Raw genomic sequence first — 72,089 nt, forward strand, 5'->3', positions numbered from 1 at the left:
CCGATTCTTAGTCATGTCGACATGGCGTTTGAACGTTACGTCAGTGATAGAATTCTATCCCATTTCAGGCACCTAGAACGCTTCTAGACGTCCCGAGCAGGGCTATATAAACAGCCTTGCTCTCAGAAACTAAGTAGAATAAGAAATAGTCAAGCAACACTTGTAGACGCTTTCATTTCTGTTTAACTTCATCTTTTCTGTGCTTTCATTACTGTAAAGAGATTTCTCCGCTAGAAGGAGAAATTAGTGCGACTTCACTGCCTTGGATTAATAACCTCCCTAGTTGTAACCAAGTAAACTCGTGTGCCTCTGTCTTTTAGTCCTTTTTGTATTTCTTATATGCAAGTATTATTTTAATCAAGTTTTTTGTTCGAGAAAGGTTTTCGTTTGTTTAATTTGTGCAGGGGCTATTCACCCCCCTCTAGCCGGCCGCCAAGGGTCCTAACAAGTGGTATCAGAGTCAAGATGCTTCGGAGGACTAACCGTCGAACGAAGCACACTAGATAGTTGGACCGAGCATTTACCCACCAAAATTCGAGGGGGAGTTCGTAAGCTGAAAAAAGAGAATGGAGGTATTTTTCAAAGCAGACTTCAATTTATTGTTAGTAATGGAATTTGGTTTTGAACCACCCGAGGGGAAAGAAAAGTATCAATGGACGAAGAAGGAACAAGTCGACTTCGTGGCAAACGACAAAGCAGAGTTTCATCTGCTGAGTGTCCTACCGCCATAAGAAGTTAACCGGATCGGAGCTTACGAGTTCGCCAAGGAGCTCTGGGAAAAATTCCTGGAACTTCACGAAGGAACCTTAGAGGCGAAACTTATGAGACGGAACTTACTTCGCAATCAGATCAGCAACCTCCGATTAGAAGAAGGTGAAACTATAGCACATCTTCACTCAATGATCAAGGAGCTCATCACCGGACTTTCTAATCTCGGAGAAAAGGTAAGCAACCGAGATTCACTAAGGTACACTCTTAATACATTCCCTAGAAATACAAAATGGGCATCATTAGTAGATGCCTACTATATCTCTAAGGATTTAGAATCTGTTACCTTAGAAGAGTTATTTTCAACTTTCAAAATCCATGAAACAAGATGTGGAGATTCGAAGAAGGAGCTGAAGCACAACGTTGCCTTTAAGGTAAAGATGGACAAACAAGATTTAGAATCCTCTCTCAATGACGACAAAACGACAATGATGGTAAGGCGATTTAAAAAATTACTTAAATTTAAAAAATCTAATAATTTGCAGGGTAAAAAAATGAAGAAGAATCAGATGCTATCATGGTGATGAAGAAAGGCACGTAAAAGACAACTGCCCTAAATTGAAGAATAAAGACAAAGGCAAGAACAAGAAGCTTGTCTAATCTAACAAGTACAAGACGCTAAAGGGTACGTGGGACGAAACGTCATCCGAATCAGAGATTGAGGCTTTCTCCAGAATTGCGTTAAGGGCAAGCCATCAAGAAAATGAGCACGAAGCAAGCTCGTCTGAAATGAACATCGAGAGTATTGATAAGGGGGAGTTACATCGAATGAAATCAACAGTTCAAGGGAAGCTACGGATGATGGGATCGACAAGGTAAGTCAGGTATGATCTATGCCTTCCGATAAATTATTCAAGTTTGTTAAATTATTGTCAAAGGATTATTGTAAGTTAGAAAAAGAAAACCAAGAGTTAAAATTAATTATAGCCAAATCTTGTCCATTAGAAGAATTTGACAAAATAAAATTGGAAAATGATAATTTGTAAATAGAAATAGCATACTTGAAAAACCGTACATGTTCGTTTAATCAAAACAATAAAAGATATAATAATTTAAACTGGTATGTTAAATACCACAAGGGACAAATTAAGAAAATTTCAAAGAAATACATACTCGAAAGATTTTTAATTAATCCAGTAGGTTGGAGCCTATATTGGATTCCAAAATCTTGTCTAAATTAAAATGTAATTGGATTTATGGCTTTCAGAGAGTAGATTAAATATTTAATTTCCTTAAGAGGCTTTGTCTAGAAAGTGGTTGTTGCTCCAATAACCAAGAAGGCCTAGTGCCTCGGCACAGTCTGTAAGTCAATTAATGAAATAAAATATTTAATTGATTAATTGATAAAACATTTAATTGTAATTAATGCTTTAAATAGTTACTCAAATATTTTTTTTACTTAGATTTTTTTTTTTACAAAACTTAAAGTTTCTAAAATTACTGTAAATTTTTTTTAAGTGAAATCAAAGTTATTTTCAAAGTTTTCAAAAACTTGATAAGTTTTTCAAAATATTGGAAAATCAGAGTTTTTTTTATTAAAAACAAGAAAAGTTACCCTTAGATTTTTATGGTTCTCCTTTTTTTATGTGATCAAAGGGAGAGAAGGGAAGGTTAAGTCTAGGAGGAGGTAGCTTAACTTTTTTCAATTTTTGTACTTTATTGCAAAATTTATTTCTTTTACTGTATGTTGGTTTACCCTAACTTAACTTGGGTTGCTCACATCGAAAAGGAGAGATTGTTGGTACCCTAAGATAATTTTGATGTGATCAAACAAGTTAAGTTAGGTTCTATTGTATTTAACCCTGTGTCTAAGTGTGTAGGAACTTAAGAGCACAGAAAGTCGAGCGAAAGACGCAACTAGTGAGAAGGACGATACGGGAGAGAGCCGACGAGCTCGGTGCGTCTGAGAGACGAGGTGATGCAGAAGAGTACACTGGCGGACAAGAAGGGAGCATGCGGTGTTTCTGAGGGACGAGAAGTTGGAGTGGAAAATTGCTCGAGGAGCAAAAGATGAAGCTGTTTGAGGGACAAAAAGCTGTGGAAGAGTACGCTGGCGGACGAGAAGGAAGCAAGCAATGATTCCGATAGACGAGAAGCCAAAGCGGAAGTTTACTCAAGAAGGTCGAAAGTTGGGTTCGACTGAGCCTTATTCCGGATGATCGAAAATCACCCAAGCGAGCGGAGCCGGAACGGAAGACCCGGGCCAAAGCAAGCCCAACCGAAGCTGGAGGCCTGGAGAGAAAGTCAACAAAATGTTGACTTTTAACCTTCGGGGTGCTCGGATTAGGTCGGGGCGCCCGGACTAGGTCAGGGCGCTTGGACCAGTCTGGGGTGCCCGGAACCTTCCGGGCGCTTGGAACCCGATTCTTAGCCATTTCGACGTGACATTTGAACGTTGCATCAAAGATAGAATTCTATCTCATTCTAGGCACCCCGAGCAGGGCTATATAAATTGTCCGGCTCTCAGAAGCTAAGTAGAACAACAAATATTCAAGCAACACTTGTAGACACTTTCATTTCTATTTGGCTTCATCTTTTCTGTGCTTTTATTGCCGTAAAGAAGCTTCTCCGTCTGAAGGAGAAATTAGTGCAACTTCACTGCCTTGGATTAACAATCTTTTTTGTTGTAACCAAGTAAATCCGTGTACCTATGTCTTTTAGTTCTTTTTGTATTTCTTATATGCAAGTGTTATTTTAATCAAATTATTTGTTCTAGAAAGGTTTTCGTTTGTTTAATTTGTGCGAAGGCTATTCACCCCCTCCCCCCTCCTCTAACCGACCTCCAAGAGTCCTAATAGGGATATCACCGGGATGACCCTCGACAAACCCTCTAAGGCATGTTATTTACACTGGTTTAACTATGGGGAAAGGCTCGAGTTAATCATGAGACTTTCACATGCATGCTAATCTTATTTCGAGAGAAATTTCAAAAAAAAAATGCATGATAAAAAATACTGACTAAGTAAAATAAAAACAAGTTTAAAAAAATATTAGGAGAAAAACTAAAAATAAATTATATCCATGAAAAATCTTTTTGATTAATTAGATTAAGTCATCTCGCCCAACCTCTTGGCGAGAACAAGTCTCTCTTGGTAGAAATTGAGTTCGCTCTCTCTCTCTCTCATGGACGAGATTGAGTTATCTCTCCTAGCCTCTCTATAAGGATTGAGTTCTCTCTCCTTATCTACTGATCAAGATCAAATTATCTCTCCTGATCTATCAGTAAGAATCGAGTTCTCTCTCCTAACCTCTCGTCATGATTGAATTATATCTCTCGACCTATTGATCAAGATCGACTTCTCTCTCCTTACATCTCGACCGAGATTGAGTTCTCTCTCTTGATCTTCTGGTCGAGATTGAATTATCTCTCTTGGAATTTTGAGTAGGATTGAATTATCTCTCCTAGTCTATCAGTTCAAATCGAGTTCTCTCTCCTAGCCTGTTTGTTATAATTGAGCTTTCTCTCCTGGCCTATTGGCTAGGTTCGAGTTATCTTTCCTAGGATTGAGGTCTCTTTCCCGACTGAGATTGAGTTCTCTCTCCTTGTCGGGATTGAATTTCCTCTCCTAACCGGGATTTAGTTTTCTCTCCCAACCTGTTGGTCGAGATTGAGTTAGCTCTCATGGCCTCTCGGTTGAAATTGAGACATCTCTCTTGGCCTCTCAACCGATATTGAGTTTTCTCTCTCGCCCTCTCGACCTCTAGACCCCTCAATCGGATCAAGTATTCTCTCTCATCTAGGATCAAGCTATGACTCCCATCCCCTTGGCCATTATTGAGTTATCTCTTGTGAGTCTCTCATCCACTCAATGATGATTTATAGGATCTTGTCTAATCAAGAGGGGGATGGGGTGAATAGCATATATAAATAATGGAGTTGATAGTTTATGAATCTAAACATTTAAAAAATTCAAAGCATGCAGTGGAAATAAAGATAACAAATATTCTAACTTAACCAAACAAAACAAGCATGTAAAACAAGATTAAAAAAGGTAAGACTTAGATCTAATATGGCAAGACTAGATTAAATAAATGAAACACTAAGATTTAATATACAATGCTTGGCCTAATAACAAGACTTAGGTTAAATAAAAATAGATCAAACAAAAGAAGCATCCAAGACAATATTAAAATAATGTAACACTTAGATCTAATATGGTAAGACTAGATTAAATAAATGTAACACTTAGATTTAATATGCAATGCTTAGCCTAATAACAAGACTTAGGTTAAATAAAAATATATTCTTATTAAATATCTCATTTCCAGAAAGCTTTTGGAGGCAAAGAAATCTTTTAACAAGAATTGTATGTTTAAACACAATAATAATAAAAGTGTACGACAACTTAAAGAGAATAAGAAGTTACAAGCTTGCCAATGATCTTTGCAGAGCACGCGTGCAGCGAGCATCAACACAACGAGAATAGGAGCACTGAAAAAGAATATTTGAAGAATGAGTTGATTGAAAACCAATGCCTCATGCCTCCTTGTATAGAGCTTAGTTGAACGCTGACCTAACACTCTTTTAGTTGACTGGAAGCCCTTCCAATCATCTGGAGAATGTTGACCTGACTGTAAATTTTATCTGTGTTGATAATGATTCAGTGGACTTCGATCGCCTATATTCCCTCCAAGCATCTAGAGAATGATCAAACACCTACCTTGACCGTCTCCTCCGAATCGCTGGATCCCACCTATGTTGTTCGCTTGAAAGTTGCTCCGATCGCCTAGATACCGAGGTTGTCCGCACTTCATTCTGGTCACCTAGAAGTTATTGACTCTGTTAGTCAGAACTTATCTCTAAGCAGTCATTCAGATCTCATCCGGTCACCTAGAAAGTTTCTTCCTACGATATAGAGTTAGTACAAAAGAGTGGTAATACAAATAGTAAATTCCGAACAACACTCAAGACTTAGCTTACCTTTGCTTAGTACATTTAGTAATTTACAATTGTCAAATGTTCAACTCCTATCTAACCCATTTTGATTTTCACTACCAAGACCTCAGTTCCTAGCTAACCTTATTGGACTTCCATTGTTTGATTCGTAATTAGATCATCCATTGCCAAGACTTTAGCTCCAACTGATCCTCTTGATCTTCCATCGCCTAGTTCCCAACTAGGTATTTTGTTACCTGGTGTTGGTGCAGGAAACACCCGACGATCGAACATAAGTTTTGATTATGGCAAAGGATTCACCAATATAATTTTTGATGAAGAAAATAACTTACCCAATACAATAAGTGAAAATATTAATACAGAAAATATTAACTCAAGAAACATAGAAGATGATGAAGAAATTCAACTTAAACCTAGTGAATTACAAGAATCAATTACTGACCCAAATATAAGACCAACAAGAGCAAGTACCTATCACTCATCCGACCAAATTTTGGGTGACCCAACTCTAGGAGTCAGAACTAGGTCATCTTATAGAAACCTAAGTCAAATAGCCCTTATTTCCAAAATTAAACCCAAAACTATAGACGAAATCCTACCAGACCCAGACTGGACATTAGCAATGCAAGAGAAGTTAGCCCAATTTGAAAGAAACAAGGTCTGGGAACTAGTACATAAACTCATTAACAAAACTATAATTGACACTAAGTGAGTTTTTAGGAACAAATTAGATGATCAGGGCAAAATAATTAGAAACAAAGTAAAATTAGTAGCTAAAGGGTTCAGCCAAGCAGAAGGGTTAGATTATGATGAGACTTATGCTCTTGTAGCCAGACTTAAATCTATTAGGATGCTATTGGCCTATGCAGCACATAAAAGATTCAAACTCTATCAAATTGATATAAAATCTACCTTCCTAAATGGATTTATCAAAGAAGAGGTATATGTAAGTCAACGTCCAGGATTTGAGGACTTAGAATATCCAAACCATGTCTTTAGGTTAAAAAATGCCCTATATAGACTAAAACAATCACATAGGGTTTGGTATGAATGCCTATCAAATTATCTTATATCTAAAGGGTTTAATCAAGGTCAAATAGATCCAACCCTATTTGTAAAAACCTTAGAAAAAGATATTTTTATAGCCCAAATTTATGTAGACGATATAATTTTTGGTTCAACCAACATAAAATTTTTAAAAGAATTTACCAAATTAATGGAAAATGAATTTGAAATGAGTCTAGTAGGAGAACTTAACTTTTTCCTAGGTTTACAAATTAAACAAACCAAAGATGGAATTTATATTTTCCAAACAAAATATGCTAAGGAATTAATTAGGAAATTTGGAATGAAAAATTTTAAAAATATTAATACACCAATGGCTACTAACATTAAAATTGACTCAGACTTAGAAGGAAAACCATTAGACTTGAAATATTATCGAAGTGCGATAGGGAGTCTACTGTACCTAACTGCAAGTCGACCAGATATTCCTTTTGCAGTAGGTATGTGTGCAAGATATCAATCTTGTGCAAAAGAGTCACACCTAACATACGTCAAAAGAATACTTAGGTATATTAAGGGAACCCTAAAGTAGGACTCTGGTACCCTAGGTTTGCACCTTTGACCTGATTGGCTATTCTGACTCAGACTATGTCGGGTGAAAATTAGATAGAAAGAGTACAAGTGACAGCTGTCAATTTCTAGGTCAGTGCCTAGTAAGTTGGTCAAGCAGAAAATAACATTGTGTTGATTTATCCACTACTGAAGTTGAGTACATAGCCCTAGGTGAATGTTCATCTCAATTATTATGGATGATGCATACCCTAAAAGATTATCAACTAAAATATCAAAATACAAAAATTTCAATTGATAACATAAGTTCAATTAATCTAACCAAGAACTCAATCCACCACTCAAGGACTAAACATATAGAAGTAAAACACTACTTTGTAAGGGATCACGTAGCTAAGGGTGATGTTGTGCTTAACTATGTTGAGTCCAAATCAAACCTGGCTCATATATTTACAAAATCCTTACCTGAACTTGAGTTCAGTGCACTTAGAAGACAAATAGGAATGTACTTGGTAGAGTAGAACTTACTTTTTATTTCTGCTTACTATTTTTTTAAAACACTATGTTTTTAAACAGTTTATTTTTTAAAAAAAAATTCTAGGAAAAATAATTTTCAAAATTCTAATTTTTATTAGTTTTGAAAAATTCTGGACTTAGCCTAGGAATTTACCCCCTAGAAATCATGTACCCTTAGTTTCAACCAGAGCATCTCACAAACACACTAGGTTTAACTTGCTTGTGTATGAAAACACTTAGAATGGTGTGAGATGCATAGGGTACTGTCTGGACTTAAGAATGCTTATATTTATGCATCGACATAAGTCTGGGCAATAAATACCAATTTACATTAATCAAGTTAATTTATCCTATCTTAGTCAAATCTAATTGGATCATTGGCTTAACTTGACTAACCAAGTGAGAGCTATTACCTTTTTAGGTAAACAACTAGTAGCTAATGGTTAAACATTAGGCCAAGGAAACTAAGTATTTATTTCCTCATGCTTGGACTTTAGGACTTTTTGGAAAAGAGACCTGAATTTTTAAATTTGACTTACTCTTTTTCTAAGTGAAAGTGGCCTTAGCTAAAGTTTTACAAGGTGATACTATTTTACAAATTTAACTAAGTAAAATTACTTTTTGAATCTCTAATTTTTTAAAAAAAGTTTTATCAAATATTTTTTCGCTCTTTTTAAACTAAAGTTTTTTTGCTAAGTTACTTTTCAAAGTCAACAAACTATTCCTTAGCTAAAAACTTCTTTCCAAACTTAGTTTTTGAAACTTTTTAAGGAAAAGGTTTTAAATCTAAATATTTTCTCAAAAATCAAATTATTTTTAAGACCTAAGCTCCCTACTTAACCTTTGATAAAGTTTTTTTTACTTAGCTAAAAAGTCTACAAGAAAACTTAATCTAAAAGCTAAGTGTATATCAATTTTTTTTTTAAGACTAAATTTTTAAAGCTAAGTTTAAATATATTTTTTTAAAAGTTAAGTTTTATCAAAACCTTCTGAAAAGCTAAGTTTTAAAACAATTATTAGTTATATACTTTTTAAGCTATATTCTTAAACTAAGGCCTATGATCAACTTCTCAACTTGTCTATTTTTTTATACCCTATTTTTACTAATTTTTTGATATATGGCAAAGAGGGAGAGTATATGAAAATTCAAATATGAAAATTCTAAAAAGAAGAGCTTTAATTAAGGGAGAGTTTTTCACTTAAAGCTTTTAGCTTTTATTAAGGGGGAGTTTTGCATTTAAATTCATTTATGCTTGCATTTATGCCTGTACTGTTATTTTCAGTTGTCATAATCAAAAAGGGGGAGATTGTTGGTGCGGAATGTAACGACCCAGCCCCTCGGCCCCTTGGGCGGCCCAACTAGCGGCCCAACCTTGGTCCCTTGGGCGGCCACAATGGCGGCCCAACTGGTGACCCCTTATGTCGTCAATCGACGATCCTTCGGCCATGCTGTTACTCACAAGGACTTCCCACCCCTGGCCAGTGGATTTTTGCCTTCCGAGGATTCGAACTCTAGATCTCCAGGTTAAATACTAGAGTTTATGAATCCTAGTAGCCAAGTGAGCGACACTCACTTTGCTACCAGGATTCATAAACTCTAGTATTTAACCTGAAGATCTAGAGTTCGAATCCTAGGGAAGGCAAAAATCCACTGGCCAGGGGTGGGAAGTCCTTGTGAGTAACAGCACGATCGAAGGGTCATCGATTGACGACATAAGGGGTCGCCAGTTGGGCAGCCATTGTGGCCGCCCAAGGGACCAAGGTTGGGCCGCCAGTTGGGTCGCTCAAAGGGTTGAGGGGCTGGGTCGTTATAATAAAAGGCGTCTTTTTATTGTAACGACACGGCTCCTTGGCCCCTTGGGCGGCCACACTAGCGGCCCAACCGGCGACCCCTTATGTCGTCGACCGACGACCCTCGATCGTGTCATTACTCATTAGGTCTTCCCACCCCTGGCCAGTGGATTTTTGCCTACCAGGATTCATAAACTCTAGGACGCTCACTTGGCTACCAGGATTCATAAACTCTAGTACTTATCCTGGAGGTCTAGAGTTCGAATCCTGGGGAAGGCAAAAATCCACTGGCCAGGGGTGGGAAGTCCTAGTGAGTAACGGCACGACCGAGGATCGTCGGTTGACAACATAAGGGGTCGCCGGTTGGGCCGCCCATGGGACCGCCAAGGGGTCGCCAAATGGGCCGCCCAAGGGGACGAGGGTCCAGGTCATTACAATAAAAAGGTGCCTTTTTATTGTAACGACCCGACCCCTTGGGCGACCCAACTGGTGACCCATTTGGAGGCCCCTTGACGGTCCCTTGGGCGGCCCAACTGGCGACCCCTTATGTCGTCAACTGACGACCCTCGGGCGTGTGTCGTTACTCACAAGGACTTCCCACCCCAGGCCAGTGGATTTTTGCCTTCCCCAGGATTCGAACTCTAGACCTCCAAGCTAAGTACTAGAGTTTATGAATCCTGGTAGCAAAGTGAGTGTCTCACTTGGCTACCAGGATTCATAAACTCTAGTACTTAGCCTGGAGGTCTAGAGTTCGAATCCTGGGGAAGGCAAAAATCCACTGGCCAGGGGTGGGAAGACCTAGTGAGTAACGGCACACGCCCGAGGGTCGTCGGTCGACGACATAAGGGGTTGCCAGTTTGGGCCGCCAGTTTGGGCCGCCCAAGGGACCGCCAAATGGGTCGCTAGTTAGGCCGCCCAAGGGGTCGGGTCGTTACACGGAAAGCATCCGACGATCGAACCTGAGTTTTGATAATGACAAAGGATTCAAAGTTAAGGCTACTTGTGATCTAATGTGTTGAATAAATTTACAGGAAAAGTCCTAAGGTATCTTAGGCGAAAGTCCTAGCTGAGGTTAGGCAGGCAGGAAAATCCTAGGGGGTGGTAACCCTAGGTCCTAGGGGTGGTAGCCCTAGGCAGAAAGACTTGACAAGTCGAGGTCTTCGGGCAAAAGTCCTAGAGTTGGGGACTCTAGGTGAAAAGTCCTGGTGTCGCGAACCAGGTGAAAGTTTGGGCGGGTCATGGAGCGAACGTCCAGTGGAAAGACCTGAAAACTCGAGCGCTGAGCAAAAGTCCAGTCGGTCTGGAGGACCGGACTGACAACAAGTATACTCTCCTGAGTGGAGTAGGTGAGGACGCGTTCTCCACTGAGGGAACAGAAGGCGTCGGTTCGACCTAAGGTTTTCGGTCAGAAATTCAAAGTCAGAACTGGACAGTCCGGTGACTGTCAAACATCTTTTTATATTCATTATTATGTGCTAACTTTGTGTTGTAGGGTCTTTTTGGGACTAACATATCTTGCAGGGACAAAGGAGCAAACTTTGCCTCTGATGAACAGTACCTGAGGCACCCTCTATGGAGCTTGGAGGCGCCTCGGGTGCAAGGCAAAAGGAGTGCGCGCAGTAGAGATGGAGGCGCCCTCCAAAGGAGCTGGAGGTGACTCGGACAGCCTTGAAGGCGCCCTCCAAGAGGTTGGAGGCGCCTTCAGGTGGATAGGCGTAGACCACTTCGACTCTCATCCACGCAGCGGCTGGCCCGGTGATTGGAGGCGCCCTCAAGGGGCTTGAAGGCGCCCTCAACAACCTTTATAAGGCAGTCTCGACCAGCAACTTGGATCAATCACTTCTAAGCCATCCTTCTTCAGCGCACTGCTAACGAGACGTTTCGGGAAAGCTGTAACGACATTCCGATGACCTAAAACTTCAGTTTTATGATTTCTTATTGTCGATATAAATTTCTAGTGCATTTAATTGTAATATTTAATTATACTTTTTCTGAACTTATAATGATTGTCCAAAGTAAACGCTTAACGAGTGTGAGCCTTGGAGTAGGAGTCGCCCAGGTTTCGAACCAAGTAAAAATACTTGGATCCTTCTGTGTTGTGTTATTTATTATTCTGTTGCTTTTACTTGTAAGTTTTCCGAATATGAAAAGTGAAAGCCACGAGCGCTATTCATCCCCCCCCCCCCACCTTCTAGCGCATCTCGATTCAACAATGTACACTGAACGCTTATTTTAGAAGTATAATATATAACTTTAAACCATTTACCAAATATTAAAATATTATAGGATTGAAAAGCGTGCTAGAGGGGGGGGTGACTAGTGCGTGTGACTTTTTCACTTTTTCAAAAACTTGTTTCTCTAGTTTTAGAGTTAGCAGCGGAAATTGAAATAAAAAATAGCACTATTACACACTTGGTGTTTACTTGGTTCACGACATGTGCTTCTAGTCTATGGCTCACGTTCATTGACTGCTTTCGATAGACAATCCATTGAAAAATCTCCTTCTCTGAATAATGACTCAGAGATGAAGATTTATCTTTTTACAAAGATAGGAACACAAACAGGTTTACCACACCTTAAGAAATACATACGAAAAGATGAATACAACAAAATAAAATTATACTAATAACGAAATGAGATTCGAAGTAGAGTGTCAATGTCGGAGCAGTATTTCAGCATCGTAACGAAGTTTTTGGAGTGAGGAGCACTTGAAAGAATAGTAGAAGTGATTTTCTAATGATGTTGTGCGATGCTTCTTTTATTGACCATCCCGGGAGCTTGGATCATCCTCAAGTGCCCCAGTCGGGTCTCATCTAATCTAACTATGATGTAAATTATACTCCTTTGGTTGCCTGGATCCCTTTCGAGTACTTGGACTACTGTCGCGGCACGATTTAGATGGAGTTCTATCTAACTCCTTCGACCGCACTTTTATCCTTGTCTGAGTGCCTGGATCAAGTGTCTGGTTGTTTACATGCATCGCCCAATCAGAGCGTTCCACCTCATCTAGACACGAGGCTAAGTTTCGAGCCATCTGGGCGCCTAGACCCTATTTGGGCTCTTGGATCTTTAGTTGCCTAAAACCATATGGCGTTTGGAGTTCACTATTTCCGGCCAACCTTCGAAATTAATTCCTTGCATCATAATATTAACACAATAGCAATAGTATGAGCAAATGGATAGTTACACCTGTCTCGATCTTGACTTAAGATTTCCAATGAAACCCTTCGATCAGATCAATGCTTACTATTCCCTTAGCGGGAACACCTTCTCACTATTCTTCCTTTTGAAAGAATCTCTCTAATCAAGAGAGTTTACCTGATTTGATAAACATTTGGTTCCCCAAACCTATTTAGACTTCCTCTTTACCATCTGATCCTCAGAACCCAGGGCTTCTTTCAATGTTCGATCGTCGTTAACCCATTGACCTACTAGATGTCTGATCCACTGACCTGTCTAGATTTCCCGCTTAGTGTCCCCCGATCTATCAAGTCTTTTACCTAGTATCCAGTCTAAGTGGCCTGCTAGGGTTTCCACTTGTCTAGTATCTAATCAGCTTGACTTGCTAGGTCTTTCTTGATTGAGTTACATGCACACTTAGTCAACCTTGTTAGATAACAACAAACCTTAATTTTAAATTTTTATTGATATCAAAATCAGGTTCAATTATTTGGTGCTCCCTACACCAATAATTTTTTCCTTTTTGATTATGACAATCTAATTCAAAGTTAAGTAAATATAAGACATAACAAATATATTGAAAAGCATTTTAATGAGTTTTCAAAATGCTCCACCTTAATGTAATATGTCATTATGGGGATAGCCTTAGGTGACGGTTCGACTTACAGGTTCACTTGAATTTTGAAGTCAAGATCAGAAAGTTAGGTAATTGTCAAACTTAATTGTACTTAATTATCATGATATTGTACTAACTCTATTTTAAAAGGATCGGAAGATTGATCATCAGCCCAATTGGTAGACTAAAAGGATGGTTCGATTGACCCGATTGTTGAGCTGTCAGTCGAGTTGTCCTGTGTGCTGATGTGGTATCATATGTGGACGAGATAAGTTTCGAATTACTGATGTGACATAGGATAAGGACAATCTTGTTGATGCGGTACGAGGATAAGTTTTGACCACTAACGTGGCAAAGGACACAATCAACGATAAGGACCGCGGTGCTGACATGACAAAACATAATAATCAAGGAGCTAATGTGGCAAAAGGAGTTTGGACGAAAGCTGATCGATAGACCAATCTTGAAGATCGATATACCGATTAACTAGATCTGGATTCAATTTTTGAGGCTAATCGATATATCGATCTGGCTGACTGGTAGATCGATCCTGGTTTATAAAAGATAACCTCGAGTTGAGGCTTCTTCATCCATTTCTCGAGTGCTCTTAATCTCACGTCACTCTGAAATATTGGCGTCGATGTATCACTACTCCAATAGTCACGTTCAACTCTGAATTCTTATTTGTCAATATACATGGTTATTTTATCAATTTTTGTGCTTTAACTTATAAAGGAATGGTAAACATGTTATCCTCTTCGTCACCATGACATTAGGAAATTCTAAAATTTTCATATTCCCTTCATATAACTTTATTTGGTGCTTCATCTAATCTCCTCTTTAAATTTTATCTCCCTCTTCATCTTTGGGTCATGTATGCCCACAAGCATGGTAGAATGTCTTCCATAGTTGATGGAAATTCAATGCTCCACCAAATCCTTCAAAAACTTGAAGTTCTCATGACATGGTGGTATATTATAGTCTTCATCAAACAAAGACACTTTGTACATTATTGTACCACTATCTTTCTCCTTCTCTATCCACTACTAGAGGTGGAGAGATCTCTTATAAGCTCAAGAGAATGCAAAGGAGTTACAAAATAATGTCATGGGAAAATACAAGACTTTTAATAGAATTTAACCAACACTATTTTTCCAACCTTCTTTTTATAGTTTTAAAACTTTTACTATAAATTTGTCGACCACCCAATAGTTGACTAATCAATGTAATCAATTGACTACTCCATCATAATCTAGCTAGTCTCACACAAATGGTTCCTTTTTTGCTTTCCATATTAACAACGACTCAAGTATTCATTTATCATCATTCAACTATTATCATTAGTCAAGTACATAGACAACTCAACCATTAACAAAATGATTTTGATTACTGGTTCATTAGTCAACTACTTGAAAACATAAACCATAGCTTATCATTATATTGGGTTTTAGTGTACTAATCAACTATCTATTTTATTAGTCGACTCAACTTCCAATCAATTAGATGTCATACTAGTCAACTAGTCAAACTGTAAATCTTGAATCACTTTAGAATATTGGATTTCCCAATCACGAGTTGATCAATTGTTGTCAATCACTAGTTGACTAGTGCCCTTGACTGTGACTATTTTTAAGGTTGAGTTTGCCTATATTAAGTTTTACTCTAGTCCCCATTAATATAGTTCACTCAACACTCGACTCACCAAAGTCTCACCTTTTGTAACTTGACTTTACCTAAATGCACCTGATCCCTCATCCACGTGCCATCCATTACGCCTTTTACCTAAGTAGTCTACCTCCATTGATTATCATCCTTGATGCCTTGATGCTCCTCATTCTCTATCTCTCGGTCCGCTCCATGAAACCTTCTTTGGTCTCTAAGGACCTTGAGTTGTCCAGTGCCCAACATGACTTTGTTAGGTTATCACTATAGAGTTTCTCCAACATCATCTTGGGGTTCCTCAACTTGCAGTCCCTCAAATGTTTGATATTATCCTTCTCTAATCTCAATGCTCTCCTAAGATACTAAGCATGCCACCTTGGCCATGCCACACCATGAATCATATATTCAACCTTGTATAATCTCATTTCCTATTGTACTGTCTTTTACAAAGTCATCTCCAAAATATTGGCCAGCCGGTTAGCAGAGGTAGTAGAGAACCTCATTCATACAACATAGGTAGCGTTTGTTAAAGGAAGAAGCATCACATGCAACATACATCTAGTTTAAGAATTGATGAGAAATTATGCAAAGAAGAGGATATCTTCCAGATGTACAATGAAGGTTAATTTATAAAAGGTTTTTGATACTGTTAATTGAGAGTTTCTGCATGAGGTGCTCATTGGCCTACACTTCATTGTGAGATTTATAGTCTGAGTTTGAGAATGCATCACCACAATCTTCTTCTCACTCACAATCAATGGAGGATGTATGACACATTCAAAGGAGGGTGAGAGCTTAGGCAAGATGACCCCCTATCATCCGATTTGTTTGGCATCTTCATGGAATATATGTCCCAACTAATATGTTTGCACATTATCAAGTTAGATTTTAAACTCCATCCAAAGTTGTAGATTTGAGGATTACATACTTAGCCTATATAGATGATTTGTTGCTATTCTCAAAAGGGGATAAACCATCAATGGATACACTTAAAACATGTTTAACACAGTTTGGTCAAACTACATGATTGCAAGCAAACCTAACAAAATCCAATTTGTATATGGCCGATATAGATCCTCCCACTAAAGGAAAGCTACTTGCACTTATAGGATTCCAAGAGGGATCACTATCGTTCACATATCTTGGAATCCCACTTTCATTGGAGAGGCTTAAAATTGCAGATTACTCCCCACTCATGGATGCACTAATTTGAAAGGTACAAGCATGGCCCAAAAATACACTCTCCAATGCTAGAACAATACAATTGACCACCTTATTGCTCCAAGGCGTGTAATGCTACTGGATGTCTATACTTCCCATTCTTGGTAGCGTTGTAGAGCACATCTACAACATTTGCCAAGGGTTTATGTGGGCGATCAAATGCCCCCTAGCTTGGTCTGAAATGTGCAAACCCAAGGTAGAAGGTGGTTTATGGAGACGATACCTCCGACTTGGAACTCCACACTGCTTGCTAGAGTCCTATGGCACATTCAGGATAAGTAGGACACACTCTAGATCCGTTGGATTTACCATGTTTTCTTATGGCAGACTGATGGTTTGGGCTTGACAGACAAAACATTAGGATTTCCCCTCCTCAAACAGATACTATCCATAGAGATATGCTCTTATCTTCAAAGAGTTCTACTAAGCTAGCACGATGATGGTTAGTATCATGGTTTAGTTAGTCAAGTAGGGGAAATAGACAAGCATATGACTATTTTAGAGGAGTAAGTGCTAGAAAGCCATGGGTAGTGATAGTGTGAAAGAGATATCTTTAGCGTAGTCACTCATTCACCCTTTGTTTATTGACACACAGGAGGTTACCTATCAGAGTTCAGCTGGACTATATGGAGGGCAGATTCTCTGGTAGATCAGGGGATGAACCATTTATAATTGCGGCCAGATAGTGGTTGTGATCCAGTCGCAATTGGTTGTGATCCCTTTTTGGATTCACCATCTCCTTGGTTATAGTTTGGGTCGGGACAGATGACCAAAGGCTACCCGAACGCCGCCGACGGTGGACAAGTGGCCAGGCAACCTGACGTCGATAGGGGGAGGGGGGGGGGGGAGGGGCGACCTCCGACCAACTGCCCCGATCCCAACTATAACCTGAGGAGACGATAAACCCATAGAGAGATCGCAACCAATTACGATCGGATAACGGTCACAATCCGACCACAATTATAAGTGGTTCATCCCCTAGTTCATTTTTTTTTTGAACCAAGGGATCTAACCTCGACTATATGGAGGACTGGAGCTACACCTTCTTTGGAGTGGCAGAGGAGACCCAAGAGCATCTATTCTTTAAGTGCTTGCAAATAAATGATCTTCGAAGCAGGATCAGATGGTGGTTATAGATGCCTTAGGAGATGACCAAATGCTTTGTGTCTTTGAGAGGCACTTCAGAGGTACTAGCAGGTTGATGTAGGCTTGACACCTCGACATATCCTCCATGATATATCATCTACAATAGGTAAGGAATTGAGGAATGTTTGATGGTGTATCTTTTGATGTACAGTTGGTATTTAGGAAAAATATAGACACATATATCATAACTTGGATATCTCCTTTTATTTATTTATATATATATATATATATATATATATATAACCTTTTTAGTCATGAATTCTCCAAGCTTCATGTGTGATCCTACAAGTCCTCACACACTAAAACACACATATCAAATACACTAGCCAATATTTAACTTAAATCCTTTATTCAAATATTAAACCCAAGGTTGTAAAGAACCACATTACATCTTGGTGTTGTTAGTTTGTGTATTGTTCTTTTTTTTTTCATTACCACTGTGTTTTAGTTGTGTTAACTTTATTAAGTAATTAACAAGAATTCTTAAGGTGTAAATTAAAGACATTCCATATTCATCCCCTCAAGCTTGATCGCATAGGTCCTAATAATTACTACATTGAATTTCATTAACGTTAACATATCATTTGTACTTGTACAGACTTATTGTCGCCCCCGAGGTAAAGTTGAGTTGGCTAGTACGGAGCAGGGTTGTTATTATAGGATAAGAGTTCGAATCTCGATAAAATTGAGGAAAAAACGCCCTCCTTCGCACTGACCAACTACAGCTTCCCGATTTACCTTTTTACAGATAATCGTGAAGTCGACCGTGTGAGACCGCTGGGTGGCAGATTCCACCTTTTGCTACCATTATAGAGACTTATTATCTTATTTATAGGGGTGGTTTATGATTAATCGAGAAATTCAAACTTGGATAAAATTACATTGTAAGGAAAACAAATTTTACATCATTACGAAAACCTCTTTTAATGATAAGGGTAGAAACTAGAAGTTTTTTTTTATTAATCGTCAAGACAAAGAGTATATGATTGTTTATCTCTCAGTCACAACAATGATAAGACTATGTATACCTCAATCTACGCTAGCATTATTTTCAATGTCAACAGATGTGCCAAAACAATCTCTATCATATGGTAAAAGGTGATTTGTTCGTCCTCAATACCCTGCCAATCTATTTCTAAGTCAATACGGAGGAGGTAAATCACGGATGACTACTAGTCATTAGTGTAAATGATCAAAACATGAGGGAGGTTATGTTCAGTCATGTTGAGTTTCAATCCCAAGACCTCATGCGACAATACTTCATGTCTTAATCATCATACCGCCCCGAGGAGACGCCAAAACAATCTCTATCGTAATGGCATCTCGGTGTCATCTTAGGTCTCTTTCTTCATTATTTGTGTAATGGCATCCTGGTGCCTAATGTCCAGTGTGCCGGTAATGAATCGGAATCGACATGCCCAGTGTCCGGCTGGGACTGCTGCTGGTCTGGTCTATTTTACTGATATTATCACTCGAGCATTGGTTTTGTTGGGTTCGGGTGTTGGGGGACGATCGTATCTGAATCGGGATTTGACTCCGATCTCGTTGAGCCTAAAGCCTCCTAAAGCCTCCTAAAGCCTAAAGACATGGCCGTCGTTTGAATCTTCCAAAATGCTGGAAAGCTTCTTCGCAGCGAGGTCAAGTCAGTGCAGCGTTACTGAAGCCGTTCCTCCCATCACCCTTCTTTCCGGCCCTCGCTCCTGGTTTCCCTCTTCCTCCTTATTTTATCCTTCTTTCGCTGATTCCGTTCTTTGATTCTTTCACTGAAAATGAATCAGTGGGAAGACTTCTATTTTGTTTCAATTCGCAATCAACCGTGCCCGGGAGAGTCGTGGTAATGTGGTTTTCATCTGCAACAAGAGGAGGCTGGAGTACAAGCCACCCTTTTTGTCTCAGGCATTCAATTTGGATTGTGAAGCCTATTTCGTTTTGAGTTTGGATGTTTTTTTTTCCTTTTATCTTCTTTATATCCTTTTTCCCCCTGTGCTGATCCTTTTATTTTTCCTGAAATCTTTATTTCTCCTTTTCCAGGACGGTGATCCATCTGCTGATGTCCTTGAAAGAATAGAAATGAAGTAAGATATGCTTACCTCACTTGCTTCCTCTTTGCATTGCATGTCTACCTGTTTAGTATAATGGAACCGGTATCTAGAGTTATTGAGTTTGATCTTATGCCTTGTTTTTCTAGAATCCTCAAATTTTGCTACCCGCAATTAGCCTCAGTTTCTTCCTCTTTTCATTTAAATAAATTGCAGATTGTTATTAATTTTTTCTGCTGTTTCGAGGAAACTGATTGAACTCCTCAAATGTATTCAAGAGGTGTGAGTACACCAGAGATCTTTAAGGAGCTTACTCGAAGCTTTGAATTTTATTCTGTGGGGAGCAGTATAATAACCCAAAGTGTGGATGTCTTGAATGATCATATTCAAGCAGGGGTGTGATGAATGACTATCACAATTTATAGGAAGGTTTATTGAAGCTTCAAAACATAGATAATTTATGTCCAACCGCTTGATGATACCTTTAAGATGTCATTTAAGCCACCAAAATTTTTCATATTAATAATATAAAAATCATCCAAAAAACTTTAGTATGACAATAAATATACTACTGTAAATGATGAGATGCAAAGATATCAAACTGAAGTCGGGAAGGATTGACGAGTGCAAGCGCATTTGACCATATTATTATGTAAAATGCCAAGGGACTTTGGAAGGTGGCCAAAGTGATGAGAATCGGAAACCAAGGTGACCAAGAGAATTTGATCGAGTGTCCCGCATTACGGTGTGTTCACATAAATTAAAGATCAAAATTTAGTGCTTGAACCTCAACAAGTTTTATTTGTAATGCACAAGATGGAGAAGACAAAGGATTGCAAATACCATCAGGAATATGGACATAAAATTGATGATGCTTCACTTTAAGTGTTAGATTGATTGTCTGATCAGAATAGGCTACTTGAGAAAGTTTGTGGGCAGAAAAGGGAGCAAACATAGTAAGAGCAGGGAAGACCCACAATCCAGCTCAAAAACAAATAGACTTGATTAGATGGCCAACTACTGATGCGGAGAGTAACAAGAAGTCCAAGTCATATATTAGGAACAAGCTTTGTGTTTTATTCTACATATAGAGTTTGCGTATAGTTGGGATTTAGCCTTTTACAATGGAATAGACATGAGGAATAAACTTGGATCATCAAAATACTCTTGTTGTTTGACCCTAGATTGCTGACTGTTTAGTAATGAGGGCTGTGGTAGACAGTGGCAGCTAAAAAGAGATATTCTGTATTAAAAAGAGATATTCTTGAGGTGATCTGGATGATAGAGTACTACTAGGTTCATAAGGAATATACATATAACATTAGGGACTGTTGATCTATTTATGATCTCAGGATGGAGCTCTGTGTTTGAGCTGTGGAAGTGAGATTTTAGTATTAGACTTGCCTTTAGCTTATATAATGTAATTATAGGATGGTTCACTCTCAACATGCTGAGTGCTATTTTGTAAACTTCACTTGGTAATGAAGTCCTCAACTTAAAAGGAGGTGGGGGTCATGAGGAATTATCCAGAATCATGAAGCTATTTAAGAATGGACTAAAAATTAGCAGAGAGGAGTCATCTCATAAACTATAGAGTTAAAAGAAGAATATGAAGAAGGAAAGTTGGAAACCCTATAAGAAGGTTTGTGAATGAAGTTTAAGTGTTTTGAGTTTAGTTTGAGAGTAGAGGTTTATTATATTGGAAAATTGAATTCATGATCTAGCTAGCCAATATGGTGATTGTCAAGAAACCTAATGGTAGATGGAAGATGTGTGAATTTTACTAATTTACACAAAGCCCATATGAAGGATTGTTTTTCATTGCTATGGATAAACTAGATGGTAGTCAACAATGTGATGTATGAGATGCTAAGCATTTTCCTTCTGAAATTATAATCATTGTTTTTTTGAATTAAAAGAAGAGTATGAAGAAGGAAAGTTGGAAACCCTATAAGAAGGTTTGCAAATGAATTTAAGTGTTTTGAGTTTAGTTTGAGGGTAGAGGTTTATTATATTGGAAAATTGAATTCATGATCTAGTTAGCCAATATGGTGATTGTCAAGAAACCTAATGGTAATTTTACTAATTTACACAAAGCCCATATGAAGGATTGTTTTTCATTGCTATGGATAAACTAGATGGTAGTCAACAATGTGATGTATGAGATGCTAAGCATTTTCCTTCTGAAATTATAATCATTGTTTTTTTGTTGTAAAAATATGCCTCTTGCAATAAAAATTTCACTCTTATACTTTGTAGCATGACCAGGAGCATTCTTTCATGTATAAGAAGATACTCTTCCTAGTGATAATTTGCCAAAAAGTAATATCCTTAACGAACATGAAATAGACATATGTCATATGGCTATATAGTAAATATGCATTTTATTCTTTTCTAAAGATAACTAAATTAGATTTTAAAGTGTAAGCAAGTACATCTTGAATAAGGAAAATGCTATAAGTATTATTTTGAAAAAGAAAGTACAAGAAACTGTGTGTAAGGGAAATGCTGAAAGGAATGTAGATGTTGAAAATCATTATTTAATGAAAATTTCCAACATGTTTAGGTATTCATGACTAACTCTTAACTTGGCTTAAACCAGGCTTAAACCAAAAAAGACTTCAATTACCTAGCGTTTTTTGCAAAATTGAAGGCCAAAGATACACAAATTAAGCACAAAATTTCCAAGTGATTAAGATGCATGAACAAGATACATTTGTTGTAAGTATATAGTTAGCTTTCAATCTTTATATCACTAGTGTTGGTGCTGGGAGCTGAACATTGAATCTAAAGTTTTGATGTATGACTAAGGTTAAAGTTAGGTTTGTTGAGATCTAACAAGTTGGTGTCCAGTGTGCATGAGTATGCTACTTGAGAAATGATGAAGTCCTGGATGGAATCCAGGCAGTGACTAAGTCTTAGTAGATCTAGGCTGAAACGACCCTAACTTTCACTTTACTTAAATTATTTTAAGAAAAAAAATATGGGTGAGAAATACTATATATATATATATATATATATATAAATATATAAAAGCTAATTTACTATCATTTTTAAAATAAATCTCAACTGCAATAAAAATCTGAATTTACCATCCATTTAACATTAGTCTAACCCATATTATCCAAAATTATTTAAAACCAACTAGTAAATAAAAATCCAACATTTAACTTAAAAATTATTTAATTCTCTCATGAAACCTCTCATAAAATCATAAATCATAGTTTTATGCGGAAATGCTAGGTCTTCGGGAGTGTCCTTCCCTGTCTTATCCAATCAAGAGTCAGAGCCTCTTGCCTCAATCTCATCCTCACCTGCAACCATTCAAACATAGTGAGTCTAATGACTCAGCACGTTCAAACCATAATAACTAATACATAAACATACATTCATATGCATTTAAAGATACTTCTAAGAAAAAATGCATTTAACTTTAAAATTATTTGCATTTACATTCACATAGATCTTTAAAATACTTTAAGCATCATATAACTTTTTCCTCATTATAAATCATAAACATTTTAGGTGTGGTTTGTCAATTGAAAGTGACTCCCTTATCCTCTGTTCAATTGATCAATCTATAATAATAAAAAAGCACCATGGTACCAGGCGGCGGAGTTCAGCGAACCCTTATTCATTGCATCCCTTTGGCCCAAATATGGAAATCCAATACTGTGCTCCCTTTGGGGCCTTTTCCTTGTAAACGGACTCCCTTTGCATTTTTTCTTGTGGTATTCCCATCAATCATTTATAAGTTCACCGTCCGCGTTTTTGATGGACTCCTCACACATCCTCTTTGTCACAGTCAAATCACATTCCTCAAAAATATTTTTTCCTTCCTTTTCCTTTTCTTTTAAAAATAAATGACCTTTTTCTCATTTTCATGAAATAAGCATGCATCCGAAAATTTCATGCATTTAACAGAAACCTTGAGACTTATAAAACTTTTCATATAATTGTTCAAGCATTTATTATTGTTACTCGGGACAATGCCAGACCTTTTATTTTTCCCTTAAACATAACTTTCCCATTTTACCTTTTATCATACCCATAAAATCCTAAACTTTATCCTTTTGACTTTTTACCATAAACTTCGACTCGAGCCCTTCCTAAACCATTCCATATACAATTTTTTTACTTCTAAAAATTTCTCAAACATGTTGTTGAGCCTCTCGACTCGTTCAACATGACTTAACTTCCCATGCAAACACTAGGCCCATTTTTGACCCTAATCGACTCAAACCTTAAAAACTTCCTTCCCAACTCGAACCACGACTCGACTAGACCCTTACAAGCATCCTAGGGCCCTCTTGGACCACAACAAACTAGCAACTAGCCTGCACACAGTCTATGCACAGTCCTAGCCCTTTTTTCCCCTCATATCGTGCACCCTAAGTGGAGAACAAGCCCATAGCCGAGTCCTCCATGGTTCCCTCGACTCCAGACCAGTTAGCACTTCTCCTAGGATTCCTCTTGACCTTGACATGGCCCACAACCACTACTGCACGCCATGTACGACCCCTCCCCTTGCTTCCCTTAACCTCTGACCTCATGGCTCAAAAACCCTATCCATGGGTTCGGCCACTTTCCTCTCTGTCCAGACCCATCTAGCATACATGAAACATTTCTAGGACCACTAGACATCATCCCCTTACTCCTTAATGGCAGCCCTTGTCCCTAGCAATCCACAACAAATCTCAAACTTTGATAAAAACATCAAAACTTTGTAAAAATACATCAAATGCTTATAAAACTTTAACATAATCATTTTGCATGCATAATCACATAAAACATACATAATATGGATTGAATGGTGCAAAAGAAAGGTTTAAACAACATGCATTTGCGTTTAAAACGCTCGAATTTCGAATACCAGTGAGAGGAGTCGAAGTGCACGACCGGGGGATGACTTAGCTTCACTTTTCCTACTATGAAAATCACGTTTTTCTCACTATTATTTGCTGCTATATTCCACGGCTGCAACCCCTCTAGGAACCCTGGTTTGATGGTGAGATTTTTGAAAATAATACCTAAAGAGACTAGGGGTATTTAAACTTAGGGTTAATTAAGCTCACTAACCTTAGTTAATTAGGCCTAATTAAAGTCAAATACAACTGGTAAAATGTTAATAATATTAAAGTTTTCAAAATTATTTGACTAGTCTACCAAAAGTCGCTTAATTTGTTGAAAATTAGTTCTTAAAATAAAATAAGCATCGACTTGTAATTAAATAGAAAACCTATAATTTTTTTAGAAAATTTCATACTTAAATAAACATATTTTCGAGCCATTAAAATAAATATTTATTTAAATCATTTTAGCACATTTAAATTCTTCATCCATGTGGTTTACGTGGTCTTTGGGGGTGTTACAATTCTACCCCCCTTAAAATGAATTTCGTCCTCAAAATTCACTTAGTCTTGATACTTGAAAAGCTTAGACTCACATATTCACTTCATACTTAATCTAATTGACTAAAATTTTACACTCTATCACGCTTTCGTTAGGTACATATCTCCTAGTTTCTTAAGCAAATTTCATCATATTTAAAATTCCCATCAGGATTCTATGTCAGAAGATATCTTCCATCCGTCTACTAGTGTTGATTGTCGATTTGTGGAGATTATCACTTTCCCCATTATGGGTTCATCTAAGGTAATTCTTCATGATGGTATTCTCAATAGCAAGCTCTTCACTTCTAGGTTTTTAGGTATCAATTGCAGTGCATCAACATTTTCTCAGATGGCAAGTCTCTCAAAATATATTCAATCTGTGTCATTGTTTCATATAGGTAATTCTACTGCTTGCACAAAGCGATTACTAGATGAACACAGATTCTAAATTTCAGAGACTCTAAGCTGTCTGGTATTCTCTATATGCAAACCAACATCTCATCCTATTCATGTCACTCTAGCAGAAAGACCACTTTCATGAGTAAGGTTGTTAGTCGGAAAACTCCTACATCTTTATCGCCTTTTTTTTCTCTATAGCCTATAGACAATTTTTTCAATTTACTATCTGTGATTACCATTTGTAATTATTTAAACACCAACCTCAGCAACATTAAGGACCTTAGTCTTATGTCTAGGGATGAACTTGTTACTGCTAGTCCTAGGAACTGCTACTTTCCTGGCAACATCACTAGTTCTGAATCTAACTTCTTTTGATTTTGACCGCAACATTACTTTTTCAAGGTACTCCACAAGTGCACTACTTCACATCCTTTTAATAGATATATCTCATATCCTTATCCCTCACTTGTCTATTTTTTCTTCATTTCTTCTTTAGCTTCATATTCTATCCCTAAGATAGTTTTTAGGCACTCTATTTAATCCAAGATAACAATAGGCTATGACTGATAAGATGACATCTTTTCAATCTAATGGTACTTGAGCACCAGTTCCTCTTTGACAAATACATGGCTGTGAGTGGGTATTCAATTTCAAGCCTCCCAATACATTGTCTATGATGACTAAGATTACTTTGGTTTACGCTTTTCTTATATTGTCAACTATATCCTAGTGGTTATTACGTTAACTAGACATTAAAAATATTTTCCCTCTCATACTGATCTATACGAGGATTATATATCCAACAAATATCTCAGTTTGTTACTTAGGAAAGATAGCTTTCATGTGTAATCTAAAGAAATGGCTCCTTAGGGCACAATAAACTCAGCTTTGTTCTTTAGTTTCGGATGCTTAAAAGTATATAAAAAAAAATCTCAATATTTTATTATACTTGTAACGTTGGGGCACATGTCCTTTTTATTGCCGATTTGGATGATATCATCATTTCTAGTGATGATTCTCCAAGAATCATAGCACCAAAAGTATACCTTCACCATCAACTTCAAAGATCTTGGCAACCTGCCACACTTTCATAACAAAATGATTGTTCAATTAGGGGGAAAGATCTATGTTTCTCAATGTCTTAATGGAAGTATATACTTGACTTGCTCAAGCAGGATGGTATGTGAAGAGCAAAGCTAGTTGATATTCCCATAGATTCAAATGTTATATACTGATATCAGGATAAAAAGAGTTATTATCAAATTTAAAGAAATATAAGAGAACAGTTATATGCTAAACAACCTCACCTTCACTAGGCTTAACATTTTATTTATTGTATCTCTGATTGGTGAATTTTTGAAGCTTCGTATCATGATCATATAGAAGCATCCTCAAGAATTCTATGCCATTTCAAAAATGCTCTAAGAAGGATTTTTTAGACCATGATGATAGCCATTTACAAACTATAGGTATATCAATGTAGATTGGGCAAACTCTTCATAGTTTACATCAATATTGTGCTCTTCTTGGGGATAACTTAATATTTGAAGAGCAAGAATAAAATTGTTTTGGCTAGGTTAAGTATAAAAGCATAGTACAAAGCTATTACTCTTGTTACATCTAAGCTTATCTTGTTCAATAATAAATTCAATATGTAAAGCTCTTACTATTTCTTTGCTTTTGCAAATTGTCGGCTAACCTTTGGAATTTCATTTTCGTTTATCCCCTATACCTAATTCCATTAAAACAACTAAGGATCAATGACATGTAGCCCTATTGTAGCAACCACATTAATGGAATGATAAACTCTAGGCTTGAGGGAATCGGTCAAAACATTGCACCCGACTAATGTAATATAACTAGTTACTTCCTCTCTCTCTCTCTCTCCTACTTATTGATCCAAGAAAACCGACCCTTAATGGTTTAAAATAAACATTTAAGAACTATTATACATTGAATGATATAATAACTAACATTGTACTTTAAGTAAAATTTTAATGAACTTAGTGACTATTTATAAAAAAAAACTATTTTAAAGTTATGACATGCTATAACTAAAATTATAATTTAAGGGAATTTTTGTCTCTCTTAATTTTAGTAGCTCTAATGATTTTATTATTCAGTAATAATCAAATATTTTTTTATATTTTCTTATATAATATGGCTATTTTAAGAAAAAATCACTTTGGTAAAAAAAAAAGAATAAATCATAGCCAACATTAATGAAAGTTTAAATAATTCAATATAACATAACTTAACTTTCAAAAAAACTCAAAAATAACAACAAAATATTTAACCTTTTAACTTAATGTTCATAAAAGTAAACTTACAGACTTGTGGTTTCACTCCTTGAACTTCTCGAAACCGGCAATAAGCATAATCCTTACAAGATCCTTGCTCTGATACCAACTGAAACGACCTTAACTTCTACTCTACTTAAATTATTTTAAGAAAAAAAAATATGACTGAGAAATACTCTCTCTCCCTATATATATAATATAATATTTAAAAGCTAATTTACTATTATTTTTAAAATAAATCTCAATGGCAATAAAATTATGAATTTACCAACCATCTAACATCAGTCTAACCCATATTAAAAGGGCAGCCCGACGCACGAAGCTCCTGCCATGCGGGGTCCCAGGGAAGGATCCATTGTACGTAGCCTTACTCTGCTTTTTGCAAGAGGCTGTTTCCAGGATTCGAACCCGTGACCTTTTGGTCACATGACAACAACTTTACCGTTACTCCAAGGCTCTCCTTCCAGTCTAACCCATATTATCCAAAATTATTTAAAACCAACCAACAAATAAAAAATCTAACATTTTAACTTAAAAAGTATTTAATTCTCTCATGAAACCTCTCTTAAAATCATAAATCATAGTTTTATGTGGAAATGCCAGGTCTTCGGGAGTGTACTGCCTAGCCTGGTCCAATCAAGAGTCAAAGCCTCCTACCTCAATCTCATCCTGACCTGGAACCATTCAAACCTAGTGAGCCTTGGATTGGGGTTGCTTCTCCGTTCCTAGGAAGGGTTCTCCCCCTTGGGGGAACCCTACGACTTCCATCTTCTCCGATCCGAACGATCTGTCCACCTCTAGAGCAAGGATTACATGCAAGAAGACCAGCAACGCATTGATAAGCTTTCTCCTCTCTTTATCTCATTTATTGAGTTGTAGATTGTTTAATTTATTGTCTCTTGTTTGAGTCCTTTGCAATGGAGTAGATCTCCAGATCTAGGATGCAGGAAGTAGTTGTGATGTGATGCGATGTATGAACTATGTATTTGGACATTTTCTTATTCAATGAAGTATTTATGCCATGTTCTATATGGGTTGTACCTTGTATGTTTTTGACAAAATGTGTGTGAGGTCACTTTATATAGATGTAGAGTTTTGTTCACCATGAGAGGAGATACTCTAGTTTGTTTAACTGGGGACCTTGTGACAGAGGGTATCCCTTACTTTCTAGGGTATTGTCCTTGAAACGGAGGGTAATTCCCTACAAGGGAAGCTAATTGGAGTTTAGAGGGCTTCTCCCAAATTAATGTTAAGGAAGTGATTTGGGTAATCTAGCGATTGTATAATCGGGGAACCTTTGACAGAGGGTATCCTTTTAGCCGGACTTTCTAGGTTACCTCTTCTAGTTAATTGCATTAATCTACCGTAGGAAGTAAATTGGTTAACTCTAGTGATTGTATAATCGGAGGGCCCTCAAGTAACCCTTTAGCCAGACTTTCTAGAGTTACTTCTTTACTTAATGGTGTTAGAACTTGGGTAAACTCTGCGATGCGACCTGCGCAGGGTTGTGCCGGACTTTAGTTAGAATTCCTACAGGAGTGTAAATATGAAGTTAGGTAGATGAACAATGCACATTCATGAGCCAACCTTCTATTGTCTAGATAACTCAATGTGAAAAATTAATTAGTGTCCCTACGATTGATATTTTATTACTTGATGACAACCGTGCACTTGTGGATTGTACACATCAACGCACTTATGGCAGTGGCCTCAATCTACCACTAGAAGTTTAAATTTTTCTGTTGGTGAAGTTTATGATAATCAACAAGCTTCTTAGAAGTGCTATGTTGAGATTGTCTAGACCGACCTAAAGAGGGCCTATATAGTTGGTAAGTCTGAAATGACGAGGTAAAATATGGCCACATGGTTTGTCATACCTAAGTTGTCGGCTCTCAAAATCAAACATTCAACCTGTCTATTCTAGTGTTTTCCTGGTTAAAGAGTATTGCCTCCCGTTTGTTAGATAGTCATAAATTACATAAAAGAGAATTGAAATTCTGAAGCATTTTCAAAAACAAATTTCTAGTCATTGTTTGCACTTTTGAACTTCAGGAAGGGATGCGGACCTTGCATGACATGGATTTGGAGTTGCTATTTCTGATTATCATGAGTGAACTCATTGCCTGATCAGATGACCTGAGTAGAAGATACTGATTTCTTTGGACCACAAACCACTGAGGACCATATACCTTCAACGTTATTGCATCTCCAATCTCTTTTAGAAGGGCTTTGTTTTAATGAATGTATATGAATTGAATTGTCAAAATAATTTTGGAGTTTAATTACCGCCTATTTGCAGGTTTTAGCATTGGGCATTGCAGTGGCTTATCCAAACAAAACAATCAGATGCATCTAACTTTTAAATGAGTTGGGGCCTCAACATTATTCTGTTTGCAGGTACATTGAAGACTATAATGGAATGATGAAGTATTTTGCAGCTTTTCACCTGCACAAGACCTTTCCTGCTGCAATTGTCATTGATGATTTTGAAGATCATTTTATTGATAGGTATTTCTTTCACTTATTTGTTGATTTATAGTCAAATATGAAACAAATCAAAGTCATGGTGTAGCTACCTATAAATTTCTGGTTACCCTCTTTTATGAACATTGATTACCCCATGCAATGCGCCAATTAGAAAGAAGCTTCCGTCCAGCAATGACTTCTTGATCCATAACTGTAGTACACAATTAACTAGTTGTCTAAATAGAATATTTGCAATTTCACAGCAACAACTTGTGATTACATTAAGTTCCTAAAATGTGTATTAATATATCTATCTCTATGCCATTTCTTTCCTTGCATATGAGTATAATTTTGGGAATAATAATATATACACATATGAATGTTACATCTTGTTTCTGGTAGTAATGGACCAAACTTCCAACCACCCCTATTTATTACCTGTTTGTGCATTGTAACCTACTATGTCTAATTCATTTCTAGGACCTGTAAACAGAGATATGGCAATGCAAGGGGTCGGGATCTAGCCATGGCCCGATGTCTTGCTTTATGCCGAGATGCAATACTACATGCAAAGTAAGAAACCCTTTGAGCTCAATATTTGTATTTTATTTAATTTCCAATTGATTACTAGTACTGTGAAACTCAATTTTTTTCAAACATTTTATATGCATCTTTAGCCAAAAACTGGAAGACCAAGCTTCGTGTAAACTTCTATTGGCTGATACGCACCAAGGAGACAACCCAAGGCTGCTATTTATCTATAAGAGATGGGTGCATTGCATCTTGACAATTCATGGTGAGTTTTTATAAATTTGTTAATTTAAATAATTAATTCAATCACTTTCTTATCATGCTATATGTTTTGTTATTGTTCTCCGATTTTACTTGCACATTCTCAAAAAGACACCGATTTTGTGCTCCCTAATTTATGGTACACATCATTAAAAAAAAAGTCATATCCAATTTAGTCATAAAAAAATCTTCATTCATTATTTTTTTTACTTGCACTTAATTTGCTTATCATCCATCATGTTTACTTGCATTATCAATATTTCAAAAATGTGAGGCATCAACCAAATCATACTCATGTGAATCACGAACATAATGGCTATTATTGTTCAGATAGTATTCCATTTAGGAATGACATATATACAAGATCACAATCACATCATCCCATATCTAAAGAAAAATCTAATTATTTCAACGAACCATGTGTTAGGCTAACACATGCCCCTATATTTGATGGGACTAGGAACCTTAATGTATTTCTTGATTGGTTACACTATATTGAAATTATTTTGACCAATATAATTTTTCCTCTATTGAACAAGTATGATTTGCCAAATTCACCCTCATGGGACTTGCTAAAACTTATTGGCGATGTGTCCAAAGTGGACAAGACGCTATTATACACTAGCATGAAATGAAAAAACAACTAATGGAAAGATATCTCCCACCAAACTTTAAGAGACAATCTTCCTAAAGTCAATTTTCAAAATCATCATATGAAGAGTTGTGGTCAAATAAATCTTCTAATAGCTCAATCTCAATAAAATATATTTCTAATGACCATCTAGAAGAACCCTCTCTTGACACTTTAAGCAAGTCTCTTAATAATGTAACTTTAGAAAAATCTCTTGTTGACTTGACCTCTGTAGAGACTAATTGACTTGATAATAATCATGACTTAGATTCTCAAATTATGACTCATTAATGTCATCAAAATAAATTAAATGAGAAAACTAAAGAGAACAACCATCATGATATAGTAATGTAAGATAACAATTTAAAAATTTACAAATCACTTGACATAAATTCGTTCATATTTACTTCATTTGGTGATATTGTGAGAAAGATTATTATAATGCTTGTTTATTTAACTTTCCAACTTAGTTAAACACAAGTTCAATTTTTAAATTGGAGGATAAGCTAATTTACTAGGAGAAGTTTGAACATTAGTCTCCGTATGTTGATTTTGTTATAGGCTTTGCGGAATCGTCCTCATCTTTTATCACCTTCACATTACATAATTTCAACAAAGACATGAACATCATTCTTGTCATACAATAAACTTAGATGTTTCCTACTCGTTGGAAAGGACGACCAAAAGGAGATATCTCTAAGTTAAAATGTAAAAATAAAAACAAAGTGCATTTATTTTTTTTTCATTGGAAGGGACATCCAAAGAATTACTAGAAGTTCAAGCATTTGTCTCTATATGTTGACTTTTTTACAAATTCATGGAAGTATCCTCATCGTTATCACCTTCACATTATATAATTTCAACAAAGACATGGATATTATTCTTTTCGTACAACAAACTCAGATGTTTTCTTACTCATTGGAAAGGACGACCAAAAGAAGATATCTCAAAGTTAAAATATAGGGTTACCAAAGCAATTATTCCCTATGCTCGAAAAAGACGATCCAAGAAGAAAAAGTCAACAACTTGTAGGAGTGAGTTTTTCTCAGCGAAGGAGAATAATGCAAACAAGGAACTATATTGGCATAAAAAATGTAATAATTGAAGAGATAAACCAACAATTATTCAGTTCGACAAAAGAGGCGCCTCTGCTTCATTACTATTACACCTTTCTATTTGACCAAGTAAGGAAACACATTGACATAAAAAAGGAAATGACCAAAGAAATAAATTAACATTGTTTGACTGAGCTAAAAAGCTGTCTTGGTTTCAAACTACACCTTCCTATTGGACGGAGTCAAGTTCTCTTCAATTGAGGAGAATAATGCAGTCAAATTTTTTTTTTAAAGTTTAAGTTGTTAATTTTAAAGTTAGCTTGAACTTTTAAAAAGTTGTTTAGTTTTTTTAGAAAAGTCTATTAGGGTTTTATTAGAAAAATTAGGGTTTTATGCTATTTTATAAAAAATAGGCCGTGCCCTCAAACTATAAAAAGGGGTTAGGATCCTATGCATTCATCATGTTAAGAGTCAATACAATTTGCAATTTCCTTTTCTTTAGGTGAGAATTGACAACTCTCCTCTGGGAGAGGATTGTATCCTTGTTCACTTCGTTGTGCTACATCAAAAGGTATTAGAGCTTTCCTTTGGGTGAGAATTGTATCTTTGTCCTTTTATTGTGCTGGATCAATTGGTATCAGAGCTTTCCTTTGCATGAGGATCGTATCTCTATCCTTCCATTGTGCTACATCAAGACACTTCCAAATAAAGAATCTTGGTGGTGGAATAAGGTAAGAAAAGGCCAAGAAAACAATGAGTGGAGCTAGAATGAAGTTTTCAAATGCTTGTATTGACAATATAATACAAAAATGGAAAGGAACATTTTATAAAATAGTTAAAATGAGAGAAAGAAAAACAAGAGATCTTACCAAAATAAGTTGCATTAAAGATGAATCCAATAAGGTAGCAGCGATAGATGATGAAATAATGGAGCTACGAAAGTGGTATTTTTATTAACTTTTTAATGAACGTTTAGGTGACCAATTTAACTTAGGAAATTTAAGTAGATTAGGGAAAATTTTTATTGAAGAATTTACATTAAATGGCATGCAAAATGCAAAATCAGTTGAATTAGATGATGTTCCAATAGAGGTATGAAAATGCCTATGGAAGTAGGGTATTGAATAACTTACGAAGTTCATGAGCTAATGAATTATACCATGAAATTTAGAAAAAAATTAAGGGAAGACCAAGGTGATCAAGAATTAGTTTAAATTAATATATGAAAGGTCAACAATATAAATTATACATTTTCTTAGAAAATTGATTGAAAATATCATGAAAAGAAAGACTTACACATGATTCATCGACCTAGAAATAGCTTAGATTAAGTTTTGAGAAAAATTATGTGGATAACTTTAGAAAAGAAAGGTGTTAGCGTAAAGTATATTTAAACAATTAAGAATATGTATGAGAATCTAATGACAACAGGAAAGACTATAAAAAGATTAACAACAGTGTTTTTTTATAAAGCCAAGGTTATGTGAAGGATCATTTTTTATAATAATCATAAATGAACTCATTGGACACATCCAAGACACGTTATAATGGTGCATGCTGTTTGCAAATGACATTGTTTTGATGATGAGACACATGAGAGTAGATGTTGAGGTTGAATTTTAGCTGAAAATACTTTTTAGGCTTACGAGATAGAATTTAGAATATATAAAATTTAATTTTATTAATGGTAGACGTAACAAGACAATTGTTAAGATAAGAGATAATAAATTACCTATAATTGTGTAACTCAGAGTTTTAAGTATATAAGAATTTAGGATCAATGGAGGAGTTGATAGAGATGTTTTATATAGGATTCAAGCAAGATGGTTAAAATGGAGACAAGTCTTCTTGAGGTGTTCTTTGTGATTGTAAAGTACATATAAAGTTTAAAGGGAAGTTTTACAAAACGATGGTTAGATCTAATATGTTAGTTGGAGCTAAATGTCGAGCTATGAATTGAACACACGAGTAGAAGATGAGAGTTGCAAATATGAGAATGTTAAGGTGCATGTACCGATTGAGGATGGAAAGAGAGAAAGTCAACATTGGTTAAGATAGTATGGATATGTATTTAAGCGACAAATAAATGCCCTAGTTGGGCGATGTTGAATCACAAATATGCATATCAATCGAGGAAGAAAGAGGCCAAAAAGACTTGGTTAGGAAGTATAAAATTCATTTAAATATAAACAAGGATATACTAGAGGATTAAATCTAATGGCGTAAGAGGATCCATATAGCCGACTTTAGTTGGTGGGATAAAATTTGGTTGCTGTTTTCAATATTTTAGAATGAGTTATATTCTGTGGCATTTACTCATTTAGAGTTGAGGATTAAGAAAAACTTATAAACATTCAGAATGACTAGAGTATTACACTCAATATATTGGAAAATTTTTGTTTCACCACTCAAGTTTATCTGTACTTTCAAAATGTCTCTCGCTCGATTATTTTACACCTTCAACTACACACTTTGTTGAGAAATTTTATAGAATATGCAAATTTTTAGCTACAATAAAATGAGGTCACATGTTTGTCATATTATTATTCCATTAAGATACTTAATGGGGTTAGTGGATGGAGGTAAAACGACGAGTTTTAAAACATTTGGGGAGGGTATATTGATGATTTCAAAACACTGGAGGGCTTTTGAAAAAGTAGGAAAATTGTAAAGGTAAATGAAGTTTCCTACAATATAGATTTTATGTTAGTTATATGTACTATATTATTTGATGATCAAAATTTAGATATTTTGCATTAGGTCAATGGTAAAAAACATTGATGGTGCAGCATCTCTATTTTAGTACAGTTGTGGATCAAAGTTTTTTTTTCTCCTTTAGATTGGTTACTGAAATTGCATAAAAAATGTGCACAAGTTGATCTACTACCGTGGATGGGGCTAAGTTCTTTAGAAGTGAAAGTTCAATTGCTTTTAACAAAAATTTAGATCAAATCATGGCACACATGACAAGACACTTACCAAATTAATTGGCATACTTATGCATAATTAATAAAGTACAGCTCCAGCGATTTGGTCTGCATTTCAATTGAGTACATTCATGCCCCAGGAGCTATGTTGCCAACTATTATCTGTGAAAACACTGCATTTTTTGTATCACAAAACATATAACAAGCAAGTAGGGAAGCATTCTCTCATGCCTTAGCCAATGTTAATCCATGGAATAACAATCTTTGCTTGGTGTCTCTGAGTTATAGTAATGTCAAAGAAAAACATGCCTCAATTGACAAAAATCATCCGTGAGTTTCTAGTGCAACCAACTTGATAGACATTCTGAATCAAGGAAGGTGGGTAAACATACAAAATAAACTTAAAAGTGGCAGCATGATGTATAAAAATAAGGTTAAAAGCATTCAATCATGAATAATGATTATAAATATTAAATGATGGATAGAAATTATCAATAATGCAACATAAAAATGACTTAGAAACTTTGTAAAATTGCAAAAAACATTCAATCATGTCTATGCCCCTGTTAACAGCAACAAAATCCACCACTAGTCACTAAAACTATGCAGCAACTAACTCAAAATTCCACAACTAAAGATGACTGCATTTTTATTAGTATAATATCAACTATTGTTGCAAAATGTGATTACGCTCACCCAGGTGCCCCTCATAGTCCGCCTCTAGGTTATATGAAGGGAGGTAAATCATGGAGTTAGCTTATAACCGACCGCCAAGTTGGCTAGGGGGTGAGAGGGTTTTTTTTTCCCTAGGACATGCATCCGTTGGGAATTGATCTCTTGCCCTATTGTAACAAGTCTGTAATATAATATCAACTAACTGCTTAGTGAGCGTCCTTGAACCCATCTTCAAATGGTATTATACCCTTGCACTCTTGGGTTAGAGTGTGGTGTACATATACACTCCAACTTAAAGGGCGCCCAAAGTTAGGTTGATTGTATTGCATTTAACACTCAATGTGTCAACGTGGCCACCTGCAGATAAGGCAGAATAAAATCGATATAACTACTAAAAGTGCAGAGACAATCCTATAAGCAAAATGCTTGATTTGTAATAAAGTTGTCGTTCACTAGTAATCATCCAGTGGTATGTTGTCATTCAACATATTCTAACCTAAGACAATGTGTCTAATTATTTCCCATTGTGAATGTGAACAGTAACAACAATACTGAAATGTAGGTTATTCATCAAAAGCAACTTAATAATACTGCATACAGAACCATATGAAATACCACCTACATATAAATATATATATACTGTATAAATTATGAACATGAATAATCACATATAACAGACTGCCACAATGTGAAAACAAAAGGACATGATAATATAGATCGTACTATGTAAAACATATGCAAATCATCAATATCAGTATAAGTACAAATAAGGAAGCTATATAAATATAAAGGGAGTGAAACAAACTATGCAAGACAAAATAAGGTAAATTGAGTTATTGTAAGACTTGATTTCATGAAGACCAGCCTTAAGAAATGATCCTTTTGACCACTGTCATCAATCCGTCTCTCTACATCAGGAAATAACACAACTGGCACACAAGTTTGCATCCATAAACCAATTCAAACCTTGAAGTTACCACATCCTTTATACTCAATTAAAACAACGCTATACCTCAAACCCTGGTTCGACTAACAATTCCAAAGAATCCATCCTCAAGAAATACTAAGCTTGACCAATCAATCAATTTAGACATGCCATCACAGTTAGCTCTCTTTGTCTACATCCTCAATATTTCCTATACAATTTGCATCAACATTATCAATCATGTAAAGTATACTAAAAGATAAACACACTATTATGCTTCTATAATCATAGACCCTATTGGATCAAGAGACTCTGGGAAAGGGGGTTGTGAATAATGTAATCAAAGTTGTTATTTGATCTTCCTCGTCTCTACAATTTATTAGTTTCACAAGGAAATAAATAGAAAAATAAACACAAGAAACAAGCACACTAATACACAAACTATTTTATGTGGTTGGGAACTCTTGGTTCCTATTCCACTTACACTTCTGAAGTCATCATTATATTTTCTCCTCTTTGGACAATAAGGAAGAAAAATCTCTTACAGCAAACACAGAGAATATAAAAGTACAACTAAATAATAAAATAATGCATGAACTAAAAATTACACAAAAGAACATTACTTGCTTTTGGTCACTGGATTGCTCACAATGACCTTGGAATGCAACAACTCTCTCTAAAATTGATCTTTTGTTCGAGCAACCTTCCCTTTCCGTTTATAATTGCTTTTTGAATGCCATCGGTCGATTAGTTGTTGTTGATTAGTTGATTCCGCTAGCCTCGGATTTTATTTACAACTGTTATCCCATCATCATAGCCTTCAGGCATCTATTTGTTGATAATCTTATGACTTCATCAATTAATTAGCTTTATCAATCAACTGGATATTGCATGTCAGTTGACTCATCCATGATACGTCGCTATTTCATTTGGATCTAGACCTGTGTTCATCAGCTCACTAGTTGCTCATCATCAATCGACTTAATTGTGACATGTCGTTTGTTTTGCTTTGATTTGGACCTGCTTATCTCCTGACTAGTTCATCAAACAATCGGACTAGATAAAATTGAGTCTGAATCCTTTATGTCACGATCTTGTCGCTCTCATTAAGTGAACACATCATCTGTTGACAAGTAATACACCATTAGTCAACCACGCTTGAGTTTATTGCAACTACATTATCTGTTGACCGAATCTTTTGTTGACTAGACTATCAGTCAATTGTTCATTAGCAACTGATTGCACCATTAATTGATTGCTTTACCCATATTGGTCACCTATTTTACCCCAAATCTCATCAAACCACATCTTCATGGTTTTAGGTTCATCTAATGAATGACATTGATTCTAATCACACGAGGGCTGAATCCATGTCATACCAAGAGACTTCATGTCTCCAAAACTTTCTCATGTGCCTAATATGATCTTGACTAACTATGACTTCCAATGTCTATAGGTCAATTATTTGAGACTTTCTCCGTTGCCCAACACCACTAGGACTTCCACTTGTCCAGTTTCAGGTGAAACTTGACCCGTCATAACTTCCACTTTCCTAGAGTCCTTTGGACTTCAACCTTGCCTAGAGTTCATTCCTCTAGGACTTCAACACATGCCAAGTATCCAGTCATACTTGAACTTCCACTTTCAACACCGGTTGACTTCCTCCAGTGGCACGCGTCTAGTCTACTTGACTTACCTAAACTTCCTATCAATCAATTGTCAGATCCACTTGGACTTTTTCCCTTGCCAACGTCTGTTGGACTCTCCATGTCTTTGCCAACACTAGTTAGTCTTTGACCGATGACAAATGTCTAGTTAATCTTAACTCATTTAGATCTCTACTTGATTCCTCATCTTCAATCATTGAACATATTATTCAAACATATTGCTTAAACATCAAAATTCTTTGCCATGTCAACTTTGACTAAGGGCCGATTGTACTAATAATTTCTTCCATTTTGATGTTTGCTAATATATTTAACTTAAGCTTATCCATCAGTCCAACTTCTCACATTCTAAGAAAAAACCTAAATGAAGATTTTCTAATTTAAACTCTTTATTTCCCCTTTTAGAATACATCAAAAAGATTCACCCATAACCTTCTGAATCCAAGTCCAATATCTATGCCTTGGGCATGTTATCCAAAGCTCAACCTTGAGCTTATCACTTAATCAAGGTGGGTACCTCCCTTTATTCCAATCTTATTTTCTCAACTCCTTTCCCTAATTTAGGGAAGCCCCTCTCCCTCCTAAGGAAATGCATTTTCTGAGTATCTCTCCCTTTGAGATCGTACCAACAATTATTTTGAAAAACTGCCAACTTATCTAAATGCAACAAATGAAATATCTTGAATACTTTAAACAATTGTTATAGAAGAAGACTGTTTACAAATTCTTTGAAAAATGCAGTAACAATAAAAGTATTTTAAAAAAAAAACTTGTAAAGACTCAAAATTGGATTTTAAAATATCATGGTGAAATGCCTTTTTAAGTGACAAAAGGATGTGTAGTGGAAATTTGGTTTTAAAAGGCTTAATAGTGAAATTCATGCCAATGCTTTAGGAGATATGAAAGCAATAAATAAAAAATTGACATTGGTATTTTATGTGGTTCAAAACTCTTATTTTTAATCCACAGTCTATGGATTCATAAGGTGAGTCGCCCCTTGAAAACTACTATACTTTTCCCTTTTCGAAAATCTTCCTAAGGTAGAGAAACATTTTTACAAAGCTAGTTACACCAGATGAATAAGTAAAAAGGGAAAAAGTAAATGGAAAAACCCAAGAATAGTAAAAGTAACAACAACCACCATCAATCTTTATCCCACTAGGTGGGATCGACTATATGGATCTTTCTACGCCATTGAGCTCTATCCCATGCTATTTCATCATTTATATTTAAATAAATTTTATCTTGTTTTATTGTTACTATACCAAGTCTTTTTTTTTATCTTCTTCATTTGATGTGCATATTTGTTATAGTTTCACATCGCCTAATTAACGCATTTAATTATCGTCTAAATACATGTTTATACCATCTTAAAAGTATCTCTCAAAGTTTTTTCTCAATATGTGCAACCTCAACTTTCTCTTTAATATTTTTATTTCTTATTCTGTCCATCCTTGTATGTCCGCACATCCACCTTAACTCCCTCATCTCTACAACTCTTATCTTCTGCTCATGTACTCGAGTTATAGTCTAACATCCAGTTCCATATAACATAGCAGGTCAAATCGTCATTTTATAAAACTTATTTAAGTCATAGAGGTATTCTACGATCACAAACAACACCTGACACTCTCCATTTCAACCCTCCTGCATCTCTCCATCCTTCTTAGAAAATAATCATAAATACTTAAAACTCACGGTTACAGATAACTCGCCATCTCGTATCTTAACAATTGGTTTTATTACGTCTAATATTACTAAACTTATTTCACATATTCTATCTTTACTCTACGTTTAAAACCTTTCATTTCTAGCACTTCTCGTCAAGATTTGAGTTTAACATTTACTCTTGCACGTGTTTCATCTACCAAAACAATATTATCTGCAAACAATATGCACTATGATATCGTATCTTGGATGTATCCAGTGAGTTCGTCCATGATTAGTATGGACTTAGAGTTGATTTTTGATGTAACCCTATCCTTATAGGAAACACTTCGGTTAATCCACTTAGTGTCTTCTCTTTTGTCATTATATCATGATATATCTTTTCTAGAATTCTCCATATAATTTTCTTTATCAATTTTTTCTAAGTCGATGAATACTAGGTGTAAGTTGCTTGAGAAGATGTATAACTTCTAGTGTCGACCTTCCAAGCATAAATCCAAATTGATTTTTTATCATCATGGTCTCCTTAGTCTTTTTTTTTGAAATCTTTTTTAAAGTTTTATGGTATGACTTATTAATTTAATACCTCTATAGTTAGTGTAATTTTGTACGTCTTCTTTGTTCTTATATAAGATAACTAGAGTACTTACCCTATTAGGTATTTTTTCCGTTTTTATAAAATTATTTAATACCTTGCTTCCGTAGGCATTTTTATATTTATATTGGAATATCATCTGGTTCAACTACTTTTCCATTGTGCATTCCATTTAAAACTTGTTCTATTTCTGAAGTTTGAATTATAATAAAAATTTAAATTTCTATACTCATTTGACCTACTTAAATTATTTAAGTTGATCACTTGAACCTTCATTAAAAAATTGATGAAGATATCTTTTTCATCTTCCATCACTCTTTTATTTTCTCATCGTTTAATAATACTTTATTGCATTCATCTTTAATACATCTTATTTAAGTAAGATCTTTTGTCTTTCTCTCCCTCGTTTTAGTTATTTTATAAATGTCTGTTTCTTCTTTTGTATCTAATTTTCGATATAAGTCTTCAAAAATTTCATTCTTGACTTCATTCCCTATTTTCTTGCCTTTCTTGGCTACTGAATACTTTTTTAAGTTTTCTTTATTCTTACTAGTGTTTTCTTGGCTATTCACTTTCTTCTGTATTTTCTCATTTCACCACTAAGATTCTTTATTTGATGGTGAACGCCCCTTTTACTCACCGAGGACCTCTTAGCTACTATTTTCAACATTGATACCACCTTTTCCCATGTCGTATTCGAGTTGCCGTGTATTTATCCTAATAATAGTAAAAGCAAAGGTGAAAATTTGCAAAATAAGAAATACTCAATGAAGAACTTGAGTGTCGCAAAATCTTGCTATACATGGAGAGCACTTGTTGCTATTTTTTTAATGTAGTAGAATGTTTTTGGAATGCTTTATTTGAGCGGCCTTTGCTTACTATTTATGGAATCAGATCAATCAGCATTAATCAACTAGTTAGTGTTAATTAGTTGAGTGATCCACTCTTCTCGGATCTTATTTGCAACTAGCCTTGTGTGATTGTTACTGCTTCTAGTCAATTGTTACTTGGCTGTTAGTCAACTATTCTGACATCAGCCGACTTAATTTGACTCTTAGCTGACTTTGCTAAATCAATCTTTCACACATCCTCTGTTCCACCTGATTTGGACTATTCATCTGTTGATAAGTTTGTTAGTCTACTGAACCAGATAAAATTGTAACCGAATTAGTTGGATCATGATCACGATGTGTTGACTGTATCCTTTGTCAACTTTGTCAGTCACTGAGTCTGTCATGAGTGAAGTATTCCTTAGATCACGAGTGACCCAAATCTAATCACAACTGATTTCTTTTATCATGACTGTCATCTATCTTGTGTTATTGGTCAACTGTGCCTTTGTTAGTGGTTGATTGGATCAAATCATATCCTGTTTAACGTTTATTTTATTTGAACTGAGTTTTACTTTTAGTCGATTGGACTTGGAACATAATCCCATCTATTGTAAGTCTTGGTTAACCATAAAAATCAGTTGTTTGTTCACTATCTGCAATTGATTGATCCGTTGAGTGTTGCCTTGAAACACATCTTCGCTCAAGTAAGAAAGCTACTAGAAGAATTACCTTCTTGACTTCTTCGTCCTTGACCTACTAGGCTTCATCATCTGCCAAGTTCTTCACCGTATGTTTTTGAGATAAGATGAATTGTCAGATAAAGTGATGGTTGAGCTAAAACTACATTATGATGGCTATTGTCCGGTCAGCAACAATTTTACTCCGGCCTGTATCATAAAAGTTTTCTAGGTTAATCAATATTTGATGCCATCCTACTAGATTTTTCACTTTTGTTCTGGTGTGTTTTTATTCAAAGAAACTTCAATTTTGTTGAAAACGTGTTGACGGAGACTTTTATCTCATAAAGCAATTATTTTCGTCTTTTAAACAGGTGATGTCAATGGTTTCTTCATTTTGAAGAATAGCAACGTTTCAAGCAACGCCCTGGAAACAAGAAGGGCCAGATACTCCATTGCACTCCAATCTCTCTTGCTGGAAGCGATACTTGAAAGTTCTGCTAAAAGTGACGAGCAAAGCCTGCCAGGTTTTATTTATTATCTACAGCAATTACAATTACAATTACATTTTAGTTAAGCTGGCGAACCTTTCCAGCTAAACCTCAAATTACATTTCCCAATCTGAGTGTCTGAAGTCTATCTGCAGTTGTGCGTTAGTGTTCACCGTTGGCCCTCATTTTCCAAAAAACCAATGCTGTCACCTGGCAATGCAACACCAAAGACATGCGCCTCAAATTACCATGCAAGGCTCTTTTGTTCCTTTCTCGTCTTGTTCAAAATTTTGGCGAGGATGTCCCATGCCAATCGAGCTCATCTAACTAATTCTTTAGCTGTTTCGTTTTCTTTGATTAGTGAGTTGCGTAGCCAATGTAGCACTTTCAGTGATGTTGATTAGAAACTCTGAGAAACCCTTGGCCTGCAAATTTGCATCGGTAAGCTAGACATCCTCTGTGGAATACCCGAATCCAATGTCATTGGAATGTGGAATATTTTGGATGAATCAGAACGCCTTTTAATACTTTTCGCCGTGATTAAGATCTGCAATTGAGATATTTTAACTGGGGCAAGGAATTATAATCCAGTGCCATAACTGAGCCATCTAGCAAACCATGGCCGCATTCCTCAGCCACTTCCAGGAATAGAATATACTGTGCTCCAGGTGAAACAAATCTCTTACCAAAATTAAAGCACACCACACAGATTACTTGAGTTTGGAGTGGCGCTAAAGCAGTGCAATTTAACAATGACTTTCTGAACATGAAGGTTAATCATCCACTGCATACAATAGACATTACACACTGATTATGAATTTTTAAATCGGTCAAGCTTACTCCTAAGAAATTTCCCTGATAGTTATGTTTCTTGCTACAAATTTTCAACTAGATATCCATAAGAAATGTATACAAACTTGCTTGATTAGTCAAGCTGGGATTATTATATTTGCTTGCTTTAAAATATATCATATGAGTAAGCATGGTGGTAAAGGCGATTACGCTCGCTCCCAGCATCTCCGCCAACCCATCTCAGGGTCAACACGGAGGAGGTAAATCACGGGTGACTATTAGTCTTTGGAATAACGACTGGTATGATGGTCACCCTCCATAGGAAGTTGCAAAGGATTCCAAGGAAATAAGTTGCTATTAAATTTGTTAAGAATAAAATCCTGTAGTCATTATTAGGCCTTCTTTAACACCAAGTTGAAAGGCGAGCCCGAGCATATAATAGTGAACTCCATGCATCCAAGGATTTCTTCAGATTTGATTCCTTTTCACACATAATTATTTTTTGGGATCAATTTAGTTAGATGGTTGGATTGCTTATATGCTAAGAGCATCTACATTAATTATTCTAAATTAAATTTTTACCTTAAATTTTACATTTTGCATATAAAAAAGCATCTGCATAGCTACTCTACTCATTTTCTAAATATACATTTTGTGAATAGTAATTCTTTAAATTTAGAAAATAGATTTCATTCCTTAAATATTAAAATAATATTTCTCTCTCATCCCTCTAATAATAAAAAAAATTCTCTCCTACATGTAGTAGTAAAAAAATACGGAGGAACGATAAAAATTAATAAAAAAATAAATATATGATAAATTATAGAGAAATTAATATATTATGTAGTGAAAAATGGATATCTAAATTTAATAAAGTAATTTTTTATCTTAAATTTTAAATTTGAGATGAGGATTCTGATGTATGCTCTAATAGTTTAGCCAAGTCAATTACAATTAATTAGTGTAGTGAAAATAAAATAAATTAAAATATATCAATGCTAGCACACAATGTAATTCCTTTTAATACACTAGTTTATCCTTTTTTTTTTTTTTTTGATATGTAGAAACCTTATAAAATATTCTTTATAAGATGAATAATGATGTTCAGAAGATTAAGGCTTAAGGTTACACAAAAGAACTCAGAATATGAAAGTACATAAAGCTTGCATGCTTACTTTTAAATGCTCCCCTTAGTCTTTCTTATAGCTTTCCAATGTTTTCAGCTTTAGTTCCAAGTCTATTGTTGTCGTTAATCAATTGATTGGATCTATCATTAATCGATTGTCTTTTTGAATGCAATAGATCCTAATCTACTAATGCCTATCTCAATTAATTGTTCTTTTGTAGCCCTTAGGTCTTTTGACCCTTGCCATTCAATTTGTCATTAATGATTATCTGTAACTTTTTTTTATTATGTCATCAGTTAGCTTAAATTTGTCATCAGTCCGCTGATGTTAGATCATATCAAATAAGTTAATTCTCTTGTTGACTCAGCCACGAGTAAAAGCACTCATTTTTTGTTCGTTATTTTTTTGAGTCGATTACTTGGTCAACTCAATCACCATCAACCGACTGTTTAGTTGACTTAATCATGAATAAAAATATTATATTCATTGAATGATCATTCATAAGTTAACTACTTATTAAATCAGCCGCTAGTCGATGGAAGACAACCTTCAGTCAATTGAATCATTACTGCAACCATTCTAATAGTTGAGTCTTCACCTAAGTTGAAGAACTTTTTTTTAATGTTCAAGTGTCTCAACTCACTTGATAGATTTATTTGCAACTCCACATGAAATTGTATTTTTAAATTAAATTTTTAATTATGAGCTTTAAGCTAAATGTGCATTTACACCATCTTTTTTTGTTAATCTAGGTATCGAAACTTTTGACCCGACTAATCCTAAATGTGGGCAATCTCACCCTACAAACTAATCACCAAGTAAATTTGAGAAGCGTGAGTGGGTATAGTTGGTCAATAGTTTATCACCAACTATATTAGTCTTTCCCATAGTTGGTCAATAGGTACTATCAAGATACCTATAGTTTATCAAAATATCTCATAGCAAACATTGTGAATGATTTAATATTAATCTTGACCTGACTAGGCTTTTCTTGCTCTAGTCATTCGGTCAATTTTGACCTGATTATATTTCTCACTTAACTAGGTCAATCTTGACCAGACTCTATTAAATATATTGTCAATAAATTTCAAAATTTCGGAGGTCGATTGAACCAACAAAAAGTATACATTCCAGCATGGTACATGATTTGCCCGTGGCCCTTGTCATGGCCATGTAACATCCTTGGAGGCGAAACAAGTATCAGAGTAGCACACTGGATGCCCAACATGGAACACAGGTTGATTGTGTCACCTAACACGGCCATGTCCCGTGATATGGATTCAATGAGGAAGTTCCAACATGCAACACGACCCAGTTGTGTTACTCACATAGTCGTGTTTGGTGCTATAGAATTGACAAGAAGACTCTAGTGTGCTAAACGACCTAGCTATATTTCCTGACATGACCATGGCGCATGTGGCAAACCTTAATTTTTAGAGAATCCGTTGAAGACTTGGTAATTTTTGAAAGCTATAAAGGGACAAAGGGGGCACTGGCTAAGGGACATCAACTATTTGTGATATAAACCCTAAAAGAGAGTCATTTTCTATGAGTCTTGAGATTTTGCTCGACAAGGAACGCATGGAGAGCTTCTAGAGACATTAACATCATCTATAAACTGAGTTCTTTCTACACTTTATCTTCTTATTGGGTTGTAGAACAATTACCTCAATGGTTTTAGATTGTATTTCCATCGTGATTGAGTAGTCTCCCTAATTCTAGGATTAGAGAGTAATCTAATGATTGTTTGACAATTTTAATGCATTATTTCCTTTCTTATCCATGATATGTGCCATTCTAGATTAGTTATTGTGTATTTCAACTATTCATCTATGTTTCAGGATTTAAAATAGGTTATTAACCTCTCCCGGATAGACCAAGGGGTGAATCCTAGCTTATAATCAAAGCATATAAATATATGTTGGATTCATAGAGAATATGGGATGAACCTAACAGTGATCTCTAATCGCCAACCTATAAAACTAACTTGAGAGTTCCACTATGAAAGTAGTTCAAACTCTCGAGGCTTGCATGGTATGTCATAGAGCGTAAAGGGGTTGTCCTAATTTAATGTAGGAGTTGCTTTAGGATAGATACGTAAGTGTTTTATTTCTTTTCCCTTTCCCATAGCCACATCAATCACCTTAGGATAGACTCCTTCAAGTATTATCTAACATTGAGATAAAAGAGAGGAAATCATAATTAATCCATCAATGGTTATTATGGTGAAAACGAAGTCCTAGAATTGTCTTTAGAATTGGTTTTCTCATGTTTTCATTCGAGCACTCTTAGTTCTTTTCCATAGCACTTTGTTCAAGTTCGTCTAGATAGCCTACTTTGCAAGTAAATAGGTACTCAACAAAACGATCCTAATGGATGATATTTTTATTATTTGATGACAATCGTGCACTTGTAGTAGTTACACAATCACCCACCATGGTCGTGAGTCTCGTGACGAACTAGGGTTGGTTGGCAGTGCCTTGTGGAAAAACAAGAAAATTTTGTTATGTTTTGGTAATTTTTAGAGTCGATAAAAGCAATTAAGGGGCGCTGGTTCAAGACATCGTGGGTTATCATGACAACAAAAGAGAGCCGTCTTCGAAGAGATCCAAGGAACCATAGATTTCAGCCATCAAAGAGCACGTGGAGATCATACCAAAGCGTCATCGACATTTACAAATTGAGTTCTTGCACCCCTCATTCTTTCGAGTTGTAGAATGTTTTTTAGAATGTCTTTGGCTTGTTTCTTCATCGTGATGAAGCAGTCTTCTTAATTCTAAGATTAGGGAGTAATCCAATGTTAAATTGATAATTACAATTTGTTATTCATCTCTTTTGTCGCATGATTTTTTTATCCTTAATTTAGTTGTTAGTATACATGACATGTTAATATGTCTTAAGAGACATCAGCATAGATCTTAGGGTGAGGAGGAAGAATCGAAATACGAACTCCAATCTCGGACCTATAAAACTAAACTTAGGAGTTGTTCACAAAATAATTCAAACTTTCTTGAGAGTACCATTGGATATCACCAAGCATAAAAGGTCTATCATAGTTTGACTACCATGAAAGTAGGAGTTGCATTATAATAGATACACCGGTGTATTTTCAAAAGGGAGCATTGGGTACCTTAGGATAGACCACAATTACATTGTCAATAATCATCATGGTGAAATCGAAGTTTTAGAGTTGTCTCATAGAACTAGTTTTCTCCATGTCTTTTAATTCCATTTTTTAGTGCATTTTCTTTCACGACAATTCTTCCAATTTCGATTAATCTAGATTACGTTCCATTGCTTGTAAACTGGTACTCAACTCCACAGTCCCTGAGGACGATAATTTTACTACTTGATGATGATTGTACACTTGCAGTTAGCACGGATCAAGGAGCCAACACTGGAGAAGCCATTGATACAGCAACAACAGTTAGATTTGTTGATGGAATCTAGTCGGCTAATGAAAAAATTTATTTGAGTACTGCATGTCGAACAATAATGGTAAAGAAGTTCGAAAATGTCTTATGAAAGGAGAATCAGGAGGATTGGAAACTAACGTTTCTAAAAATATTTTGAGCAATCTCTAAGCCTTCTTTTACTTAATTGAGAGCATTTGTTGAGAGCTCAATTATAAATTATTCAAGTATTTACAAGAGGTTTTCCACCTTTGGTATTTCACTGAGACGGAGACGGAGACGGAGGAAAAGTAGTGATTGTTCGAGGGTGATCCACTTAAAAGATTGATAACCGTGGGCTTCTAAACCACATTACATCTTCTAACAAAATTTTAATATAGAATCTATTAGATTGAGTTTCTAGACATTAAAGAGCGAAATCTTGCTTCCATAGATGGGAGGTTAGGCAGAGTACCATTCAAACTCATACCAAAAAACATGACAAAATTCTCTAGCTTGCTGGAGCATTTCATTTAGTTAAGGTACGTGACATAGCCTCACCACCCTTAGGAGTTGGTATACATTGCATGAGTTGATTTTTTTCCCCCTATACATGATAGCAAATCAAGTCATTTTTACACAAATGATCCCTATTCGGACATCAAAAGCATCCAGTAAGCGTCATTACATCACACTTCAATATCATTCAATAATAAAAATATAGATGTCCCCGGTGCAATAGAGGGCCTTTTCAATTTCTCTTATATTCAATAAATTAACGGATAATTTTTTTTTTAATGGATGATTGATCTAAAAATATTTGACTGATAGATCATCTGCTATAAGTATTTTTTAATTTATTTTAATAATTAATAAATTTTTTTTATAAAATTGAATTAGTTATTCTCAAAATTAATCAGTCTAAGTTGGATATAGATAAAATTTAAAAAATAATTAAAATATAGATAAAGCAATTTCCTCCGCTAGCCATCGTTCCTTGTTTATTCCATAATTTGATCTCAAATTTCATTTAAAGGGGCATTGGATCCAGCTCGGTACTTTTGCAGACTATATTTGCGGCCGCTGTATTTGTGTGGATCAGTGCGGTCTGACTTTTGATGAGCAGAAGCACATTCAAGATTTTATCACTAGAACAGTACTTCAATAAATTAATAGAAGATCCTATCCTCAAAGTTGGGATGTTTTCAGAAATTCCGTTCCACCAGAATAATATGAATGATGGGCCTGCAAAGTTGAAAGCGACTTCCACTGTACTGTGCTTCCACCATCTTTTGTCTAAAAAGAGAGACCCGGAGGATGGAGCTAGCATAGCAGAAGGGTCGATTTTTCTAAATGATAAATATATAAATGAAATAAAAAAGTAAAACCAATATTAGATGTCTATAAGTGTCTGTACTTTATTTTACAAAACATGCTGCTCACATTTCTAAAAATGATATCTATTGCGAGTTTACCCCAAGAGACCGTCAAATAACACGCTTTCGCCACTCATCCTTTGTCACGGAATTATTTTTGGGACTCAAAATAAGTTAGCCATTGTGAATCATTGATATGATGTCAATCCATCCATGAATCTTGCTCCACAGGTGGCTAGTGATGACCAGCTCCAGTCCTTCTACAGAAGAAGTCCGAGATGGGAAAAAAAGATCCAAAATAAATTTATGTCCCAACTACTCAAGGTCCTAATTACATGTCTAAAAGGAAAAAAGTAAAAGACAATATCAAAAGATTCTGAAATATGAATTTGGGTTCAACTATTCAATGTCTCAATTACATGCCTATAATACATAATACTAAAAAAAAAAATTAGATCCTCTCAAATTATGGGCTCAGGGCCATCGTCCAGTTCCGCCCTCCTCTAGGGCCGGTCCTGGTGATAACACATCAAAAGAATATATGCCCATTGATCTCTTCGTCTTGTCGACACAATGAGCCAGTTTTGTGAGGTTCATAGGCATTATGCCTGCTGTTCATAACATTTCATGCGCAAGTAGCCAATAGATGAAGCGATGCTTGTGGAGGTGCCTGACTTCCATGCTGCTACTGTCCAATGCATCTTAGGGTCTCTCGGTCCAAAGAATGTATAAGCGTTTGTTGCACGAGGTTTGCTCGTTGCACACCAGTCAAGGAGCAACATATTTGCAGCTCCCATACCTCCTGCTTGTGCCACAATTTGATTCCTAATTTGAATCAATCTCTTAATCAAGGGTCGACACCATGCCACCATGTGAATCATTGATATGATGTCAATCCATCCACGAATCTTGCTTCACACTTGCCTGGTGATGGCACATAAGAAGAATATATTGTTGGATATATGTGAATACTGAAAAGGTAGAAGAGGCATAAAATTTCATTGTGAATGGAATTTTAGTCCCACATTGAGAGTTTCAAGACATATTGGTTGTCACGCCCCAGAGGAGTCCTTGTCCGAAGAAATTTCGGCAGCATCTCCCCTGTATGACGGACAATCTGAATCTTCTACATAACACATATACCTCAGCCACAGGCAACTGGAATTATAACAATAAATAAAAACAATCACCACGCAGTTTATATAGATATTCAGCCTCTGGCTGTCACAACCACGCAGTTAATACTTGTAATCACAAACAATAGTACTCTGACTCGAGATCCACCCTACTCAACTACACTCGTAAAGCTCAAATCCGACGAACTCACCTCTTCTGCCCTCCAGGCAGGCATGTAGTAGAATAAAATTCAAATCATACCAAAAGTCCATCAAACGGAAGGATTCATACAATATCCATATGTAAAATCCAAAACAAGACTAAAACAAAGTCTGATAAAGAAAAGCTAAAATAAAATAACAACTCAAAAACCAGCAGATGGACTAGCACTACGTGCTGTGGGGACCAGCGACTGGAACTGCTCCGGACAGACTCAACCTGAAAATATATCAACAATGGAGGCGGGGTGAGTCCAACACTCAGCAGGTACAACTGATATGCATAATAAAACAAATAACAGACAACACTAATCATGCGTCTGAATACGAGAAGGATAAATGCAACTGAAACAAAATCAGGAGATAACTGTACTAACCGGAATCAAAGTACAAAGGTGACAGGATCGTCAGACCGGGGAAATCATAATCCTGTATGCATGTCAATCATATGCATCCATATAAATGCAGCAAGTAAATGCAGCAATCATAAACAATAAATGCAATAAATGCATATGGTGACCGTGCACTCGGACATCACTGCTCCTGATGAGCGACCGAGTGGACGGGATGCTGTCGGAGTACTCCTGTCCTCTGACCCCAAATCATAAATGGGGGAGCTCAATGCTCTCATCTCCCGGTACACAATGACGGGAAGGATATCTCTGCCGGCTATCACGCTGAGTCACCTGACTAACGGAGCCAAACAGAGTCCACCATCTGCCGGCTACTACGCTGCTACACTAAATGCCAACGGAGCCAAACAGAGCGGAACTGACTGTCGGCTACCACGCTGAGTCCTCAGACCAACGGAGCCAAACAGCAGAACCGTCACACACCTGTCTGATATACCACTAACCCATGGATGATGGTGGTGTGTGTAGTACATGTAACTGGCGACGGGCTCAACCATAGTGGAGCCGACAATCGCACAGCATGCAATCATGATGCATGACACTAAGCATGGCAATCTCATGAATAACATAATAATGACCATATAAAATACAAAGTGTGTACCACTGGAAGATGTATCAGATAGAAGGTACACAAATCAGATAGGGCATCAAATAAACCCTAGATCCAGAAGATAACATAGCATGTGGTTGGGTCACTACCTAAAGCATATATGATCAGGTAAATAATATGCAGTGCAGAATAAATAAACAAGCAACCATGTAACTATCATGTAGTGACCAATCGAACAAAATGATTACACAATCACTGCTATATGTTAAACATATTATTATGCATATCAAAGACATAAGTCAAAGTACCCGCCTCCAATCGAAATAAGATCAATCCGGTTCAACTCGGACGTCGAGATGCTCATCTCGAGTCAAAGTCCTGTAATAAACCGTATAGTTTAGCTAAATTTAATTATAAGCAAAATAGCTAAACCAAATTATTTTTCTCCAAGAACCCTAATTAAATAGTTAATCACAGTTAACTATACATAATTCAAAGCTTAGGGTTCCATTCCTAACTTAACCACAAGTCGACCTAACTACACTTGAACCACCAACTATATAATGAATCAAACTTATCCAACAAACTCAATTAAATGTATCACAAGCATACTCTTTACCTTATCCTCAGTCACTCTTGTGGACACACGGCCAAGAGATGCAAATGTTGTACAATGCTAACCGAAAGATTTTCCTGCCACAAATCCGTTGTCGACACTGCAAGGAAACTATTAGTCTCTATGTTAAACATCCCCAATTAACACCTACTGGTCTTACCCAAATCAATGCCCCTCATTCCCGAAGGTGAGACTAAGGGCTTGGCAGAGCCTAGTGATCAGATGCTGGTGATGCCAGGGCACAGAGTGCTGTTGTTGGGCGCGAAGAGAAACGGCGATGCTCTGTCGGAAGAGAGGAAACAGAACTCGACAATGTGGCTCGGGCTCGAGGGCAGAGGAAGGGTGGCCGGCACTCTCCGTTCGACGGCGGCAGAGGATCGGCAGCAAGGGAAGAGGATCGGCTCGGCGCTTCTCCAGGCGGCGTCGGCGGTGGCTAGGGCACCAGCGGCCGGTGCTAGGAACTCCACGGCAAGGGCTACGGTGGTGTCGCGCGGGCACAAGCACAGAGAGGAGAAGGCGTCGGCTTCTCCCTTGGTCCGAGGCTTATGCACGCGTGGGAGAGGAGAATGAACCGCCGCTTGGTGGCGGTTAGGGCAAGCCGTAGGCGCCGGTTAGGAGGAGGAGACGACATCGAAGGGCTTAGGGCACGGCACGCGCGGGGAGAGGAAAAGAAACGGAGAGGAAAAGGAAAAATAAAGGAAAAAGAAAAAAGAAATATAAAATAAACATTTCCTCGCTTAAATGGGTCGCCTAAACAGACTTTTCCCCGGGCCCCGTTTTCATCCCCGTTAACTCGTCCATACGAGCTCCGAAAAATTCCCAAAAAATTTCCAAAAATTCCTGAAAATTCCCTTATTAATATTCGTCTATTTTCGGTATTTTACATTCTCCCCCACTAATAAAAATTTGATCCCCAAATTTCGTTATCTACCATCAGCAAGTACTAACAACAGATATAGAGTATAAATGCTGAACGGTAAATAAATCACATACCTCAAGTGAAAAGATGGGAGTATCGAGCTCGGATAGTATCCTCGAGCTCACAAGTAGCCTCCTCATCCGAATGATGCTGCCACCCGACTTTAACCAGCCGGATAGTCTTGTTCCGCAACAGTCGCTCTTTCCGGTCGAGAATCCATACCGGAACCTCCTCATATGTAATGTCAGACTTAACTGGAACTGGAATATCTGCCAGCACATGTGTCGGGTCGGGCACGTATCTCCGCAGCATAGATACGTGGAATACATCGTGGACGCCTGCTAGGGACGATGGTAGTGCTAGCCGGTAAGCTACCGCTCCGATCCTCTCCAAGATCTCGAAAGGGCCAATATACCGCGGAGCTAGCTTACCTCTGAGGCCAAATCTCTTCACCCCTTTCGTGGGTGAAACTCGCAGAAATACATGGTCGCCAACAGAAAACTCCAGTGGTCTGCGTCTCCGATCAGCATAACTCTTCTGGCGGTCCTGCGCCTCTGACATCCTCCGTCTGATAGTACGGACCAACTCTGCATCCTGCTGAACTCTATGAGGTCCCAACAACTGTGCCTCTCCAACCTCATCCAAGAGGACGGGTGTCCGACAAGGTCTACCATACAACGCTTCAAACGGTGTCATCTGGATAGCCGAATGAAAGCTGTTGTTGTAAGCAAACTCTACCAACGGCAGATGGTCCTCTCAACTGCCTCCAAAATCCATAACACATGATCTCAGCAAGTCCTCAAGAGTCTGAATATTCCGCTCTGACTGTTCATCTGTCTGTGGATGGAAAGTTGTACTAAATCGGAGCTGTGTGCCCAAGGCCTGCTGCAGACTCTGCCAGAAATGAGACGTAAACCGTGGATCTCTATCCGAAATAATACTCAACGGAATACCATGTAGTCTGATGATCTCTCGACAATACAGATCTGCCAATCGATCCAGGGAATCAGTCCTCCGGATCGCTAAGAAATGCGTAGATTTGGTTAATCGATCAACGATTACCCAAATCGCGTCATGGCCTCGTCGTGTCCTCGGCAAACCCACCACAAAGTTCATAGTGATGTGATCCCACTTCCACTCAGGAATAGGAATCCGCTGAAGTAATCCTGCAAGTCTCTGGTGCTCAGCCTTCACCTGCTGACAGATAAGACATCTAGCTACAAAATCTGCGATGTCTTTCTTCATACCGTTCCACCAATAGGAACGTCTCAAATCTCGATACATACGGGTCCCGCCTGGATGGATCGCAAATCGAGAACAGTGAGCCTCCTGAAGTAGCTCTTGTAAGACTGGATGAGACTGAGGTACGCATAATCTGCCTCGGAAGTATATAACACCCTCCTCGTCTCGTGTAAACTCGATCTGCTGCCCGAAAGCTATCTGACTACCAATGAACTGACAATGCTGATCACTGGCCTGGGCCTCTTGGATCCTCGTCCTGATCGACGACTGAGCAACTATGGTAACCAGAATACCCTGCTCTGTAGATCCCTGCTCTTCAAGGTCTAACTCAGAGAAACTCTGAATCAAGTCCGTGACTGAAGTCCGGTGGCAAGCCAAAGTCGCTCTGGACTTCCTGCTGAGTGCATCGGCAACCACATTAGCTTTCCCCGGATGGTAGCTAATGGTACAATCGTAGTCCTTCAGGAACTCCATCCATCTCCTCTGTCGGAGATTAAGCTCCTTCTGAGTGAAAATATATTTGAGACTCTTATGATCAGTGAGAATCTCAAATGTGATACCGTATAAATGATGTCGCCAAAGCTTCAGAGCAAAAATGATGGCAGCTAACTCCAAGTCATGAATTGGGTAGTTCTTCTCATGTTCCTTCAACTGACGAGAAGCATAAGAGACTACTCTGCCGTGCTGCATCAGAACAGCGCCCAAACCCTGAAGAGATGTGTCGGTGTAAAGTACAAATCCATCCTCTCCGGAAGGTAAAACCAAAACTAGAGCCGACACTAATCTCCGCTTCAGCTCCTGAAAGCTGGTCTCACAATCCTCGGTCCACGTAAACTTCACGCCCTTCCTGGTAAGGCATGTCAGCGGCATAGCAATACACGAGAAACTCTCGACAAAACGTCGGTAATATCCGGCCAATCCCAGAAAACTGCGGATCTCCTGAACTGACTTCGGCTGCTCCCAACTGGTGACAGCCTCGATCTTCTGAGGATCAACTGAAATACCTCTACTAGAAACCACGTGTCCCAGAAAACCGACTGAGGATAGCCAGAACGCACACTTGCTGAACTTCGCGTACAGCTGATGTCGTCGAAGAATCTCCAAAACTGTGCGAAGATGCTGTGCGTGCTCCTCCTCGGAATGCGAGTAGACCAATATGTCATCAATGAAAACAATAACAAACTGATCAAGATACTCCAGAAATATGCGGTTCATCAAATCCATAAACACCGCTGGAGCATTGGTAAGCCCAAATGGCATTACCAAAAACTCATAATGACCGTATCGAGTACGGAAAGCTGTCTTCTGAATATCTGAGTCTCTGACTCTCAGCTGATGATATCCGGATCGCAGATCAATCTTAGAATACACTGATGTACCTCTGAGCTGATCAAACAAATCCTCGATCCGTGGTAAAGGATATTTATTTCTGACGGTCACTGCATTCAGCTGTCTGTAGTCAATACATAACCTCATGGTGTCGTCCTTTTTCTTGACGAATAACACCGGAGAACCCCATGGAGAAACACTAGGGCGAATAAATCCCCTATCCAAAAGCTCCTGGAGTTGAACCTTCAGCTCGTTCAACTCTTTTGGTGCCATACGATAAGGAGCTGTGGTTCCCGGAATCAACTCAATAGCGAACTCCATCGCTTCGGAAGGAAAACCTAGCAGCTCCTCCGAAATACATCCGGTACTCCGGACTACAGAACGTCGGAGAGTCGCGAATCACTCGATCGATCAAAGATATGAAAACCACGACCATGTGACAAAGAACTCGAGCCGTATCGCCGAAATGATCAATAAGTCGTCGTCTCTGATGCCAGTGAAATCCCACGAGGGTTGGTTCGGAGGCCGAAATGTGACCACCCTCGTCTGGCAATCAACTGTGGCATGATATGCTGACAAATAGTCCATGCCAAGAATAATATCAAAATCGACCATTTCTAATACTAAAAGATCCACTGTAAGTATTAGGTTGCCAAAATCTAACGGGCAACCTCTGACCTCCTGGGTGACGTCCAATGAATCACCGGACGGTAAGGAGACGGTCAATCGCTGGGGTCTGAAAGTGGGTAATCTACCAACCTCCCGTATAAAAGTGCGAGATATAAATGAATGCGAGCTACCAGTATCTATCAGTATATCTGCAGATAAGGCATAAATAGAAATCATACCGCGGAAAACGGATCCATCGGCACGCTGCGCATCCTCTCTGGTCATCGCATGAACACGTCCAATCTCTGGCGGAGGAGGAGGTAACGCTGCCAGCGGCTGCTGCGGCTGGGCAGAAGCCTGCCACTGAGGCGGTGCTGGATACTGCGCCAGAGAAGACTGAGAGGACGATGACTGATACTGTGCAGCTGGCTGGGACTGAGTCTAGTACTGGTCTAAAGGCTGAGGCTGCATCTGATACTGCTCCTGCGTCGGATAATAAAGTCCCGGAACAGAACCCTGGGGTGCTATGGAAGCACTGGAGTACTCCTGTCCAAGCATGCCAAATGCCACTGCTGCAGGTGAAGCACTTCGCTGCTGGCCGTGCGAAGGTTGGGCTCTTCGCCCTCGATAAGTTCCGGACTGACCAGACTGTCCTCCATGATCAGACCCTCCAGAAGTCATATGCTGAGTCTTCTGCGGACAATCTCGGCTCTGGTGCCCAGGCAGTTTGCAATGAAAGCAAACTGACTGTCCCAGAGAACAGGCTGAAGTGATGTGATCTCTGGACCCACATCTGAAACAGCGAATGTCGCTGGCGGTTTGTTTCCGGCTATGCTGGGAAGACCGAAAACGTCCTGAAGAAGACTGCCCTGATTTCTGAAGTTTACGTGATACCCCAGATGTACCCTGATCTGATCGACTACGCCTGCTCTGTTGTGGTGTAGCCTGAGGTTGCTGGATCTGTCCAGATGTCTGACTCGGCTGCTTCCTTTTCCTATCCGGAAAAACTCTCTGCTGAGCTGACTCAATAATAAGGGCTCTGTCCAACATCTCCGCATAAGATGTGATACCAAGACCGACAAGTCTTAGTTGCAAATGTCCATCCAGCCCCTGAATGAACTGCTGTATACGTGAACTGTCCTCAGCAACTAGCTCTGGACAAAATCTGGCCAATCTGTCAAACTCTGCATTATACTCAGTCACTGTCCGATTATTCTGTCGCAAACTCAGGAAATCCTGCCGACGAGCCATCTGATAAGCTCGTGGAAAGAAACGGCTCTCAAAAGCCTCTCTGAATCTGGCCCAAGTGATGTTATGCTCACCGATGATAGAACGCTGAGTAAGCCACCAAGTATCGGTCGCGTCCCGTAAGTGAAAAGCAGCCAGCTCTGCTGTCTCCCACTCGGAGCAAGCAATATAAAAGAAAGTCCGCTCCATAGTCTCAATCCAAGACAAGGCCACACTCGGATCTCTGTCTCCTCGGAAGAGTGTGAATCGACTCTTCATCGATTCTGCCAACACTGGAATCCTGGCTCGTGCCGCAGCAAAGTCAGTGAGGTGTGTCGGCTACAGGTGGTACTGCTGCATAACCTGGAGGAGGTACTCCCGGTGCTGCTGGGTAAACTGGAGCATATGCTGTCGGTGGCACTGTAGGGTGAACATAGGTGGCCGCGACTGGAGGTACAGTAGGTAATGATACCGGATAAGAAGTAGCCGGTATCCCTAATGCAGGTGCTGCTGGGTACACCGTATGTACTGGGAGCACAGGTGTCACTGGTGTCGGGTACACTGTAGGCCCAGGTGGCGGTGGTGCCGCGTATGCCATAGGCTGGGTTGGAGCTGGTGTCGGAAATGTCAACGGTACCCCTGATGATACCGGAAATACAGTAGGAGTAGGTACACTCGGCGTAACCGAGGTAGGTACCTCTATAGGAGCCGTCGGAGTCTGAGAGCCCGACGCGCCCGCAGTATGCTGAGTTTGTCCCTGACTGACAGGCTCATCAACAATAGGCATCTCTGGTATATCCAGAGATCCCGTGGTCCTCGCACGTGGTCATCCAGCACCACGTCTCGCAGCAATACGAGTAGATCGTCTCATATCTGTTAATTAAATTACAGATATTACTACAAGTATAAAAATCATAAAATAAAACATCATACCTAATTGTTGTCTGGAGATGTTCCGTCGCTGTCCAGTCCCCAATTTGACCTTAAAATTCTGAACGAGAAAATCATCGGAAATCCATAATAAATCCGAAACGGAAATCCGAAACATAACCATATCGAAAATCCAAAAATGCCCAGTTTGACTCGTAAACCTGGCTAACCCAAATATCCAGAATACCAACAACAGGTATCCGATAAATCTCCAGAACACCAAAAGCAGGTATCATAACCCTACTCTGATACCACTAAATTGGTATCAGATAAATCTCAAAATTCAACACACGGAAACCAACCAAGTATCGCCAAACTTTGGCGCTCTGATACCACTAAATTGGTATCAGGTTATCCCAAATATCCATAATACGAAAACAGCGATCGCAAAACCTCGCTCTGATACCAAATAAATTGGTATCAGATAAATCAACGAAAATCCAAAACACATAGCAAGTATCGTATACCTGCTCTGATACCACTAAATTGTCACGCCCCAGAGGAGTCCTTGTCCGAAGAAATTTCGGCAGCATCTCCCCTGTTTGGCGGACAATCTGAATCTTCTACATAACACATATACCTCAGCCACAGGCGACTGGAATTATAACAATAAATAAAAACAATTACCACGCAGTTTATATAGATATTCAGCCTCTGGCTGTCACAACCACGCAGTTAATACTTGTAATCACAAACAATAGTACTCTGACTCGAGATCCACCCTACTCAACTACACTCGTAAAGCTCAAATCCGACGAACTCACCTCTTCTGCCCTCCAGGCAGGCATGTAGTAGAATAAAATCCAAATCATACCAAAAGTCCATCAAACGGAAGGATTCATACAATATCCATATGTAAAATCCAAAACAAGACTAAAACAAAGTCTGATAAAGAAAAGCTAAAATAAAATAACAACTCAAAAACCAGCAGATGGACTAGCACTACGTGCTGTGGGGACCAGCGACTGGAACTGCTCCGGACAGATTCAACCTGAAAATATATCAACAATGGAGGCGGGGTGAGTCCAATACTCAGCAGGTACAACTGATATGCATAATAAAACAAATAACAGACAACACTAATCATGCGTACAGTCTCCTGAATACGAGAAGGATAAATGCAACTGAAACAAAATCAGGAGATAACTGTACTAACCGGAATCAAAGTACAAAGGTGACAGGATCGTCAGACCGGGGAAATCATAATCCTGTATGCATGTCAATCATATGCATCCATATAAATGCAGCAAGTAAATGCAGCAATCATAAACAATAAATGCAATAAATGCATATGGTGACCGTGCACTCGGACATCACTGCTCCTGATGAGCGACCGAGTGGACGGGATGCTGTCGGAGTACTCCTGTCCTCTGACCCCAAATCATAAATGGGGGAGCTCAATGCTCTCATCTCCCGGTACACAATGACGGGAAGGATATCTCTGCCGGCTACCACGCTGAGTCACCTGACCAACGGAGCCAAACATAGTCCACCATCTACCGGCTACTATGCTGCTACACTAAATGCCAACGGAGCCAAACAGAGCGGAACTGACTGCCGGCTACCACGCTGAGTCCTCAGACCAACGGAGCCAAACAGCAGAACCGTCACACACCTGTCTGATATACCACTAACCCATGGATGGTGGTGGTGTGTGCAGTACATGTAACTGGCGATGGGCTCAACCATAGTGGAGTCGACAATCGCACAGCATGCAATCATGATGCATGACACTAAGCATGGCAATCTCATGAATAACATAATAATGACCATATAAAATACAAAGTGTGTACCACTGGAAGATGTATCAGATAGAAGGTACACAAATCAGATAGGGCATCAAATAAACCCTAGATCCAGAAGATAACATAGCATGTGGTTGGGTCACTACCTAAAGCATATATGATCAGGTAAATAATATGCAGTGCAGAATAAATAAACAAGCAACCATGTAACTATCATGTAGTGACCAATCGAACAAAATGATTACACAATCACTGCTATATGTTAAACATATTATTATGCATATCAAAGACATAAGTCAAAGTACCCGCCTCCAATCGAAATAAGATCAATCCGGTTCAACTCGGACGTCGAGATGCTTGTCTCGAGTCAAAGTCCTGTAATAAACCGTATAGTTTAGCTAAATTTAATTATAAGCAAAATAGCTAAACCAAATTATTTTTCTCCAGGAACCCTAATTAAATAGTTAATCACAGTTAACTATACCCAATTCAAAGCTTAGGGTTCCATTCCTAACTTAACCACAAGTCGACCTAACTACACTTGAACCACCAACTATATAATGAATCAAACGTATCCAACAAACTCAATTAAATGTATCACAAGCATACTCTTTACCTTATCCTCAGTCACTCTTGTGGACACACGGCCAAGAGATGCAAATGTTGTACAATACTAACCGAAAGATTTTCCTGCCACAAATCCGTTGTCGACACTGCAAGGAAACTATTAGTCTCTATGTTAAACATCCCCAATCAACACCTACTGGTCTTACCCAAATCAGTGCCCCTCGTTCCCGAAGGTGAGACTAAGGGCTTGGCAGAGCCTAGTGATCAGATGCTGGTGATGCCAGGGCACAGAGTGCTGCTGTTGGGCGCGAAGAGAAACGGCGATGCTCTGTCGGAAGAGAGGAAATAGAACTCGGCAATGTGGCTCGGGCTCGAGGGCAGAGGAAGGGTGGCCGACACTCTCTGTTCGACGGCGGCAGAGGATCGGCAGCAAGGGAAGAGGATCGGCTCGGCGCTTCTCCAGGCGGCGTCGGCGGTGGCTAGGGCACCAGCGGCCGGTGCTAGGAACTCCACGGCAAGGGCTACGACGGTGTCGCGCGGGCACAAGCACAGAGAGGAGAAGGCGTCGGCTTCTACCTTGGTCCGAGGCTTATGCACGCGTGGGAGAGGAGAATGAACCACCGCTTGGTGGCGGTTAGGGCAAGCCGTCGGCGCCGGTTAGGAGGAGGAGACGACATCGAAGGGCTTAGGGCACGACACGCGCGGGGAGAGGAAAAGAAACGAAGAGGAAAAGGAAAAATAAAGGAAAAAGAAAAAGGAAATATAAAATAAACATTTCCTCGCTTAAATGGGTCGCCTAAACAGACTTTTCCCCGGGCCCCGTTTTCATCCCCGTTAACTCGTCCATACGAGCTCCGAAAAATTTTCAAAAAATTTCCAAATACTCCTGAAAATTCCCTTATTAATATTCGTCTATTTTTGATATTTTACATTGGTTGATTTATATTGATTCATATGCATTGATAATGTGAATAAACATATATGAAGGGATTCTCCCTTATATGTGGATACGCAAGGGTGCAAATCTAAGGTTTGGATTATATTGAACTAAGTTGACTTGTGTGCAAGCACGATTTAATGCTAGACCGAGGAGCAAAATTTATCCAAGTGGAACAATTAACATTTTGCTACATAAACTTTTTTGCTGCTTATTTAAAATAATGATCATTAATGCTGCACATTGGTCTAAGCTCCTATTGCGACCACAGGCAAAAGGTTACACGCTCAAAAAGTTCAAGCTCTCCACATACGTTCACCTTCTCTTCTGTCGTGCATCTCTTGCTCGGCAGAGTGCTCGTGATAACAGTCGGGTACCTCTCAGTTTGTTGTGACCATCAACACTTGGTGGGAAACCCAATCCATCGTTATATCCTAGAAAACTGTGACCCTCAGAGGAGTCGGTCTATCTGCCCACTCGAACTCTGCGTTCGCTTGGTCGCTAACTCGGTCGACCTTTTCATCCGGTCAGTTGCATGCTCGTCCGGTCGCTTAGTTAGCTAGGTCGCTTGTTGAGTTTGCTCGGCCGCTCGCTCAGTTCACTAGGCCGCTCACCCAATTCGCCCGGCCGCTCGCTCAGTTCGCTCGGCTAAACACTCACTCGCTCCGCCGCGCGTGTGTACGCTCGGTCACTCACTCGCCCGGCTTCTTGCTCAGTCTGCTTGGTCAGTCACTCCCTCGTCTGCTTGCTCGGTCTGCTCAACAGATTACTCGCTTAGCTGCTCACTTAGTCTGCTCAACCGCTTGGCCCTCTGCCCAGTCAGACATTTGGCCGATATGCTCGGTCGACTGCTTTGGTCGCTTGGCACTGTATAGTATGCCTTTACCACTTGGCAGAAAACTAGCCCCTTCTAGAAACTTAAGATTATCTACTCAGGTCATTTCGATAGATAAGTTGAATTTAATTTGGTATATTTAAATTTGGTATATTTAAATTTGACTAATTCCCTACTATCTCCGGTAATAGATTATTTTGTCCAATAATCTTGAAACAAATTCACCCCACCTTCGGCTGTGCTTCGAGGTTTCATCAGGTCGTCTGTTTCCCAGGATGCTACGATCCTCACAGACCTCGGTCCATCAACCCGCTTGAACTCTGCGTTCGCTCAGTAGCTAACTCGGTCGGTCTTTTCGTCTGGTCGGCTGCACGCCCATCCGATCGCTCAGTTCACTAGGTTGCTCACTCAGTTTTCTTGGTCGCTCGCTAAGTTCGCTTGGCCACTCTCCTAGTTCGCCCGACCGCTCGCTTAGTCCGCTCTCCTAGACACTCATTCGCTCGCTCGTTCGCTTGCTCGACCTCTTTGTCCGCTCGGTTGCATGCTTGTCCGATTGCATGCTCGCTCGGCCGCTCACTCGCCCAGCTGCTCGCTCGATCTGCTCGGTCAGTCACTCGCCCGTCTGCTCGCTCACCCGGTTGCATTAAACCAATTTAGCTCGTGTGCAAGCACGACCTGCGCGCCGAATGCCAGACCGGTTGGAGCAAAATTTGCCCAAGTGGAACAACTAACATTTTGCTACATGAACTTTTTATTGCTTATTTAAGAGTGTAATGGATGCATTAAATTAAAGATTAGTGTTTCAAAGCTGGCGAATAATGATCATTAAACGATCATTAACGCTGCCCATTGGTCTGAGCTCATACTGTGACCACAAGCAAAAGGTTACACGCTCAAAAAGTTGAAGCTTTCCACCTACGTTCCCCTTCTCTTCTGTCGTGCATCTCTTGCTCGGAGGAGTGCCCGTGATAGCAGTCAGGTACCTCTTAGTTCGCCGTTACCATCAGTGCTTGGTGGAAAACACAGTTCACCGTTATATCCTAGGAAACTGTGACCCTCGCATGCCTCGATTCATCCGCCTGATTGAACTCTACGTTCGCTCGGTCGCTAACTCAATTGACTTTTTCGTCTGGTCGCTCGCTAGGCCGCTTGTTCAGTTTGCTCGACCGCTCGCTCAGTTTACTAGGTCGCTCACCCAGTTCGCCCGGCCGCTCGCTCAGTCGGCTCGTCTGGACACTCATTCGCTCGACCGTTCGCTCGTTCAGCCTCTGTGTTCGCTCGACCACAAGCCTGTCCGACCGCATGCTCGCTCGACCGTTCACTCGCCCGGCTGCTCGCTCAATCTGCTCGCTCGGTCTGCTCGGTCGGTCACTCGTCCATCCGCTTGCTCGATTTTCTTGGCCGGTTACTCGCTTAGTCCGCTCAACCGCTTGGCCCTTTGCCCGGTTGGACATTTGGTCGATCTGCTCGGTCTGCCGCTTTGTCCGCTTGATACTATGCAGTATGCCTTTAGCACTTGGTAGAAAACCAACCCCTGTTAGCAGTTTGAGATTATCTATTTAGGTCATCTCGACTGATAAGTTGAATTTAATTTGGTATATTTAAATTCGGCTAATTCCCTAATATCTCCGACAATAGATTATTTTGTCCAACAATCTTGAAATAAATTCGTCCCACCTCCGGTTGTGCTTCGAGGTTTTTTCAGGTTATTTGTTTCCCAGGATACTGTGACCCTCGCAGGCCTTGATCCATCTGCCTGCTCGAACTCTGCGTTCGCTCAGCCGCTAACTCTGTCGGCCTTTTCGTCCGGTCAGTTGCACGCCCGTCCGATCGCTCAGTTGCCTCGGTCGTTCGCTCAGTTTGCTCTATCGCTCGCTTAGTTCGCTTGGCCGCTCGCCTAGTTCGCCCGACCACTCGCTCAGTCCACTCGGTTGGACACTCATTCACTCAGTTATTCGCTTGCTTTGCCTCTTTATTCGCTCTGCCGCAAGCCCGTTCGGTCGCACGCTTGCTCGACCGCTCACTCGCCTGGCTGCTCGCTCGATCTGATCGGTCGGTCACTCTCTCGTCCGCTCGCTCGGTCTGCTTGGTCGGTCACTCGCTCAATAAATTAAATTTAATTTGGTGTGTTTAAATTCAGCTAATTCCCCAATATCTCCGGCAACAGATTGTTGTAAGATCGAAAGCACTAGAGGGGGGGGGGGGGTGAATAATGCTCGTACCTTTCACTTTCGTTTTGGAAATATGTAGCGGAATAAAAGTAAACGAAAAACAATAGCTAACACTTTTGGTTACTTGGTTCTGAGTCTGTGTCGACTCCTACTCCAAGGTTCGCACATAAGAGTGCTTTCGATGGGCAATCACTAATCAATCAGAAAGGTTACAAAATAGAGTTTACAAGTAATTTGTAATTAAAGAATACCGACAGTAGAAAATTTTCAATGGATCAATCGTCAGAGCTTTCGGGCGTCGTAGAAGCGTTTTCTGAGCAGCTCGAAGAAGCAGAAGTTGTTCGTTGTGTTATTCTGAAGCTTTTGGTTGAGACTACTTTTATAGGTTGTTCCGGTCGCCCGGAACCTCTCCGGACACCTAAACCACGTGTCTCGGCCACTCCGTGCGTGCCACCTCAGTTTGGCGATAACTTTTGGGTTGTAGGCACCTGGACCGACTTGGGCCGCCCGGACCAGCTCGAGGCGCCTGGACCAACTCGGGGTGCCCGGACCAGTTTTGGGTGCCCGGACTCAGAGCGCCTGAACCATCTCTCTCCAACCCTTGTTTTCTGTAAAACAAAGTTAGTCCAAGCAAAAACAATACACATATAATGTGAAATTATGACAACCTCTGACTGTCCGATTCTAACTTTGAGTTTCGTCGAAACTCTAGATCGAACCGACGCTTACTATTCCTTGACGGGGAACGCACCATCACCTACTCCTCTCAGGAGAGTTTACCTGTTGTCAGCTTGGTCCTCCAGACTGACTGGATTTTTGCTCAGCGTTCGAGGCTCCAAGACTTTCTATTGGACGTTCGTTCCACGACCCGTCCAATTTTCCACTCGGTTCGTGACACTAGGACTTTCGACCTAGAGTCCCTGACTCTAGGGTTTGTCCGAAATCCTCAACCCGTCAAGACTTTCCGTCTAGGGTTACCATCCCCAAGGACTTAGGGTTACCACCCCTAGGATTTTCTACCGGCCTAACCGCAGCTAGAACTTTTGCCTAAGTACACTTAGGACTTTCCTGCAAACTCATTCACACATGTTAGACCATAAATAACCTTAATTTTAAATCCTTTTTTTATTATCAAAATTCATGTTCAATCGTCAGATACTTTCCGCATTAACAATTGTTTTATCCAACATATATGCATCTTTTTGTCTTGTCAACACAATGAGCCAGTCTTGTGGGGTGCACAAGGCATTATATCCGCTGTTCGTAACCTTTCATTTACGGGTAGCCAATGGATGAAGCGGTACTTGGGGATGATGCCCAATTTGCTGCACTAGGTTTGTTTGTTATAAACCACTCCCGTGCCTCTTGCTCATGCCACAATCTGGTTCCTGATATGAAGCAATCTCTTAATCAATGGCCGAGTTTCTCTTTAGTTTTTGTGACGGATTGTTTCATCAAAATATAGCTTGCTGTATTCGAGATTAAGTGGATAAGCGAATGACTAGTTGAACACTCAGCTCATCGTTTCTCAGGAGAAGGACCACACCGATCGTAAAGTTGGCCTACCAATTGCCGACCTGCCTTCTTGCAGTAAGAATGGAAATTCAGTAGGACACCATTAATAACTATGTTTCAGGTTCAAAGTGGGCATAAATGCCTTAATCGATTAGCCAGAATTAGCCTCCTAATTCAGATTCATTTGCAATGACCAATCAATAATGAACACAAGAAAGTTGTCATACAGCTTCAAATTCTCTCTCGGATGAACTTGAACAAGTGCAAATCATATCAGTGAAGAGGAAGAGAAAAACATCGTGAATCCAAACTACCAGCGCCAGACATCCTCCACAAATTGAAGATGTTGTATGTGAGGCAATGAATAGGCCGACGACGGCGAAGCATATGCTGTAGACTGAAGACTCCAAGACTTGGTAGTAGTAGCAGTAGCAGTAAAATCAAATGAGATCGAACTAAAATTGTGGTTAAAAAACGCGACATTCTGAGCTGCGCTCTTGTGATCAATCAGCAGGAATTTTCGCAGGCAGCTGCGGCGGCGGCGGCAGCAGCAGCAATCCTCAACTGCGGCGGCTGCTGATCAGAGGAGTGGCCGTTCCTCCGCCAGAAGGCCCGCCGCCACCACACCTCGAAGCCCCTCTGGATGTTGGGACAGTCGTCGCCTGCGTTCAAGAAACGGTCGAACCAGGAGAGAAGCACCTCCTGCTGCATCGCCAACGGGAGCGTGAGAATGGTGTTGGCGAGGCCATCCTCGATGAGGTGGCGGTCGAGGCCCTTGCACGCCCTCCGAATCCAACCGAAGTCCTCGTAGAAAGGATCCAACCACGTTTGCAGCAGCAGGCACCGCGTCTCCTTGGACACCAGGATGTGGCCTTTTCCTATCCCCACGAACAGCCGCGCTGTCACCCGGCTCACCTCGTACCGGTGGATCGCCGGCACTTGTGGATGGAGCTCCGACAGTTCCGCCTGGCACGCCCACGTCCGCAGGAAGTCATCCCCGATCTGTCGATCGATCAGGATGTCGAGGATCCAATGGAGGTTATCGGCCTGCCGAGCGATCTGGGCGGCCTCGGCGAGGTCGGAGGCGGCCGCGCGAGTGAAATGGTAGCGGAGGGAGAGGAGGCAGCCATCGCAAGCGGAGTAGAGAGAGTCCTTGCTCAGGTCCCCGTTACCCCCTCTGCTTGCCCCCGGGCCGTCACCCTGCAAGGTGGTGCTGTTGCTGTTCTCGCGGAGCATCTTGGAAACAAGCCCTTTCATCTCCCGCCTCGCCTTTTCATCCTTGCCTTCCAGGACCACCTGGATAAGCCGGACGAGGACCTCCTCGCCGCCATTGCCCTCGTCTGCAACGGCCGCGGGGGCAAGTTCCAGGGAGACCCTCTTCAGCACCTCTCCTGCGCTCGAGCTCTCGATGTGGAGCTGTGACAGGAGCGACGCCACCTTTTCCTCCTCGTCTTCCGCCCACGGCGCAGCTTCCAAGTACTCGAGACAAGATAGAACCCCTGCGTCGAACGCGATCGCCGCAGACACCTGCCGAAAATTTCAAAATTAGTCAGATCCATGAACTGACGCGATGGAGGATGCAGGCAGCAAAAAGCGGCACCTTTAGGATTCCTAGGACTTTCGACACATTCTCCCTCATGAGGCGCCGGCGAAGGTCTCTGCAATACATGAGGCGGAGGGTCTCGACGTAGATCTCGATGTCGTCGCAGTCGGAGATCTCGACTATGTGCGGGAGATACCGCTGTTGCTTTGACCAACGGTCGGACAGCTTGGTGGCGAAAAAGCGGCTGTGAGCGACGAGGACCTGGCGGTGGACATTGAGGGAGATGGTAAGCCCGTCGATGGAGGTAAGGGTGAGGCGGACATCGGCAGAGTCGGGATCGTTGAGCTGATTGCCCGGACTGCAGCTGTCGATGATCTCAGCCACGCGCTCCTGAAGGAGGAGATACCGTTCCTGGGCGGTAGCAGGCAGGGAGGCGGTGGTGGCAGCAGCAGTTGCCCGGCCAAGAGGGTTGGGAAAGGCGTCGCCTAGGGAGCGAGGCTGGTAATCCTGCTCGTTAGCCATCATGTCGAACAGGGTGGGACTGGAGCGGCTCTTGTCGAGGGGCGGAGGCGGCGGAGGGGACATGGGGTTGAGGAGGCCAGCATTGAGGGCAGAGTTGAACTTGGTGTAGCCGGAGGGGTAAGGACCATAAGTGGAGGAGAAGGCACCCGCCGGGGCGCCGACGGGGGAGGTGTCCATGAGCGCAGGCGAGGGCGTCGGCTCCTGGAGAACGTGATCCACCGAGCGGTCGCTGCGCGGGCGAGGCGGCGAGGAGGAGGCAGCAGCTGCTGCGCTGGTCCAGCACCAAGGACCGTCGGAGGAGACGACGTGGGGGGCGGCGGTGGCCTCGCGACGAGTGCGTCGCTCGCTGTTCGATCTGGAGTTAGCCTGCAGCTGCCGTCGTTGCGTGGGTGACTTTTGTGGACGCTGCTGGTGGTAGCGGTGGTGGTGTTGTTGTTGTTTGTGATTGTTAGAGGAGGAAGCAGCCATCGGGAGCGGGGCTGCCATAACTTTGTTTAACTCGTCCTCGCCCCTTCCGCCCTTGTCGTCTTTTGATGAAAGCGAAAGAAACGGGATTGTCGTCTCCGTAATCGAGGAAAATTATTTTAAGTCAATTAATTATTTAATCCTAGCCATAGATGCGCCTGCTGTGGATCATCTGCTTGATGGTGAGTGGGGATGCAAACGGAGGCGATCAATGAATGCACCGAAGTACGGCTGGTTTGGTTTGGGTCGTGGAGTGGCAGGAAAGGAGCGTGTGGTAAATTATGATTACGGTGACGCAGTGAATTCTGATCCGAAGGAGCTTTTTGTCAGCGGAAATGCCGGCCCAATTGATGTCTCCCGATCCATAGAATTTGTTGTCATCATGCTGGTGGGGGGATCAAGTTCTGGTTATGGTTGGAAGGCTCGTGCCCACTAGAGAAAGGAAGGAAGAACACAGTGGATAACAAGCCCTAAATGGATTGCTTTGTACCTAACAACATTCAATATGTATATATATTCTTATTATTTTTGTCGGAGGGTTGGGATCTATCTATCTACTTTTAAAAACATGTGTATTCTAATGCCAGCTTTTGGTCATATTGCGGCTGCCGTTAGCTAGCACCGTAGTGTACTAGTGTTTCGACGGCTAAGCCAGGCCGATGTGAGCTTGCCATGGCCAAGCAAGGCTGCTAGAAACTCAAGGCTAAGCTAGGCCCCCGTTAGCTTGCGTCCAAGCAAGGCCAACGCAAGTTTGCTGCAGCCAAACTCGATGCCAAGCCAAGCACAACGCACTCATGGCCTTGTGTGCCATAGTCTCATCGAGTGTCATCGTCGAATGCTTCTTCCTTTTCCTATTTTCTTCTCTTTTTTCTTTTCCTTTTGTACTGTAGATTTTTTTTTTTTTTTTTATCATTGATCTCTTTTGTTTCATTATCCACTCTTCAGAGTTATAATATTAATAATTAGGGCGGTCTTTTACATAAAATTATCTCTCTTTTTTTGTGAATTATTATTGAAAGGAAACCATAACTATTTTTTACTTCCTAAATGCCCTTCTAAATATGGTCACCTGTACCGTTGTACCCGAATCCAACTACTCAAAAACAGAGGATACAGAGTTGAATTAGATTAGCGTTAAACCCCAAAAGCCTACAACTTCCTCATAAAAGCATTATTGTCATGCTAGAATAATATTATTTTATTGACAATTTAGTGAATCACGTAGTTAACATTTGTGAAGATTTAAATCACCTATGTTAGTTTTAAAATTATCAAATATCATGCCCAATATTTATTTTATGCATCCACATTCGTTCATTGGCTCGCCAAATCATCACGTGCGTCCGAACCAAAAGACAAATCCAAACCACGCTTGCGCCTTCTTCATGACATGCATCCGAACCAAAATTGACGGTCATAAAGCACGATGGTGTTGGAATACCAAAGTTATTTTGATATGATCAACAAATTAAGTTAGGTCCTGTCATAATTTTAACCTTGTGTCTAAGTGTGCAGGAGCTTAGCAGCACAGGAAGTCGAGCAAAAGATGCAGCTAGCGAGAAGGACGGCACGGAAGGGAGCCGACGGGCTCGGTGCGTCTGAGGTACGAGGTGCTACGGAATAGTACGCAGGTGGACGAGAAAGAGGTGCGCGGCGTTTCCGAGGGACGAGAAATCGGAGCGGAAGGTTGCTCGAGAAGACCGAAATTGGGTTCGAGTGAGCCTTATTTCGGTTGGTTGAAATCACCCAAGCGAGCGGAGCCAGAGCGGAAGACCCAGACCGAGACAAGCAGCACTGGAGCAGAGGATCCGGACCAAAAGTCAACTTGGCTGACTTTAGTGGTCCGTGCGCCCAGATCCATTCCGGGCGCTCAGACTGTCTGGGTGCCCAGAGCCATTCCGGGTGCCCGGAGTTGAATTTTCACCAGGATCGTGTCAAACGCAATCCGTTGTGAAGGGGATAAAGTTTATCCCCTCCCATGCGCCTGGACCCCTTCCAAGCACCCCGATCAAGGCTATAAATGCAGTCTTGGTTCAGAAGCTTCAAATCAATTCCAAGCATTAGCATTCCAACACTTGTACGCTTTCTTTTAGAGTTGAGCTTCTATTTCTTGTTCGTCATTGCTGCAAGAGGCTTCTCTACCTGAAGGAGATACTAGTGCAACACTTTTCTTGGATTAACAACCTCCCCGGTTGTAACCAAGTAAACATCTTGTGTCTCTCCTTTTCTATTTTAATTTATTGTTTTTATAATTTATACAAGTGTTCTGTTGAAAGTTCGATTAGGGTTTTTTTATTTGCAGGCTATTCAACCCCCCCCCCCCCCCTTCTAGCCGGCCACCGTGATTCAACAAGTGGTATCAGAGCAAGAATGCTTCAGGAGGATTAACCGCCGAACGAAGCATCGAACTAATGGCCGGACCAAGCATCTACCCACTAAAATTCGAAGGAGAATTCGCTACCTGGAAAAAACGAATGCATGTATGTGTTGGTTGCTACTCGGAAAACCTAGAGGTTCCACTGTACAAAAATTTTGTACAAAGGTCTGAACCTTTTCCTAGCTACCATGTGTTCTTTTAAATTAAATTTTGGATCGCCTGCGGAACTTAACACGTTTGATCCAAAACTTAATCTATTCGTTCTTTTAGGTTTTGACTTGGGTCTCCTGCGGAACTTAACACGTTCGACCCAAATCACCTTAAGTTATTAATTCCATTAAATATTAATTTCCATAATTGGTTCCCAGTACTGACGTGGCGAGGCACATGGCCTTCTTGGATATGGGAGCAACCACCACCGACTAGACAAAACCTTTTATAGAAAGCTAATATTTAATTTCCTAAAATAACTTTAGGTTAACCGAAAAGAACAATCAAATCACAAGGAAAAGAAAAAACAAAAGAACACAACATCGAAAAACATATTCGAAATACTAGAATCGTAAGCCTCTTGTATTTGGTATTATTTCCATAAATAACTAGTATGATGCGGAAAGAAAATTACTAGTTATACCTTGTAGAAAAACCTCT

General features: G+C 39.4%; 2 protein-coding genes across 3 annotated transcripts; one reads left to right on the forward strand and one right to left on the reverse strand.

The window, feature by feature from the left end:
* The first annotated feature begins 18,780 nt into the window (after positions 1-18,780).
* On the forward strand, positions 18,781-48,401 carry LOC121981440. 2 transcript variants are annotated; one of them, XM_042533958.1, is made up of 8 exons: positions 18,781-19,075; positions 19,151-19,268; positions 19,404-19,447; positions 29,901-30,011; positions 30,450-30,542; positions 30,647-30,765; positions 42,789-42,941; positions 48,198-48,401. In XM_042533958.1, exons 1-8 carry the CDS (start codon positions 18,984-18,986, stop codon positions 48,272-48,274), a joined length of 807 nt encoding a protein of 268 aa, XP_042389892.1. In that variant the 5' UTR covers positions 18,781-18,983; the 3' UTR covers positions 48,275-48,401. The 2 variants fall into 2 exon arrangements, with proteins under 2 accessions (XP_042389892.1, XP_042389894.1); XM_042533960.1 differs by lacking the exon at positions 48,198-48,401 and adding an exon at positions 43,061-43,449 and having other exon boundaries at positions 18,786-19,075.
* An 18,334-nt stretch (positions 48,402-66,735) lies between these two features.
* LOC121981441 (BTB/POZ domain-containing protein At1g63850-like) lies at positions 66,736-69,526 on the reverse strand. The gene is made up of 2 exons (XM_042533961.1): positions 68,132-69,526; positions 66,736-68,058 (listed from the first exon to the last, which is right to left on the reverse strand). Exons 1-2 carry the CDS (start codon positions 69,080-69,082, stop codon positions 67,039-67,041), a joined length of 1,971 nt encoding a protein of 656 aa, XP_042389895.1. The 5' UTR covers positions 69,083-69,526; the 3' UTR covers positions 66,736-67,038.
* Between the last annotated feature and the right edge of the window lie 2,563 nt (positions 69,527-72,089).

This window comes from Zingiber officinale, chromosome 5A (genome assembly GCF_018446385.1).
Source record: "Zingiber officinale cultivar Zhangliang chromosome 5A, Zo_v1.1, whole genome shotgun sequence".
Classification (NCBI taxonomy): Eukaryota; Viridiplantae; Streptophyta; class Magnoliopsida; order Zingiberales; family Zingiberaceae; genus Zingiber; species Zingiber officinale.

Excerpts from the sequence above, each read along its gene's own strand:
- LOC121981440 (XM_042533958.1), top strand. The coding sequence starts at position 18,984 with ATGCTGGAAAGCTTCTTCGCAGCGAGGTCAAGTCAGTGCAGCGTTACT. Across the intron at positions 30,012-30,449 it reads GAAGATCATTTTATTGATAG|GACCTGTAAACAGAGATATG; the intron begins GTATTTCTTTCA and ends ATTCATTTCTAG. Across the intron at positions 30,543-30,646 it reads GATGCAATACTACATGCAAA|CCAAAAACTGGAAGACCAAG; the intron begins GTAAGAAACCCT and ends ATGCATCTTTAG.
- LOC121981441 (XM_042533961.1), bottom strand. The coding sequence starts at position 69,082 with ATGGCAGCCCCGCTCCCGATGGCTGCTTCCTCCTCTAACAATCACAAA. Across the intron at positions 68,059-68,131 it reads AAGTCCTAGGAATCCTAAAG|GTGTCTGCGGCGATCGCGTT; the intron begins GTGCCGCTTTTT and ends AATTTTCGGCAG.